The 55,386-nt window shown below is 36.0% G+C and overlaps 18 protein-coding genes across 18 annotated transcripts; 13 read left to right on the top strand and 5 right to left on the bottom strand.

The window, feature by feature from the left end:
* Positions 1 to 1,124: 1,124 nt before the first annotated feature.
* On the top strand, positions 1,125 to 1,481 carry PHYBLDRAFT_138355 (Homeodomain-like DNA binding domain-containing transcription factor; the record flags this gene model as incomplete). Its single annotated transcript, XM_018429977.1, has 1 exon — positions 1,125 to 1,481. One exon carries the CDS (start codon positions 1,125 to 1,127, stop codon positions 1,479 to 1,481), a length of 357 nt encoding a protein of 118 aa, XP_018298844.1.
* A 1,374-nt stretch (positions 1,482 to 2,855) lies between these two features.
* On the top strand, positions 2,856 to 3,824 carry PHYBLDRAFT_138354 (hypothetical protein; the record flags this gene model as incomplete). Its single annotated transcript, XM_018429976.1, has 5 exons — positions 2,856 to 2,884; positions 2,965 to 2,989; positions 3,057 to 3,125; positions 3,186 to 3,564; positions 3,619 to 3,824. 5 exons carry the CDS (start codon positions 2,856 to 2,858, stop codon positions 3,822 to 3,824), a joined length of 708 nt encoding a protein of 235 aa, XP_018298843.1.
* Positions 3,825 to 3,891: 67 nt separating this feature from the next.
* PHYBLDRAFT_176553 (hypothetical protein) lies at positions 3,892 to 4,824 on the bottom strand. Its single transcript, XM_018437798.1, has 3 exons — positions 4,796 to 4,824; positions 4,485 to 4,623; positions 3,892 to 4,413 (listed from the first exon to the last, which is right to left on the bottom strand). Exons 1-3 carry the CDS (start codon positions 4,811 to 4,813, stop codon positions 3,962 to 3,964), a joined length of 609 nt encoding a protein of 202 aa, XP_018298842.1. The 5' UTR covers positions 4,814 to 4,824; the 3' UTR covers positions 3,892 to 3,961.
* Positions 4,825 to 4,947: 123 nt separating this feature from the next.
* PHYBLDRAFT_74554 (hypothetical protein) lies at positions 4,948 to 6,268 on the top strand. Its single transcript, XM_018443023.1, has 4 exons — positions 4,948 to 5,223; positions 5,337 to 5,467; positions 5,589 to 6,095; positions 6,162 to 6,268. Exons 2-4 carry the CDS (start codon positions 5,465 to 5,467, stop codon positions 6,186 to 6,188), a joined length of 537 nt encoding a protein of 178 aa, XP_018298841.1. The 5' UTR covers positions 4,948 to 5,223; positions 5,337 to 5,464; the 3' UTR covers positions 6,189 to 6,268.
* Positions 6,269 to 7,670: 1,402 nt separating this feature from the next.
* PHYBLDRAFT_56904 (hypothetical protein) lies at positions 7,671 to 9,239 on the top strand (the record flags this gene model as incomplete). The annotated part of the gene is made up of 8 exons (XM_018440227.1): positions 7,671 to 7,686; positions 7,745 to 7,845; positions 7,909 to 8,031; positions 8,095 to 8,336; positions 8,409 to 8,493; positions 8,560 to 8,818; positions 8,885 to 9,112; positions 9,181 to 9,239. 8 exons carry the CDS (start codon positions 7,671 to 7,673, stop codon positions 9,237 to 9,239), a joined length of 1,113 nt encoding a protein of 370 aa, XP_018298840.1.
* Positions 9,240 to 9,518: 279 nt separating this feature from the next.
* On the bottom strand, positions 9,519 to 10,903 carry PHYBLDRAFT_120644 (hypothetical protein). Its single transcript, XM_018428751.1, has 7 exons — positions 10,700 to 10,903; positions 10,554 to 10,645; positions 10,338 to 10,491; positions 10,175 to 10,249; positions 9,999 to 10,100; positions 9,760 to 9,933; positions 9,519 to 9,696 (listed from the first exon to the last, which is right to left on the bottom strand). Exons 1-7 carry the CDS (start codon positions 10,791 to 10,793, stop codon positions 9,548 to 9,550), a joined length of 840 nt encoding a protein of 279 aa, XP_018298839.1. The 5' UTR covers positions 10,794 to 10,903; the 3' UTR covers positions 9,519 to 9,547.
* Positions 10,904 to 11,341: 438 nt separating this feature from the next.
* On the top strand, positions 11,342 to 12,453 carry PHYBLDRAFT_161441 (hypothetical protein; the record flags this gene model as incomplete). Its single annotated transcript, XM_018434403.1, has 2 exons — positions 11,342 to 11,673; positions 11,736 to 12,453. 2 exons carry the CDS (start codon positions 11,342 to 11,344, stop codon positions 12,451 to 12,453), a joined length of 1,050 nt encoding a protein of 349 aa, XP_018298838.1.
* A 1,568-nt stretch (positions 12,454 to 14,021) lies between these two features.
* Positions 14,022 to 16,349, top strand: PHYBLDRAFT_138349 (hypothetical protein; the record flags this gene model as incomplete). The annotated part of the gene is made up of 5 exons (XM_018429975.1): positions 14,022 to 14,640; positions 14,712 to 15,118; positions 15,170 to 15,320; positions 15,391 to 15,677; positions 15,738 to 16,349. The coding sequence occupies 5 exons, from the start codon at positions 14,022 to 14,024 to the stop codon at positions 16,347 to 16,349; spliced, it is 2,076 nt and encodes a 691-aa protein (XP_018298837.1).
* A 1,845-nt stretch (positions 16,350 to 18,194) lies between these two features.
* On the bottom strand, positions 18,195 to 19,793 carry PHYBLDRAFT_61850 (hypothetical protein; the record flags this gene model as incomplete). The annotated part of the gene is made up of 6 exons (XM_018440863.1): positions 18,195 to 18,353; positions 18,383 to 18,527; positions 18,645 to 18,807; positions 18,901 to 19,127; positions 19,201 to 19,298; positions 19,413 to 19,793. 6 exons carry the CDS (start codon positions 19,791 to 19,793, stop codon positions 18,195 to 18,197), a joined length of 1,173 nt encoding a protein of 390 aa, XP_018298836.1.
* Positions 19,794 to 21,657: 1,864 nt separating this feature from the next.
* Positions 21,658 to 22,254, top strand: PHYBLDRAFT_161438 (hypothetical protein; the record flags this gene model as incomplete). Its single annotated transcript, XM_018434402.1, has 3 exons — positions 21,658 to 21,711; positions 21,809 to 21,923; positions 22,103 to 22,254. The coding sequence occupies 3 exons, from the start codon at positions 21,658 to 21,660 to the stop codon at positions 22,252 to 22,254; spliced, it is 321 nt and encodes a 106-aa protein (XP_018298835.1).
* A 1,182-nt stretch (positions 22,255 to 23,436) lies between these two features.
* On the top strand, positions 23,437 to 25,589 carry PHYBLDRAFT_138347 (hypothetical protein; the record flags this gene model as incomplete). The annotated part of the gene is made up of 3 exons (XM_018429974.1): positions 23,437 to 23,673; positions 25,021 to 25,102; positions 25,285 to 25,589. The coding sequence occupies 3 exons, from the start codon at positions 23,437 to 23,439 to the stop codon at positions 25,587 to 25,589; spliced, it is 624 nt and encodes a 207-aa protein (XP_018298834.1).
* Positions 25,590 to 27,818: 2,229 nt separating this feature from the next.
* PHYBLDRAFT_176550 (C2H2-type zinc finger transcription factor) lies at positions 27,819 to 29,474 on the top strand (the record flags this gene model as incomplete). Its single annotated transcript, XM_018437797.1, has 12 exons — positions 27,819 to 27,856; positions 28,022 to 28,068; positions 28,143 to 28,197; positions 28,267 to 28,277; positions 28,379 to 28,429; positions 28,493 to 28,525; positions 28,634 to 28,678; positions 28,749 to 28,796; positions 28,862 to 28,986; positions 29,071 to 29,146; positions 29,216 to 29,235; positions 29,310 to 29,474. The coding sequence occupies 12 exons, from the start codon at positions 27,819 to 27,821 to the stop codon at positions 29,343 to 29,345; spliced, it is 585 nt and encodes a 194-aa protein (XP_018298833.1). The 3' UTR covers positions 29,346 to 29,474.
* Positions 29,475 to 29,940: 466 nt separating this feature from the next.
* PHYBLDRAFT_184454 (Zn(2)-C6 fungal-specific transcription factor) lies at positions 29,941 to 33,793 on the top strand. The gene is made up of 5 exons (XM_018438935.1): positions 29,941 to 30,082; positions 30,226 to 30,331; positions 30,501 to 31,385; positions 31,457 to 32,636; positions 32,724 to 33,793. The coding sequence occupies exons 1-5, from the start codon at positions 30,036 to 30,038 to the stop codon at positions 32,972 to 32,974; spliced, it is 2,469 nt and encodes an 822-aa protein (XP_018298832.1). The 5' UTR covers positions 29,941 to 30,035; the 3' UTR covers positions 32,975 to 33,793.
* Positions 33,794 to 35,071: 1,278 nt separating this feature from the next.
* PHYBLDRAFT_129395 (hypothetical protein) lies at positions 35,072 to 35,950 on the top strand. The gene is made up of 4 exons (XM_018429285.1): positions 35,072 to 35,099; positions 35,297 to 35,636; positions 35,727 to 35,796; positions 35,865 to 35,950. Exons 1-4 carry the CDS (start codon positions 35,087 to 35,089, stop codon positions 35,877 to 35,879), a joined length of 438 nt encoding a protein of 145 aa, XP_018298831.1. The 5' UTR covers positions 35,072 to 35,086; the 3' UTR covers positions 35,880 to 35,950.
* A 2,905-nt stretch (positions 35,951 to 38,855) lies between these two features.
* On the bottom strand, positions 38,856 to 41,183 carry PHYBLDRAFT_161433 (hypothetical protein; the record flags this gene model as incomplete). The annotated part of the gene is made up of 7 exons (XM_018434401.1): positions 38,856 to 39,193; positions 39,285 to 39,419; positions 39,647 to 40,322; positions 40,396 to 40,674; positions 40,788 to 40,888; positions 40,945 to 40,990; positions 41,100 to 41,183. 7 exons carry the CDS (start codon positions 41,181 to 41,183, stop codon positions 38,856 to 38,858), a joined length of 1,659 nt encoding a protein of 552 aa, XP_018298830.1.
* Positions 41,184 to 43,599: 2,416 nt separating this feature from the next.
* Positions 43,600 to 44,523, bottom strand: PHYBLDRAFT_161431 (hypothetical protein; the record flags this gene model as incomplete). Its single annotated transcript, XM_018434400.1, has 4 exons — positions 43,600 to 43,899; positions 43,972 to 44,096; positions 44,148 to 44,280; positions 44,368 to 44,523. 4 exons carry the CDS (start codon positions 44,521 to 44,523, stop codon positions 43,600 to 43,602), a joined length of 714 nt encoding a protein of 237 aa, XP_018298829.1.
* Positions 44,524 to 48,993: 4,470 nt separating this feature from the next.
* Positions 48,994 to 50,229, top strand: PHYBLDRAFT_98138 (hypothetical protein; the record flags this gene model as incomplete). Its single annotated transcript, XM_018444043.1, has 3 exons — positions 48,994 to 49,374; positions 49,452 to 49,862; positions 49,921 to 50,229. Coding segments are annotated over 3 exons (1,101 nt in total), but the record flags the coding sequence as incomplete, so codon positions are not given.
* Positions 50,230 to 51,261: 1,032 nt separating this feature from the next.
* On the top strand, positions 51,262 to 53,383 carry PHYBLDRAFT_104739 (hypothetical protein; the record flags this gene model as incomplete). The annotated part of the gene is made up of 10 exons (XM_018427864.1): positions 51,262 to 51,445; positions 51,528 to 51,714; positions 51,782 to 51,829; positions 51,933 to 52,005; positions 52,081 to 52,200; positions 52,267 to 52,404; positions 52,466 to 52,609; positions 52,669 to 52,776; positions 52,837 to 52,985; positions 53,047 to 53,383. 10 exons carry the CDS (start codon positions 51,262 to 51,264, stop codon positions 53,381 to 53,383), a joined length of 1,488 nt encoding a protein of 495 aa, XP_018298827.1.
* Positions 53,384 to 55,386: the final 2,003 nt, after the last annotated feature.

Genomic DNA, 55,386 nt, shown 5'->3' with positions numbered 1-55,386 from the left:
ATAGTATATGAACAAACGTCTATACAAACACCAATACTCAGCGGACAAGAAGGTCATGGTCCAAACCATATTCAATACGTGTGTTTAGAAATTAATTAATAGCAACAGCTTATATATATATATATAATTATTTAAAAGACACTGGAAGCCTAATTTTCGGCTGCTATTATTAACAGCTTACAGATAATCCTGAGCTCAGTTAATTCTACCATCACAAAGTTTTGGAATTACACATCTTAACAGAGTATAGAGCATCAGATGTTTTTGAACAGAATGAACAAATCGACACTACACCAGAGATAAAGATGTATGTTGATGTATTACAGGAACCAAGAACGTTTAAAGAAATTAATTGAGATTATCCAAGTCTAGAATCTATTTCGAGTTTTCTTGTTTTTTCTCAACAGTTATCGCAATACCAAGGCCTCTTAACACGTTAGTTCATCTTCGGAATACACCGCGGGCTAAGGTATCTTGTTTGTACTAACTTGACGGTTCACGGTCCCATATTTGCTGATATTCTACACGCACACGCATGTATGTATATGTCTATACATCTTTATACACTTTTATTAATATACACGTATTCCAAATAGCAATATATGTCCGGTATTTTCTTTACAGAATATATTTAACAGAATAGATCTATTCATATAACCGTAATTAACTATATCATTATTACATTTTTATATCTAAAAAAACACACTCTAATACGATTACTATAATTTAAAGGCAAGTGTTTTTTATTTCAATAATTGAATATACTTGTCTCACTGTATACATAAGATAGACATTTCTTTAAATATTTATTACAATAAAAATATTTAAGAGCTTTAAGAATGAGACACATATATATGATAAAAAGAGAATTATATGAATAAGTTCAATTTATATAAATAAATATACGGGTGTGGTATACAAAAAATCTAAGCAACACTGCTATATATGATCCTCAAACATCTTGATATATAAACACTGTACTTCTTTCGTTTGTTGAGATAATGTAACCTAAACCTCGTTGCAGATCTTTAATTTCTTTTATACCCCCCAGTTTGAAATAAAATAAAATATATATGACAGCTTAACCATTATTTTTTGTTATTTGCTTGGTACACACTTAAATCATGAAGCCGATATCATGCACAGTCATACAGTCTATCTATTCTCTTCTTCAGAGCGGAAAATCGTGCAGAGAAATAGCCAGAGAGCTCGGAATAGCCCCATCAACCGTCTCAAAGTATCGCAAAATGGCATCCTTCCGTATAGAACTCTTGCCTGCTGGAAGAAGAAGTATAATATCGAAGAGTAGAAAGGATCTTATCCGACTACAAATGTTAAACGGTGAATTCCGGACCTCGCGAGCCCTATATTACCGATTACTCGAAGAAGGATACAATGTCTCATATCCTACGGTGTGCAATATAATGAAAGAGCTTGGATTAAAGCGTGTAACCAAGGCAGATTCATCAAAGTTTCAGTAATCATATGGAGCCCCACATCGAAAACGTCCAGCATAATGAAATGATATAGATTAAATAAAAAAAGAGCGGTGGATTTGTTTCTATTTTATACTTGGAATGGACCGAAAATGCTTACTATATACAAAGGCTTTTGTACATTAACTACTTGCTATAATATATTTTGTACCATTAAAAAAATTGTAACTATATGATAATGAATGTACACTGAAAACTTGGGATTATAATCTTATTGGGCTCCAAATTCAGACTTTGTACATTAGTTATACTGGACATATACAAACATTATTTCTCAATAACTTTCATTAATCAAATAAAAAGTAGTCTTTAATATATTACCAGAAAAGCTCTATTCTACAGTGACATACTCATACACACATGGGCACACACACACATATATATATAGGTATGTGTGTCAAAGGCATATAACTTTGCACATATTTACTAAGTGATTGTTTGCTTGCAATAGATCACATAGTTTCATATGTAATTTGCGGTATATTTAATACCAGTTAAATTGGATAAACAACAGTTAAAGATTTGCCCTTTTTCCTTGCTAGTTTTAAGACCATACGTCTATCATGTCTTTTTAACTGTGTTAGATCCATAGGCCAATATTTTTAAAGGATGTACCATTTTCTGTGTTCCTAAATACTTTCTATAATATTAATCTTATATATCCATTCTCTCAATTTCTCTACCTTGATCCCGATTTCTCACCTTTTCATAATTTATATGTATAAGTGGTGCATATCTTGATTTTATTAATATGAAGCTTCTACTGATAAATCCGAACTGAAAATAGCAACTCTTTTTTTTTTTATAAAAAAGAGTTTATAGAACCGAGACTGGCCGTGTAAATTTTTACAAGGGAATACTAAAATACGAAGAAATGGGCTTTTTGACATTTAGTTATGTATATTATATGTGGATCAGATAGAAATAAAGCTTATAAGAATAATCTCTGAATTAAAACATTACTATTTTATTCTTTAAAAAAAAAACAAACAAATTGAGAGGGTCTTACACGCTTAGTAAGAGGGTTAATGTTCTTAATTAATTAATTAACTAATAACAATATACTATATAAATAAGGTGTATTCAAAGACGATGCAATCTTATAGATACTCAACGCTATTTAGAAGAATAGGCAAATATATCCAGTGTCTAAAAAGGCGGGAAAATACATTGCAGACCAAAAATTCAGATAGAAAATAATAATAATGAAAAGTAGACAAGCATATATTAACGAAAAAAAAAGAGTGTTATGATTTGCAAGTAACCAAACTTACGCTTCAGGCTCTTACAACTCAGTCCCTCGTATATTCTGATACGGTCACGTAATATTGATTCTAGTGTGGAGAACTGGGCATTCCAATGACAAAAGTATATACCATTGGAGTAAGGTGAGCTTAAGGATTGTTAGTATATAGTCAAGAAAGAATAATACACCAAGTTATTTATAATTCTGTTATTGGATTTTTAGTGGTCCTTCGTGTTCAGGAAAGACAGTAAGTAGACAGATATAAGAAAGCCTTTTTTTTTTTAGAAATCTTGTTATTAATCTCTTATCTATAGACATTGTCTCAAATTCTGTTTAGCATTCTTCCCAATTGCGTTGTCATTTGTCAAGATGAATTCTTCAAGGTTAGAACAAGTGAATAATTTGGCATTAGGTTTTAAAATCTCAAGTATTTTTTTTCCAAGCCTGACAACCAGATTCCTATCGATCAGACAACCGGGCTTGCCAATTGGGATTGTCCAGACGCCATTGACTTTAAAGCTTTAACAAGGACTATTAGTCATGTCCGTACAAATAATGGACAGCTCCCTGAATGGTACCAATCCAAGGCTATAAAAAACGATCACGATAAGCGACAAATTTTGCCGAGACAAGTAACACAGCAACTTGATCCATGGCTGAAACATATTCAACCGGATATTATGTTTCTTATTGTGGAAGGCTTTATGCTCTATCAAGACAAGGATCTTTCAAACGAAATCGATCGCAAGATTTTTATCACGGCCTCATATGAAATGCTAAAGACAAGAAGAGAGACTAGAACGGGATATGCCACTAAGCTAGGTAAGTTTGACTAATTTGTTTTGTGCTATCACAGCTAATATATTCCTTCAACAGGTACTTGGGTGGATCCACTAGGATATTTTGATGATATTGTGTGGCCACAGTACGTCAAGTGGAACAAGCAATTTTTTGTAGATGATTCTTGCTCAATTGTGAGACAAGATGTGGCTCACTCAATGCTAGTACTTAACACAGACGTCTCTAGTATCGAACAGACCTCATCAAAGGCACTCGATTACTTGCAGACACAGTTCAAGTGAACATTGTTGGTACTCTTGAATTTTTTTTATATAGATTATATATGTTTTCTTTTTCTTTTTTCTTTTTACCAAAGATTGTTTTGCAAAAATTATTTTATTTTATTTTTCCATAAATATTATACATATATATAGACGAATTAATAGCCGAGAGCAGCGATGGAGGCGTTGACGGTCTTGAGGGAAGCAGCCTTGGACTCGACAGCCTTCTTCTGGATGGCGATGAGGGCAGCCTTGCGCTCGTAGTAAGCGGAAGACTTGGCCTTGCGCTTATCTTCAAGCTTGGCAACGACGTCCTGGTACTTCCAGCCGACTTCGTGGGAGATACGACCGAGAGTGGTGAACTTGCGTCCGGGCTTAAGACGGAGGACACGGAGGGCATCGGGGATAACCATGCGCTTCATGCGGTCATAGGGAGGGGGGACACCCTCGAAAACCTTGATGCGGTCAAGAGCGGCGGCACCACGAGCAGTCTTGTGGGGAACCATACCGCGCATGGCCTTGTAGAGGATGCGGGAAGGAGCACGGAAGTGGAAGGGACCACGACGGGGGTTGACAACGCAACGCTTGTTGAGGTAAGCGTGGTACTTGACTAGAAGATATAAATATGTAAGTTACACACCGGATTCTATTGTTTTCTATACTTTGTGGAATGTAACTTACGCTTGTTACGGAAGAACTCGCCAGACACGTTCAATTCCTCGCAACGAACGATAACGACCTTTTGGCCGTTAAGGGCTTGCTTGGCAACAATAGAGGCGAGGCGACCGAGGAGATGACCCTTGCCGTCAATGACAACCACCTAGGAGGGCACACAAGCGAGTCAGAGTTATCCAAATGAGGATGATAATTGGCGCATAGAAAAAAAGTTGCAATTCTTCTGTTTGTTTCAAAATGCTGAATGCCATTCACTGGTCTTCTTTGTCGTATGTTTATTCGACATGTGGTGACGAAAGGCAGGAAAAGAAGAGTACCTTTTCGAAAGTGCTCATGATGTCGAGTCTGAAAAAGAGAGGAAGAAAACAAGGTGTAGGCGGCTCTTGAACGATAAATAAAAAATTTGCTGCTCTGGATTTGTGAGGGAATGATTGGTCAGGCACGCTTTGTGATGTCAAACAATAGAATCCTCATCATAGCAGCTTTTGATCCATGTATAATATAGTAAGAAAACTCGAATATGTATATATACAATACCCACTTAAAAAAATAAATGAATAAATCATGTAAATTTTCATTCTTAAATACTTCGCTATTAAGAAACCAGTCTACTATTGTATATACATACATATATATAGATATATGTGTGTGTATGTGTGTATAAAGTAATAAGACGAAAAATCTTTGAATTGAGTGTATATTATGAATATAGGTATATCACGGCATAATTGGACAGTATTGTATGGTATAATGGCAATTTATATAAAGTATTTAGTGAGGCCTATGGGTGATATTTCTATAGTCTCGTATTCACTATGAAGCATTTTAACATGGAAAATGGGATTCCGTATTTGGTAGTCCAGTGCAAATGAGTGGCTTATACTGCACTTCTGCTCACCGAACCTCCCGGGATAGTACACCTCAATCAACCACCACCAACGGATCTTTCTTTTCCATCGCCTACAGACCCGTAGCCCCGACCAGCCATGGTAAATATCATGCCCATGATGATATGATGATTATCTGGGATGGATGAATGGACGGATGGATGGGATGTTATGTCCATACACGACAAAGAAATATTAGATGACTGATAAAATGCTCCCTTAGAGTGCCGAACAAAAGACCGTTGCCGTCAACAAGATGAAGGCTCTCCACATCGAGAAGCTTGTTCTCAACATTTGCGTTGGTGAGTCTGGTGATAGACTTACCCGTGCTGCCAAGGTCCTCGAGCAGTTGACCGGTCAGACTCCCGTCTACTCCAAGGCCCGTTACACCGTCCGTACCTTTGGTATCCGTCGTAACGAGAAGATCTCCGTTCACGTCACCGTCCGTGGTCCCAAGGCTGAGGAGATCCTCGAGCGTGGTCTCAAGGTCAAGGAGTACGAGCTCCGTGCCCGCAACTTCTCTGAGACCGGTAACTTCGGTTTCGGTATTGATGAGCACATTGACTTGGGTATCAAGTACGATCCTTCCATCGGTATTTACGGTATGGACTACTACATCGTCATGGGCCGTCCCGGTAACCGTGTCGCTCGCCGCAAGCACTGCAAGTCCAAGGTTGGCGCCACCCACCGTATCAAGAAGGAGGAGTCTGTCGAATGGTTCAAGACCCGCGTAAGTACCTGAAATATAACTTTTGTGTGAAATAAGTAATTGACTTTATCTTTCTCTTGTTCGTAGTTCGATGGTGTTGTCAGCAACAAGTAAATTTCTTGCCATTTGTTCGAATGTTTTACTATTTTTTTTGCATAATAAAGTGTAGTTAAAGCAACTTTTATTCGTAAATGAACTATTAGTGTTATTCGTGTATGTGGTCTCCACAATGTGTCTGAGGAAGTGTGTCTAGATTATTTGTGATGTACGTGCACCCAGATTCGTGTATATGTTTTTAGGGAACATATTCTCTTTTATTCTTATCTTCTGTAATGAAGGGGTATATTGATGTTGATATGTAATTGGTATTTGTTATAATGTAAAGATCATTCGGAATAGGTTCTTGAGAATAATTATGTAATAAGATAAGAAGATTTATATTTCGTATTCTTTGTATCTCTTCGAATGAGCAAGCAGGTGAACAAAATGATAGACATATAATATTATAAGTGTAGGATTTTAGAATTTACTATATAAATTCTTCCGAGTTATTTATGAAATAGTTAGAAGAAAAGGGGTGTTTAAGTAGACGTAGTTCACATTCGGTTCCAATAACACACGTAACAAACTCAGCCTTCATTTGATTTCGTAAAAGAATGAAATAAAATGCTCATAGTTACATCTGAATATTTGTTAGTTATGACTGAACTTAATTTAAAGAAATGTTACTATTCACTCGGTGCATAATCTAATGCTCTAATAGTCTTACTTCTGTATGATTTATTTATCCTTTACAACAGAGAAAACGTCATATGATCACCGAGATTTGCTATTAAGCTTAAACTTTGATCTTTACAGCTCCAAATTATTATATATAGTATCCAAAAGTCTCTTTGTTGTGTATGTACATATATTTAAGAGCCATTCGGGAGTATACCAATGACTAGAGAAAGAGGATACAGTACCAATACCAATTGATTTATATGTTATCCAAAAAATCCAACAAGTTCGTTGAATGGTTCTATAAACTCAATCTATGATGGGATCTTCGTATTATTCATCTAATTTTAATGTACGTGACCCCTTTTAATAGCTGTACTATTGCAGTTAAAGAACGTTAAAAATTATTATATATATGTATACATCATAATGCATCGACTTAATTGCAATTGAAAGCGAACACTGCCTATAATCGTACTACAGTTCTGTGACACTGTGACAAATGATACGAGAATTGCCATCGTGGCAATTAACCATACATCAAAATTTGAGTTCAAAACAGACGAGATGCGTGGGAAAATGAAAACATTTATATAAAACAAACCTAAGAATTTACCTTTCTTCCCCAGATCCTAAAATATTACACAGCTATGCTTAGAATATCTAAAAAAATTATCCAAAGACCTCAACTTCTCTCAGCCCTGGCTACCCAGACTTTCAAAAGGTACACCAGATGTTTTATATACTCAAGAAGAAACGTCTTTCTAATAATTACATGTTGGTTTAAAAATAAGAAATTATGGCGCCAGCTACTCTTATCCTTTCATTTCTTCTACACCACCGACGTCTCTTCATTCATTCACAGAAGAAGAGATTATGATGAAGGATACAGGTACAGGTTTACTCGGATATTTCTACAAAACAATGTATAAACTAAATCTTGGGAATAGTCACAAGATTTGCTAGACATGTCGTTGGTCCCAAAGTCATGGAAATGGATGAAGAAGAGAGAATGGATAAGGGTGTTTTAAAGTCATTATTTGAATCAGGTGTATGTGTTATAAAAAATAATAGCTGAAAGGCAAATATCTGATATATCTGCATATTCTCTTAGCTGATGGGTATTGAGATTGAGCCAGAATACGAGGGATCAGGATGCTCATTCACTTCGGCCATTTTGGCGATCGAAGAATTAGCAAAGGTTGATCCAGCCATCAGTGTCCTCTGTGATATTCATGTAAATACTTGGATCAATAATTTTTAAATGGTATTACTCATGGGTATGTGTGTGTGTGTATAGAACACATTGATCAATACAATGATCCGTAAGTATGGTACCGAGGCCATCAAGAAAAAATATCTGCCTCGCCTTGCTACAGACACCATTGGCAGTTTCGCAATCTCTGAAGCAGGCTCAGGCAGCGATGCATTTGCCTTAGTTACAAAGGCGGAAGATAAGGGCGATCATTATGTTTTGAATGGAAGCAAGATGTGGATCAGTAATTCAGCTGAAGCAGAACTTATGATTGTTTTTGCCAACACGTATGTTTGACTTTACTATTCAGAATTCTAAAAAAAATATCTAACCCAATATATATATATATATATATACAGAAACCCTTCTGCAGGATACAAAGGAATTACAGCCTTTTTGGTTGAAAAGCAGTGGGGAATCAAGATTGCAAAAAGGGAAAAAAAGGTATTGTTTTTGTCTTTGGTTTTATTTATTCACAATAAGAATATTTACTGCTACAATCATCTTTAGCTTGGTATCAAAGCTTCATCAACCTGCGAATTAAGCTTTGAAGATGTTAGAGTGCCAAAAGAGAATGTTTTGGGAGTTGTTGGTCAAGGATATAAATATGCTATTGAGTCTCTCAATGAAGGTCGTATTGGTATTGCAGCTCAAATGGTTGGACTAGCTCAAGGAGCATTTGATATTGCCTTACCGTACATTATGGAGCGTAAACAGTTTGGTAAACCGGTCGGGGAGTTCCAAGGGATGCAGCATCAATATGCACAAGGTATTTATTGTAGACAGTAGTCGATGCCAAATATTTAACTAACATTATAGTTATTTTTGTTGATAGTTGCTGTTGAGATTGAGGCAGCTAGATTGCTTACATATAATGCTGCACGCCTAAAAGAAGAAGGCAAGCCTTTTGTAATGGAAGCAGCTATGGCAAAACTTTACGCTTCAAAAATAGCAGAGAAGTCTGCAAGTTATGCTGTTGAATGGATGGGTGGAAATGGATTTGTTCGTGAAACAGGCGTAGAAAAGTTCTACCGAGATGCAAAGATTGGTGCAATTTATGAAGGTAAGCCTCCGTAGGAAAACAAAATAAAAAAAAATGAAAATGCACCTTACCTTCTATACTTGATTCAGGTACAAGCAACATCCAACTTCAGACTATCGCAAAAATTGTCGCAAGCAAATACGCTTAAATTTAAAAATAAAGTTTTGATTTCATAAGCACACAAGATACACATGTAAAGAATGCTATATATATTTGAGTTTATGTATGTAAAAATCTTGTTTTTGAAGACTTGGTCACTATCTCTATTCTCTTTCTTTAAATATTACTCTTTTTGGTCTTAGCCTTCTACTGCCGGTTTTACCCACATATTTGGAATTGAATTTCTTGTCTAAGCTTAGCTTATCCATACTTTAATCGGATTCTAGCTTCGATCCGATTGAAAGTTAAGTGTCTCGGACACAATTTTAAGAAAATACTCCAGAATATATTTATTATTTATGCGATTACAAGAGGATCTTTATCGACTTTACTAACCACTACCTCAATATTTTCACCAGACTCAGAACGTTCTCCAGCAAGTTGTCTCTCCAGCGCAGGTTTCAACACTGCTGAGAGGTATCCACGCTCTGTGTTTGTGTGTTCACCTAAAGAACAATTTGTTTAGTTTCTCTGGTTTCTCTGGTTTCCTTCACAAGATTGTAACTTACACAAAACAACACTGGTTCCTTGGGCAAGTGCAGCTAGCACATCATGATGTCCCATCTCTCCAGAGAAATACAAGTCAGCTTTTACCGGACCAAGCACAGAGGATCCAGATCCAGCACAAATTGCAACAGTTCTGATCAACCCAGTTTTGTGGGCTTCTGCAGTTGCCACACGAACTTTACGTACATATGCATAAGAACAAGAAGAATAAAATAATAGGGCAACGCGTATGTATTCTTACCAAATGGTAATCCAGTCAGCTGCTTAATCTTGGCAACCACATTCAGTAAAGGAAAGGGTTCATCATAGGTAAATATACGACCAGATCCAGACTCTTCTTGACCTATATAAAAATAATTAAGCCCTATGATTCTCAAGAAGTATTTGTTTATCAATTCTCTTTATACTGATACTTGCCTGCGGGTGGGTTCACTGAACGCTCGATAGGAGCTACAGTTCCTTTTCCCAAACCACTCGCGAGCCAGTCATTAACTAGAAAAGCATGTATTTACGATTTAAACATAATATCATATACAAAAAACGTTTACACAAGGTTGTCTCTTTCAGGAAATATTCGTACCTCCATTGACACAGTTGTCACAGGCGGTGTGTGGTGAGTATATTCCTACACCGCGGGCAATTGCTTTCATGATCATGTCTTGCTTAACGTCTGCTGAAGTAAGGCGCTTCATGGCTTTGAAGATTGGGGGATGGTAGGCAATAATTGTACCGACCTAAATTTTATAAAGTCTACAATCCTGCTCTATTCTTGTGTGTTTTAAATAAAGAAACTGACCTTTGGGTCAGACAAAGCTTCATCGAGAACTTGAGGCGTCAAGTCAATTGTGAGAAAAACCTTGCTAAAGGTTGGCAAAGGAAATGGTGGCTCTATAATTGCCGTGAGTAGAGTGTCATTGATGGATGAACATTCTTAATTCTTACCAACAAGAACACCGACATTGTCCCAAGAGGTCTCAGCTAGCTCAAGGGGTGCAATGGTGCGCATGCATCGGACTACTTTAGATAACAAGGACATTACAAGTATAAGGAATCTTCAAAGGAGACACGCTAACCAGAATACTAGCTAAAAGTTGTTCTTTCGCGTGTGACTTGTTTGCTTGCTTTGTCTTCCTTTTTGTTGCATACACAGGCTCTTTATTTAATTTTTATTTAAAAATTGCTCATACTTTTAAATGAGATTTTATATTTTACAAAAATAGCATTTATGTCCATTAAAAAACAAATCGGACAAACACACAAACACAGTATATGCTGACTAAAATTAGAGGACGTAATGTGCTATAAACAACAGGTCCAGTCTCTTGAATCAGTTTACAGCATCATATTTATCTATTAACTATGATTCCTAGTAAGCTATCGGAATATCGGCTCAGATATTTGGAACAGGAAAGAATTTGGTTGATCAACTCTAGTTTTTAACAAGTTAAAAAAGATAAAAAAAAAGATGCTATAAAACCTGTAAAGAAGGTCCAAAATATATAGTAGTATATCAATTGGAAAATTAACAATAAAAGGGCTTACAAGTCCAACTCCAAAGCTTTCAAAAAATAAATAACACCTTTCATGTCTCAAGATACCTGGACATTCTCAAACACTGACTCTCTTTTGGGTTATGCCTTTGCGTTCTACTTTCTAGAGAAACGCAACAATGGGACGAGTAAGCACAACATTCGGCTTTTGTGCCGTAACAAAGATGGCTTAGAAGAACTCGAGAGACTTGGAGGGGAAGTCATCGAGGTTGATTACAGAAACGAATGTGATATACAAACAGCCATTGCGGGAACTCGTTTTTTGATGTTTAATCCGGAATTCTCTGGTAAACGGATTTGGGAAGCCAAGACACTCCTGAACGCCTCCAAATGCGAAGGGGTTGAATATGTTACAATAACTTCGTTGTGAGTATTTGTGTTGTTTATTACTGCCTAAATAAGGATTCTGAAAACAATTTCATTTTCAGTATTGGGGTCGATCGGGTGCTTCGGGAAATGCACAATAATAAACATGACTTCTCTAACATGGTGGAGTACTATCATCTGGAAGAGCAAGTCAGACATCTTTTTGGCGATGACAATCACTGCGTAGTCCGACTCCCCTTTTTCAGCCAAAGCTTGTACTATTTTTCGCCAATGATTGAAAAAGAATCGATGATCGGAATGCCCGTTGATACTAAAGCAAGATGGCCGATTCTTTCTTTGCTCGACGTTGTGCAAGGGATGTATCATTTGTGGACGGAGAACCAGATTAAGCGTTTGAACCACATTGAATCCAACAAAGCTTTGTTTCAATTCACGTCAGCTTATAACCAAGATGGTAAAGGCCTTTCGATAATCTTTTCCGAGGTACTGGGACGTACTACCCAATATACTCAGATTTCGGCCAGCAATATGCGCGCATATCTCCAAGATATTCGTGAAAATGAAAATTTCCAGGAGAGACCCTTTTCCCAAGAGAGTAAGGACCCGGAAAGACCGGAGAGAGATGTGCCGTTTACGTTCCCGATTGCCCGGTATCTCAATGATAATTACATTGATACTCTTCTTGAACTATGGCTTATGTTCGATTGTGGATTTTCTGATATTCTGACAGACGATCTGTCGAATGCGCTTGGATACATGCCACAGGAATTGAGTAGTTTTGTCCAGAACAATCGTGACCAGTTCCGCCGTTTGCAATAAGTCTAACTAAAAAGAAAGTAAGACAGTGTGCATCTTTTGTGCATCCAAAGCTAAGCTATCCTTGATTTCTGTAACTCTGTTTTTGCAAGTACAATTTAAGAAATAAACAACTCCAAACAATCACAACAAATATTGTTCCCTATGGACTTCTTCAGCCTTGTTATACATCTTTAAATTACTAACGTCCATATCTATACCGGGAATAGTCTACAAATGATATATATATATCTATTTAAACATGTCATATCATCATCATCATCATCATCATCATCATCATCATCGTCAAATTCCCATGCTTGTTTTTCTGTAAAGGTGAGATAAAACTAAAGAGGGTGATAAAGGCAACATTTATTGCTTGTATTTTAATTAATGCCCTTATTATCTTTGGTGGGATATTAAATGGGGGTACTGAGTGACGAAACAAAATATTGACTGACAAGATGCTAAGATTGGTTGAGACGACGATGCTTATGCCAGCATTGGTCTCTTATTTTGCAATTTTAATCGACTGGGTTTGTCCTCTTTGTTCTCCGCTACTAGCCTTGAATGGGAAGCAAGCGCCTGCAAGGTGACAACTTGACTGTGAACATATTATGCTGGGGGACTAGATTGAGATAGACAGAGGCATCATATACTCTAAAAAGGTGTATCTATTGGTCAGATTAATTCTGAACTACAGACAGTGACATCAAATGCAATTTTCAAGAACTCTAATGTTCATTTTTAGATACAGAAACCCCCCTTGGATCTAATGTCACAAGCCATTTGAGTAACTGTCTAGATCAATTGAACGATATACTCATACACAGACCATACTAGATCCAGTTAGAATGGCGTAACTAGCCATTATAGGGCTATTTGGTGAAAGAACTCACTTGATTGCGCTGAAATTCTGGTTGAATTTGGAACAATTCTAGAGTTAAAGTACCATGAATTGCGAATCTTATTGCATCTGAATATCATTTAAAGCAATTCCCACAAAAAGGGGATTTGCAAAAAGTACTTATAAAGGCTTTAATAAATAGCCTTGAGATTATGAATCAAACTCTTGGACGTCTTCTTTAATTGGTCCCTTTATGTGTATATATGAAAAAAAAAGAGTCTTTAAACTAAGTGCTTTAAACAGTAAACCTATCCATAGGGTCGGGGCTAATGCCTTTCTGAATTTCATTTATTGCTTCTTCTTTGTTTTTCGGTAATCTTTGTGTTCATGATTTACGGTACTTTTTGCCTTTTTTAAATATTAATTTTGAATAAATTTATAATTAAAATCCTTATTCTAATGGATTAGAAATCCGAGAAGGAATACAAACCTCAAAACTGTCTACTCTAAAAAAAGTATCCTGTACGACTTCCTTTATGACATTTTATATCCAAATGGAGACCAAATGACGACATGGTTCCACGTTAAAACAAGGCCAAGTCTAAGCGCAAACCTTAAGCGTTTTAAACTCATTTCTACCTTTTGGGATATTTATTAGTGGCCACAAAAAATATAAATATATAAATATATAAAAGGTCCCAGGTTACTTTATTTATTTTCTCTTTCTCTTAGAGCTACATCATCAATGAGTGTCGCATTCGAATCACCTTCACCCACCCCATACGGGCACCAAAACCCCCATTCGTCCAACGATGCTTATTTCAGACAACTGAGCACTAATGTGCAGCGACCATCTACTCAACCCATTAATGGGACCAATATTCACCAGGAGTTTTTTAACGCTATTCAGACACGCCATACAGGCCAAAGCCCTCTTGTACTAGTAACAAGCGAAAACCGGCCATCATCTAGGTCTCCTGTACAAAAGTCACCACCACCAACATTTCCTATTGAACCAATTAATTGTGAAGATCTGCAGTCCCTACTTGAATCAGACACAAAAGATCATATTCTTCTTATTGACGTTCGCTCTTTCTTACAATTTTCATACTCACACATCCAATATTCTATAAATATTGCCGTCCCAAGTACAATCTTACGACGACCATCCTTTACAATCGAAAAAGTCTATACTGCAATTGTATCTAACTCTGAACGTGAACGTCTTCAGCAATGGAAAACATACGACCAGATCATCATATACGATCAATCGTCAGAAATACTCTCCGATCAATGTTCCGCACGTTTTCTAGCTTCAAAATTTGACCTGGCTGGATACCATGGCCGTCTTAGCTATTTAAAAGGTAAGCATAAAGTCTTGAAGCACAATGACATCGACTGCTCAACATCACATGACTCTAAAATCTTCAATAAGGCGGATTTGAGCTTTTTAAAAGGACTTTTCCTTTCATGTGCGATTCTGGTACTAGATCTAATCTACAGCACAAAGGTGAATCCGGCATGTCACTCAAGCTCCCAAGCAATCACAAACCCATGTCACTAGGACCACTAACCGTCCCAGCACAAGACGTTTGCAACCCTTTCTTTTCAAATATCCGTCAAAATGAAGAGCTTGGCATGGGCCCGATCAAAGATCGGATTCCAGTACGCCTTCCTAGTGGCTCCAGTCTAGACAGCAACACCGATATAAACCTTCCAAACACACCCCGGTGTATCAACATTAGTACATACAATCACTCTGGATATACTGTAAGAGCACCAGAGTGGCTCAAAGCTATATTATCTTTGGATGGTCCAAAACACCTGGCCGAAATGTATGAGGTAAAATAATATTTCATTAGTTTAGGTTCGGTTGTCTAACTATTTGTCTAGAAACTTGAACGTGCCGAGCAAAAAAGATTACAGAACATTGTCAGCTATCATTCAAAGCACTCCCACTCCAACCCATCCGAGTTTCCTCTCAGTATCGTAGCAGGTATCGAAAAGGGAGCTCTTAACCGATACACAAATATCTGGCCCTTTGGTAAATATAAAAAGGCACATGTTATATACTTATATCATACTATATTTCCTTACTGACCAGCTAAATATAGAGTACTCTCGAGTCAAGCTGCATAGAAAGGGAGATTCAGGAGACTACGTAAATGCAAGCTATATCCAATATGTCTCTCAACCTTCCCAAGATATCAATATACTTCCAGACGTGAGCGAGGCCTCTTTGCGTACGATGCGCTTTCCGGATTCAAAGACAGATATTTTCCGACGTTACATTTCTACGCAGGGTCCACTTCCTACCACATTTGAAGACTTTTGGAATGTTGTCTGGGAGCAAAATTCCCGTGTGTTAGTGATGCTAACAAAAGAAGAAGAAATGCACAAGGTAACTACAAATACATTTATAGATCACACAACTCATCCCCTATAAAAAATAATTAATTAGATCAAATGCCACCGTTATTGGCCCACATCTATTGGTCAAACAGTGAATTATGGCCAGTCGAATGTTACTCTGTTGTCAAGAACGATTGAGTCAATTGACTCGCAGAATCAGGAAGACTGTATAATCATCTCTCAGCTTGAAATATCACAACCTAACCAGGGTAGAAGACGGTTGACACATTTTCAATACACAGGCTGGAATGATTTTGGTGTCCCTGATAGTCCAATTGGTACCCTTCGACTTGTTGGCTTAGCAGACGAGTCTCAGACATTATATGAAGAGCATGGGGGTGCAGGACCAATGATCGTCCATTGCTCGGCCGGCTGCGGTCGCTCAGGGGCGTTTTGTGCAATAGACACAGCCATTCAGAGACTATCGAAATCTCTTACCCAAGATGTCTTATTTGAAACTATTGCACGGTTTAGAGAGCAGCGTGTTAGCATGGTACAAACCATGCGGCAGTTTGTATTTTGTTATGAAGCTATTTGTTGGTGGTTACTAGGCTATGGTGAGTTGCCAGTAAGTGACCGAGATTTGTCTTCCGAAGAAGAGAGTGATCATGAAGAATTGATGTGTGTGGATAATAAAAGACATTTTCAAGATGGCCATTAAAAATATAATTTAGTAACAATAGTAATCCCAGTCATAATAATAGTAATAACAAAAAGGAATACTAATAGCATTATTGATAATAAAATATAAAACTTGATAAGAACCACAATACAAACTATCGCCGAGTGGTCTTGAGCCAAGAATTGAATATCTGTAAATAAAATGTAAAATGAATCTACAATCTACAATCTATAATTTACGGTTAAGATTGATGCTTTTCTAGTAAATCAGTTGACTTTCAATGAATATACCCTTGAATTTGTAACACGCACTAGACATCACTGTACAGAAAGGTTCAAAAATAGCTCACTACTATATTAACATATTCAATAGTCCTATATGTGTACAGTCAGGCTGGTAAATATTGGCGGTTACAAAAAATACGATGATATATATTACTCTATAGCCTCTAGCTTTGATTTTTCGAATCACCGGTTTCGATTTATGAATATTAGCATTATCTAACACTAAATAGCTACCCTTTAAATTCTCACCAATTATATCAACGAACTCATTGATAACTTGATAAAATGGGCAGTGGTTATGTCTTTTGGTATTGGGTTTACATCAATTATACTGGCATCATCCTCCGGGGTAGCTTTGTCATCGTTGGCCTCAGTCACAGCTCTCTTGTTTCCACTGTTACCCTTCCTCTTCTTTTTAGAAAAAGTTTCTGTTACATTTTTGGGAAGAAACTTTCTCAAAACGATATAAAGTATAGCAGACAAATATATAGAACCAATAACTGAGTAGGAAGCTATTCTTGTTTTTTGGTATCTTTACTACAGCACAAGTTCTAGCTGGTGATCTAGCCCAATTGTTTCTTATAATTATATGAAATCCGGCTTCATCGATAAATACGTAATTTTTTTATAGTCTAGATCTTTGTCCTTCCAGTTCATAAGCCATTCATGCCTTGCCTCTAGATTTTCAATAGAGTTCCTGGCTTCGGCACGAAAATGAGGTTTTTTAACAGTGTATATAATATTTCTCAAAGGATGACCAAGCTATGACTTTATAGAAAAGTGCTAGAGCTTTTTTTAGTCAGCAAAGAGCTGAGTATCATTATCTAGCAAATTCTTAATATATTTTTCACGTTTTACAGTAAGGGTGCTCTTTAGACTACTATTTTTCTTTAATTTTTTTAGGATGCCTCTCTCGTCTTTTCTTATGTTTTCCACCAGCTTTCCGCAATACGCAAGCTAATAAAAAATTATTTGGCAAATTTAGTGATATTTCCTTTCTTTTCAGGACTTTTAATCATCTATCAATAAAACTCTATCTTTGTTTGTCTGTATAAGTGCTGTAAACAACTAATTTAGTAAAATTAGCATCTAAAAGCTTTGTTTCTTTAACCTCTTTCTCCACAACATTATCTTCAGTAGGTTTACTAGCCAAATAAGTCTGGCAGGCTACTATTGTTTCAAGCACAGTGTTAAGACACCTTCAGTGGGTTCAGAAGCTTCTTCACCATGCTCATAGAAAAGGCTGTCTATTTCATCTTCAAAATAAAAAAGAAAAAAAGAGAATGTCAACTTGTTTTGGCGCTAAACTGACAAGTTACAGTCATTCTACCGTCAAATAGATATATTTTTGAAAACAGAGGTCGGGTTAGGTGTCGTTATTTGCGAATAAGGCATTGCTTGCTAAGAAAATAATTTGTCGGTTCCCAGTAAGTTGACGCAAATCAAAGAATAACATTTTGATTACAAGTAATAGTTAATAATTTAACGTTTTGAATGTGTAGTAAATGCGTAAAATATTGCAATTATCCATAACAAAATAATTACCTTTCCTATTTCCAATATCATTCATTATATCGAGTACTTTATTTATAAATTTAATTTAATGAGCTGTAGTCGTGCCCTTGAGTGTTGGCTTGCTTTCATCAGACCAGTATTGCTTAGTTCTTTCATTCTCTTCCTCTTTTTTCTCAACCACTTCAACATCTTTCTTCTGTATGCCTTTCTCTTTCTTGACTTTAGAACCGAAAGTGTATACTTTCTAAATACCATATAAACGACTGTGTTTACAGTAACTGTACCCAGCACAATATAGGCGATCACTCTTGTTGCTGGTGTTTTTAGTACTGAGAGGCTTCCAACAGGAGACCAAGCAATTTTTTTTCCTATTAGTGTAAAAGTCAGTATTATTAATAGAAGTGCTAGATTATTTTTTCTTGGTGAATAAAGAGAGATCTGGTAATTTATTATATTTTAGTAATCCGTTTCAGTTGAAAAAGTAAGCTTAAACTCTTTTTATTTTGCAAGTCGTAAGAAATTGTTATTATTTTACTTAAAACTAATTACATCAATTATATTGAATGGGAAAATTTCGGTATTTGGAGCTTGAGCTGTTAGCCATATAATAGTGTAGAAACGGTGGTTGATTCTCTGTATCACATAAAGAATCAGTTGGAAACCGTTGACTTGGAAGATGAGAATGGGATCTTCATTTTCTAAACAAGTATTTCTTGATAATACAGTCAGCTTTAAAGTGTCTACGCAGAGTTATTGTGTCGTAGTGCTATCATCGCCTGGTTTGACTTCACCATACCCTAGGTGTCTTCCGAATTTCAATTGTATCAATGTTGATATGATTGCATCAGGTCTTATTTTTGGTGCTGTTTCATCCGTTTTATCTGGCCACCTCAAAATAAATCTCTTTGTAATGTCAGTTAAGATTCCTGATAACATGGGCTCATAGTATCTTGTCTGAATATCAACTTCTCCAATTTTTTTGCTCTCTAAAATTGAGTCCAAAGGTAACTTCGTGAGTCTATCATACGTACACAATCAAAAAAGAGAGATACGAGACTTCATTCAAACACTGCTCATTCAACTACACTTACAAATCTCCAATCCCTTCAATAACGTTTCCTTTTAATGAATTCATATCAGCAGCCAGAGTTAAAAGTCCAAGCTTTTCTTGTTTAGGTGTAATAATATTCTAATCGATAGAGGTCAACACCTCTAAAACAGCCATATATTCCTCTTTTGTGAAATCTGGGCATGTGCCTGGGATTTTGTTCAGCAATACTTGTTTTTAGCTAAAAAGAAGGACATCGCCCAAGGCCAATAATTCTTGAACATTTGTTTCCAACATAATAGGTTTAAGTATTTTATCAGCACCATTTTGATATTGTCGGAAAAACGCAGCAATGTCAGAACCGCCAAGCATGTAATGCTTAAGATCAAGTTCATTATTCGAAAAGTCAATTGTAAATTGTAGCAACTGTGTCCGTCTTGGTCGATTTCTGATGTTACCTGGCTTCTCACTCGTACTCGGCTTTCTCCTTCCGTTTCCTCCTCTCTCCAGATTGCGATTGCATCCATTACGGTTCACACCATCTGGCGCGCGCACTGGGAATTTGTCTTTGACAACTCCCCCTTCCTCTTCAATGTTGTTGCAGCCAAGACAGTGACTGCCATATATAGATCCCATGACCTCAATTCCATCTAACTAGTTTTCATATTTCTTTATTTCGACAAGTGATTGCACCTCTGTCACATGTTAAAATTAGAACGATACAGAGAAGATTAGCATGGTCCCTGCACATATTTCTTTATTTCCCCTCCTGTAACTCTATAGTTTCTCAAATTTCAATTTCAAAGGCCGCGCAGTGTGTGCGTCGACAGCATCAATAAATACAAAAAAAAACCAGCCTAACTGTATACCGTATACGTCAGTTCTACTGTTACACACGTACACACCAAGTTTAGAGTATGTTACGTATGTTGTAAGCCACAAAATCCCTCGTTAGTTACAAAACAACTACTTTCCCGGACCAAGTATTCAATTGCTTTCTTGAATAGCAACCACAATCGAAAGCACTCATTCACCTGTTTCTAAGGCAGACATTAAATCGGATATACGCATAAATTAGGGACATATCACGAGTTATCCTGCAACGACTACCAGTCAAAATAATATATATATATAGCCTTTTGAAGAAGAAAAAAGAGATAAACCTGATAGTATTATCTAAAAACACAATCTCATCACCTGAACACAAAATCTTTCACGAGTATAGTAATGATGCATCAAAGGGCGTCATTGATGATCTCATGGAATTAAATATTAGCAATGGTTTCAAGTCTCGAAATAGCTCAAGGACGGATTGATGACGTTAAAAGGGGGGTATTCTCTTAAGTAACACTCTGTCTGTTGACTCTAACAAATGGAATAAATAAAAACTATATGAATGGCCTCTTTAAATAAATCAAATTAAAGTAAAATAAAATAGTCAAGAGCTAAAACTGCGGGTACTCTGATAACAAGTTTATAGTAGGCAAGTATTTGAGTTTATACCAAAAATAGATGCCTATATAATCCCAAAACCTTGGACTGCAGGAGAATTATGTTGATATATCAAGGCTTTCAGAAGCACCTACTCTACTTAATATTGGGCTTCTCCTATTTATAGCCTCGAATTTATGGATGAGTATGATAATACGAGGCGTCTTATAATATCAGCATTGTGTTTATTGGCACAACTATTATTATTATAGCTATTGAAACAAAAGGTATAAATAGGCATAATATAAATAGGTTAACAAGAATATACGAACGTTAGCCAGTGCTTACCACAGCAAGAAAGTGAATCTGTCAATCAAAAACGAGATATTAGCAATCGAATATGAAAGCATCATAGTTGATGGCACAAGGGTCGTGCTGTTATTTTTTTTTACAAATTGTTGGTTATTTTTTCTTCGCTCATTTATATGTATATATACATATATATGTATGTATTAACGGCTTGATTATAGTTAATGATTATACAATATGAATTGCAGACAACAACTAAGCTTTGGAATCTTGGTTCAATTGTTCTTGAAGTCTGCAACGATTACTGTATTTTCTTGTCTCTTCCAATATATAGTAAATTTATAGATGTAAAAGACGTAACACCTGGTATTATACAGCCACCGATTTTTCAATGTCAATTCATTCTGTGCCTTAAAGCACTGTGCCTGAATAAATTTCTTAAAACGAAACGTGAAATGTTCCCTTAAAAATTCCCCTAAATAGAAAGAAGGATGAACACCAAAAATCTAAAATACAAGAGGAGGCACAGTTGTTAGAGATACCACGTTTCAAAGTATACTTTTCTTTTAAAGTATAAAGTATCTAATAAAGGTCATTATTTTGACAAAATAATAATTAATATTTATAGAATGATTAGGGTAAATATATATATTTATATATTATTTCTTCGTGTATAACTATAGAATATATACAAAAGCTATACATGTATATATCCTTGCACTTACAATAGTAAAAGGCCTTTTTAGAACGCAATATTATAATGTTATGTGAGTCCAATAAAGAAGTACATTCGATATGCTGTATTATTCTAATGGTAAAACGGGAGTAATGTATCAATACAATTTTTATGATCGTTTGTTTGTTAATGCCAGCTTTGTTGAATAAATGCTTTCTAACAATATTACTTCTAGCGCTACAACGACTCAATAAAAGTTAGCTTTTTTATAAGCTTGGTATATACACCACAATCGAATAAAATTCAAACCCCACGATCCAGAGCGGATCATATAATTGCAAATGAACCTGGTAAGATCACATCTCAGGAACGTAACACACATACACACACACACACACCAAACACTAAAAAAAAAATCACACTACATCAGTGATAACCAGCTATTAACCAATTGATATCTTAAAACAATAAACCAAACGCTTATATAAGAAGCTGTAATATTATTTCTTAAATATCCATATTATTACAGTATATACTCCAGCTTCCCAAATTATCCGCTTATCTGAAAAAAAATCAAGCTGTACATACTTAAAAGCTAATGAAACCTCGAATGGTTGTGCGACGGGACGTGTTAGTTTATATGCCGAAGTCGTCCAAGATATTAAAAAGAAACTAGAATAAATATCGATTTTCTTTAACAGCTTCTTAGGCCAAATATTAGTAGTCGCTAGCTTGTTCTCTCAAAAAGATAAAGCAAAAATAGAAGTGATGTGGAAGGATATTTTTTATTGATTTCATCCTTCAAGGATTATATATATATAGCTAATTAATAAATCAAGATAATAATTAGTAAGATATCACTGAGCTTTTGATATACACTATGCTTTTTTAGGTAATTAATAATAATAAAGAAAAGGAAGTAGAAATAGATCAACACTGTAAGATTTCATTATTAAAGTTCTTGTAATTTTTGATTGATTGCAACACCATCTGTAACAATTAACTTCTTCCTAGAAAAATACCTAATAAATCTGCTTATATAGCTGATATAAGGAAGATTAGTAAAGATATGATAAAATTGGACCAGACGGAAGTTTGAAGACAAACGCAACATATTAAAGCTATTTTTTTAAAAGAAAAGTATTTTACCTAAGTGTACATCTAATTCACATTTGGTATATGACAATTGAGATTAATATCTATCTTGATAGAAGGACGTGAATATTATGAAATACAAACATCTCCATATAATTTTCTTTAACTCAAGGTTATTGTTTTTCTAATACAAGATATATCCATCAAATAGATTGTTTAATCTGTTTTTACATTAATGACAAAAGTTTCACGCTATGGTATATATAATAAGAAGCGTACATGTTGGTCATGTCAAGTGTATTACATGTTCATACAGCTTGCTGCGTCTGTACATTTTAATATGATCTACTGTTAATTTCCTGTAGAGTGGCCTTGCATATATACACGGTCAATTTCTAAGCATAAAATGCTGTATGCATTAATATCCTAGTAATAATTAGCTTTTGACTTGTCTTATATATTAATAGCTAGCTTCCATGACAGGTAAATTTACTAGTGGTTACTTTCGCCCGTAAAAACCCATGGTGTTGTGAGCATCAGTACCAAAAAGAATACTTCATATTGCATGATACAAAATGGTATTAATAGATAAATAATACGCGCTGCTAATTAGTATTCAAGAGAACATATGTATTTTCCAAAGTGACGGTCAGTTTATTCAGATCCACTGTCTGACATCGATGGTACACTTGGATCCCTATATAAAGGCGTTCTTTCCATTGCTTACTTGTTCCTCATCTTGTCATTTCTTTTTATCAAGTTTTTCCAATGTCTACCCAGTCAATCCTTATTAGCGAATTTTCTTCTGCCAGTACTTGGTACTGTGAAATGGTAGACTCTCTAGAGGTTGGGTCCTCAGTTAAGAAGCAGCCAGTGGCTCCTAGCCAACAGCGCAGGGCACGATCAGTGCAGTTTTCGAATATTGTTTCTATAAACAATTCATCCAATACAACTGTCTTGAACGAAAGTGGAATTGGTCAGGCTCAATCTGCATACCAACGGAATGTTAGAGCCTCTTCTTCTCCTCCTCCTTCCTCATCATCTTCTTGATATACTATCTCTGTATATTTATTTATTCACTTCTTAATAAACTGTATATATATATATACAATCTGGTTTGATTCATCATATAAAGTTATTAGACTTTTAAAATAATTTGTATTTATCTTGAATATAACCAAAGTTCTTTTAATTTGATATTAATATTTTGCACATGCCTTCCAACTTCCAGAAAGTACATAGATATTTTATTTTCCTAAACCCTTCTTGTAATGATGAAATAAACACACTGGAGAGGACATATCTTTGAGAGAAATCTAATTATTACATCCAATACAAATACCAATATAAAATTATAATAATATGTAACAATAGATCCAGCCTGTGTTAATTTTTTTTTGGAAACACAACTATATCCCTACATAGAATTGCTTCACATTAGACTCTACTCTCCTAAGTACATTATATGTTCTGTTAGCTTTAAAAGAAATACAATCGATTTACATTCTCTACACTGTTACATTCTGAAATCCTGCTTCTTTAGGTAGAAACTACAGGTCTAGTTAGCTGGTAGCTGTATACATTTGACCTCATATAAGTCAACTTTATTGCAAAAAACTCTCTTTTATTTACACTTTAAATAATCGACTTTATTAAATAAACTCTTTTTGTGGTACTTTATATACGTTCTTACATTTGACAGATCTGTTTGTAACATTTGGATTTTTGTTCATCGATATTCATGTTATTAAAGTACTAGATGAGATCTTGGGTTATGTAGTATGTAATGAGCTTAAGTTGGATTATACAACTACACATATGATAAATAAGGATTACCATTCGCACTTATAGTTCGGTAACCAAGCTATAAATAATCGACCAATATATTAGAATTAATTTCTAAAAGTGCAGTGCTATCAATAAATATACGTTTAATTGACATTTGCTTCATAATGTGTATAATCAATATCTGTCTTGATAGAAGCGCATAGATATTTTGAAGTATTAATATTGGCATATTTCTTTAATGTAACCTTGTTGTATCTCTAGAATAATACACACCCATCATATAAATGCAACTTTTATGTCTTAATTACAATAACTGCACGATATAGTATACATAATAAACAGCGTACATGTTGGTAATGTCAAGCGTATTACATGTCCATACAACTTGCTGTGTCTATACATTTTAATATGATCTACTGTTAATTTTCTGTAGAGTGGCCTTGCATATATACACGGTCAATTTCTAAGCATAAAATGCTGTATGCATTAATATCCTAGTAATAATTAGCTTTTGACTTGTCTTATATATTAATAGCTAGCTTCCATGACAGGTAAATTTACTAGTGGTTACTTTCGCCCGTAAAAACCCATGGTGTTGTGAGCATCAGTACCAAAAAGAATACTTCATATTGCATGATACAAAATGGTATTAATAGATAAATAATACGCGCTGCTAATTAGTATTCAAGAGAACATATGTATTTTCCAAAGTGGCGGTCAGTTTATTCAGATCCACTGTCTCACATCGATAGTACATTCGAATCCCTATATAAAGGCGTTCTTTCCGTTAATTACTTGTTCCTCATCTTGACACTTATTTTTATCAAGTTTTTCCAATGTCCACCCAATCAATCCTTATCAGTGAATTTTCCTCAGCCAGTACTTGGTACTGTGAAATGGTGGACTCTCTGGAGATTGGGTCTGCAACAGCAAAGGAACCAGTGGCTCCTATTCAACAGCCAAGGGCACGATCAGTGCGATTTTCTGATACTATCTCTATAACAAATTCTTCTAATGTAATTGGTATGGACAGGAGCGAAGGTGATCAAATCCAGTCTTCATACCATCGGAGCATCAGAGAATCTACTATTACTACTACTACTCTTCCTCCTTCTTCCTCCTCTTCTACTTAATATACAATTTATGTATATTTAAATACTTTTTTAATTTTATATTTATTTTCCATAAAATTGTATATAAATATAAGTTTTTTTATATAAAATATGATATAATTGACTCTAAAGACTTATTATTCTCATAAAATAATTTCATCTATACTAAGTCCTATAGAGTACTTTTCTGATGAATGCCTTCTTTTTTAGGCTAATATATCTAGAGTATTTGAACACTCTAGAAAAATATCTGTAGATATTTTTATGAATATAATTAAAGTGCTTTAATGCTTTCGTTCGACACTAAAAATTTTCACGTGCTTTCCACATTTCAGCTAGTAAAAGTGTATCCTGTTTTTCCAAATTTGGTTTGTAATGATAATATAAGCAAATTAAGTAGACCATATCTTTGGGAAGAACGCAATTGTTACAGGCGATCCAGTAATCAATCAAAAATCATACGAATCTGTAACAATAAACCCAAATGTGGTCGACTACTTTTCTTTTCTTTCTTTAACACTGTTAATAATTAAAAGAAGTATATTTTACCCCAACGTCTTACTAATACCTCAGTAATTCTCTTATTTTATTAATTAGCAAAATATTTATATAAGCATCGAAAGGTAAAAGCAATAAAGACCATCCTTACATATCACTTCTACTTTTCTTTTTATCTTTATCACAAGCCCAAACTACCAATGTCTGATATTTTGATTAGTGCGGTTCTGGAAGATATTGACGGATATTCTATTTTTTGAACGGTTTGAACCACTTTGCCTCATAAACGAATGCAGCACGTCTCAGCATTAGCTCGTATAATAGAAGTATACCGTGAAACTAAATATATATAAATGTAAATTAGGCTCATATCAGTTAAGAATTATGATATTTTAATGTTTAAAATTAGAGTATCGAATCTATGGTAGTAAAATAATTTTAATTCTTGTATACATATATATAATAATCATCTAGTGTATGTACTATGTATGTATAGAGCAAGAGAACATTATTGAAAATGTATTTAGCACTCAAAATTATTATATAATATGTATTGTTATTTGGGTCAGCAAGCTATGGTGTGTAAATATTAGAGCTAATAAATAATTGAATAATACTGTTTAATTAATTTAAACAATATACAGCACTCTTTCTGTAGTAATACGTGCTTCATGCAAAGGTACTTGGCAAAACCATCTAAATAAATCATCTTTTTGAGAGTGAATGGCTTTAATAATAGAGACAAATTTGATGTGCTAAAACAATATTTCCATATCTTGACTATATATTCAATTTAGTTAACTCAATTATACGTTGGTAACGTATTTACTTGAATTACATATGTCAGCTGCCTATGTGCGGATGATCAATGCCAAATTTATTTCATGAGAGCTCAAGATTATATGCATATATGTACATACACATATATATATTATTGCAAAAAAAGTCAATATTATATCAAGAACAAACCAAAAATGGTCTTCAAAGCTAGCCTTCTCTTGTTGTGGATATCATAATACAGTACCAAGAAAGCGGAATTGATCAAGCAATTATCCCTGAAAGAGACAAGACCGATTTCTAGCCAATTACAAGTCACATACACCTTCCAATTTTGGCAAGATTGTCCTAGGTAGCTTCCCGGTGAACCATAAAACAAGGTCCTGCAAGCGAACCCCCCCTTTTCTTACATTTTAGTTCAATTCAGTTCTTTGGTTTGGTTCTATTCATCGCGTTCATCTCACAATTTAAATAAAGAGCGAAGAGTAAAACTACAACGTTAAAATGAGATTACGCATTCGTCATGCTACGGGCATCTCAATTATTGATGGAATCACACCGAACAGTACCATGGTAGATCTTCAAAAGGCTATTGCAACTGCTATCGGTGTCAATTCTTATCGTTCTATTCAAGGTAGATAAAGATATAATAGAAAATTCATAAATTCATAAGCTATATTATTTATTTATTTATTTATTTATTTATTTTGGTATCATACTTAGTGGCGGGTGGATATCCTCCAAAACCATTAAATGATCTTCCTAATTTGAAGATAGCTGGAATAAGAGACGGCGATGCCCTCATAGTCAGTGTGGTGGAGCCCCCACCTAGCAGCACAAAAGATATAAAAGGAGTAGCGACTGAAAATGGAATTGTGATGTTAAGAGTAAGTAATTTGGATCTTTTATAAAATGAAAAATAAAATGTACTTCATGCTAAATCGACTGTGACAATAAAAATAAATAAAAAAGGTTATGGATGATGATAACTCGTGCCTGTTCAGGTCCATAGGTAAAATACAATATTTAGATTATAAGCCAAGATACGAATGAATCAACACTTGATTGACCTTTTTTTTTTTAATTTCTACCAATATATATATATATATAGGGTATATTCATAGATCAGAACAAAGTGCACATAGAAATATATTCAGGGTTTAACAGATGTATTATAGATATGTACTCGAGAGAGATGTCTCAAAAGCATCGATTTTACGCAAAGGTAGGAGTAATTGCCAGTAAATGATTATTATACGTTATGTATATATTAAGAGAATGCCTCTTTATTATTTGCAGTAATTGCAAATGCCATTGCAGAAGATCCTATCACTTATGATGATGTGACATTAGGGTAAGTAATAGCCTATAGGTACAAATAACTCTAAGATATGTGCATTGGATGCTAATATAAAAATAATAGGAAGCCAAGAGGTTAGTTGATTCTTTTACTATTGTATTTTATTCTATTCTATTCTACTGACAGGTTATTTTCAAGAGAAAGTTAATAACAATAAAAAAATCTTGGCTTGCAGAGCAATACATTGAGTGGATTCAAAAGGATGCATCTTGGGGTGGAGCTATTGGTAAGTTCAATTGATTATATATGCAATATCCTGCTGTATTAACTTTAATTGTTCTTGCCTCAGAATTATCTATATTTTCCAAGTATTTTTCTATCGGTTCGTATCTTGAATATCCTTTTTATTCTATTCATTTTGTGGACAGGCTAACAAATTTCTTTTGGTCCATATCTATACATATCTATATGTGTAATTTCATATGCTTAGAAATTGATAGCATCGATGTACAGACAGGTCGTGTGGATAGATTTGGTAAATTGTTTAGAGTAAGATTAAACAAAGAAAAAGGGTATTATTTCTGATCAATACACACCTTGTTTAGGCGAAGGACTTTATCCAGAGCGAGTATTCATTCTATACAGTGGAATCCGCAAGTATCCTTGAGATGGTGAATGATGAAGATTAACAAAAGTTAATATCAAAAATTATTATTAGATTATGATGCGCTTGCTATGTCACCAATAGAAGACGGCCCTATGGAATTTGATCAAACTAGATTCCCAATAAACGATGAATCTGTTTTCAAGGCAGCCCAAAGTATTGCTACAGTTTTACGTCAGGTATACTTGGTTGTGTGTGTATATAGTTGAGTTTTCTTTTCTTTTGCTTTATTATCTCATATATTTGACGATTGGTTTATATAGAGCCATCAATATACCGATGTTACCAACTTTACTTTGAAGTGTCAACAGTGTAAAAAAGGTTTGGTGGGAGAAAAAGGTACGCTGCTCTCAACTTGAGTCTAGTACACAATATACATATATACATATACTAATGCTCTGTTAACAGATGCCCAAATGCATGCCTCTGTAAGTTGATATGTAGTCAATGGTTGCTTGTTAGATACACATTATTTACTGTCAATTTATTATGATTTTCTTAGTCTACTGGGCACACGCATTTTGTTGAATATGAATGAAATAAACAGCGTCTATCATGTTGTTTTGATAAATGCTTGTATTATCTAAAGATGTTTGTGTCATAATTATACCGTACATTATGGAATGATTTATTTATGCTTTAATTATTATTACTATTATTTTTTTTTAAAAAAAAAGAAATGATAATAAACTGTGATATTTCTGATTAGATTTCCTTAAAGATGATTCATATCTGGGTTCATATCTTGTTTCAGGTATCCTAAAAATTCACTATTTATAACACACACCAATCAAGATGAAGTCAAACGATTAGGCTAATAATGAAAGTAAGCTGTTGTACGTCTTCAAGTACTATCAATTGGCGTCAAAAATGGCTGTTTAAATGATCAAAACATAATGATATTTTTGTGTGTGAAAATATCCAGACTGTGTGTAGGAGATATGTTTTTTTTATATACATTTATTTATTTATTACGTCGCTCAGTTTTTTTTATGACGGAGGTACTACTTCTTTGCTGTTTATCACCGCTTAGAGGGATGTTCCATTATAGGAAATTGTTACGTACCAGTGTAAGACAGGGACAGGCCAAACAAGTTGTCCATAGAGAATTCCAGGCTCCTGTTTCTTTATCCGTTTGAGTCTTGTCGATAGAAACATACATATACATATTCGTACACACATATACTTAATAAAAGAGAGCCGATAATATTAATAATATTATAAAAAAATGTCAGAGGAGGCATCAAATAAACGACAGCGCGTTAGCAAGGCCTGGTAAGTTTGTCATCACTCTTAATCAACACATGTCAGTTATCTCATTACATCCTTAATGATCTTGACTTGAAATTTTTCAATTATTTTATTTATATCTTTGTATGTTATTCACTTATACTTATACAATATACATATACATATAGTGAACAATGTAGACGAAAAAAAGTCAAATGTGACGGAACAATACCCGTCTGTGGAAATTGTGTTTCTCTTAGTCTCGGTTGCACTTACAAGGAGTCCACAAAAAAGGTAAATCTTCACCAGATACCTTTGGCTTGATTGTTTATCCAGCTTTCGTACAGCGAGCTGGACTGTCTTTGATTTTTAAGAGGGGCATATCCAATTACTTGTCACTGATCGATTTTTCCATCAATAAACATCTCCACTTTGCTCTATTTTACTATTGGCTACCATTCAGAGAGGTCCGCCAAAGGGCTACATAGAAGCAATCGAAGGCCGGTTGCACAGACTTGAAGCACTGCTGGGCAGCATCATACAAGAAGACGATCCGAGATCACAAGCAATTTTGGCCGAACTAAATGCACCATTGGAAACAGCCTATGGAGAACTCGTTCGACCTCGGCCAATGAGACGAACCATGACTCTTGGATATGAAGAAGGCCAAGTAGAGCCCTATCCAGACCACCACACCCACAGCAACAACCACCGCCACCAATCTACTGACCCGCCCTCTTCATCTTCATCTACAGCCACCCCTTCAAACTTTGGTGGTGCAGAGACAGCAAACGATAATCTTGGAAATCTTTCAATTGACGAAAGTGGACAACTCCGATACTATGGAAAATCTTCTGGCTATTACATGCTCAGAAGTAGCAAGAACTTCCAGAATGGAGCCTTTCACTTCAATTCTCGCGGATACCGTGCAAGAGCAGAGAATAGAAAGCCATCTGGCTACCCAATGGCAGTCGACCCATTTGAAATGCCCCCAGACGACCTGTCTCAGCATCTACTAGATCTGTACTTTGCCCATTTCTATCCCCTTGTCCCACTTTTACACAAAAAATCATTTTTGGAGGCTTTCAAGAGCAAGGACCGAAAACCAGCCCCTCTCTTGTTAAATTCCATCTACGCTGTAGCCTCACGCATCTCACCGGATATACGAGTCAGAGCTGACCCGAACTTGCCCGACACTGCTGGAGATTTATTCTTCGAACGAGCAAGAATTCTTTTAGATCTTGAATGGGACGATTTCAAAGTGTCAACTGTACAATCTCTTTTGTTGCTCAGTAGCCATCAAAATGGCGCTCTCAAGAATATCCGCGGCTGGCTCTATAGTGGACTAGTAAGTAATCTAATTGAAGAGATTTAAATTTATTATTAAAAGTCTAAAATAATTGTTCTTGCTACCATCAGGCATTAAGAATGGGGCAGAATCTCGGTTTGAACAGGAATTGTAATGATTGGGACCTATCAGCAACTGAAAAAGAAGAACGCAAACGATTATTCTACTGCTGTTTCGTTCTCGATCGACTGACTTGTGGCATGCACGGACGCGCACCAATGATCGACGAACGAGATTATGATACACCTTATCCAACCGAAGACGACGAAGACGACGTTGGACATTCGCCGAGAATTATCGAAAATTTTACCCAACTCATTAAACTCTGCGAACTACTCGGGGCCGTACTGAGAGATTTATACACAGTTAAAGGACGAAAACAATTGTCTGTCATGGCATCCCCTGACAGCGTTATTTCATCACTCGATCGCGGTTTGAATAAATGGATGGCCAAACTTCCACAAAACTGTCAATATCGCCCACCAAACAGTCGCCTCAACGAAAAGGCACCTGCTCCCTCACTTGAATTATGCCAGGTTCATATGCTATTCTACACCACCCTAATTCTTCTTCACCGCCCATTCATTCCAGGTCCCACTCAATCGACATCTCCATCTGTATTTCCTTCGGCATCGATTTGCAGTTTTGCGGCAAATAAGATTCTTGACATTGTAGAGTCCCTGATGGCTGAGGGCCGCCTAAAGAATGTTAACAACTATTCATTATACTTTATGTTCACGGCTGGAATTATTTTTATTAACGATGCTGCTTCAGACGACAGTATGTTTGCGTTTGAGGCCAAAATCAGTATTAACAAGATCATCCGTGCCATGGATGAAATTGAAGCTACATGGATCACTTCCGCTCGTCACTGCAATATTTTGGGTGAACTAGCTGGTCTAAGGGATATTAACCTTGAGGCAGTTGACGATAGTTACATTAGACAATCAGAGAGAATCAAAGTACAGGCACCCATGTCTATTGCCGTCCCTAATTCCCCTGATACTATTCCTGATGCCATACCAGACATAATTGAAGAACTTCGACACCCAATTGATGTAGACCGACGCATGACTCTTAAACAACCCGGTTACCTAGCTGTAAATTACAACTCCAATATAACCTCTGTACAAAGTGTGTCTTCTGAAGAGAGTGGTATGCCATCTTATCCTCCCCTTACACAACCTCAGTCTCAGTCTCAGTCTCAGTCTCAGTTTGATTATCCTCAACTACCACCAATGTCATTTTCAGGTGGACAACAGCAACAGCAACAGCAACAACAACAGCAACAACAACAACAACAACAACAACAACAACAACAACAACATACTCCTTTAGATAATAACGGCCAGTCTAGCCGACCATTTGATCAAGTTGGGACCGCATTCTGGGGTATGCCAACTTCATTTGACTTTGATGAATGGAACGACTACTTTAGTCACCGAAATCAACAACAGGCTCGGGCTGACGCTAACTTGTCCGGCCCGGCTCTGAGTCAACCAATGAATCAACCATTGAATCAGCCGGACATGAGTCAAACATTTAATGGTGTCCGGCCCGACCGATCAGACATTCGCCAAATGTGGTAACATGGCTCTGTCGGCGATTCATTTTGCATTCAACCTTGTTATTTTCCATCCTCTTTATCGAGGTTGTATTTTATCTCATTCCATTCTAATACACTCCACACTCACACTTTCACAACAACATTCACCAATCAAAAAAACGACATTCACTCATTCACAAATATATACATATTATATAATTAAATAAAAATATCGCGTATTACTACTACTACTACTATTAATATCACTATTACTATTACTCCTATAAATCCTAAAGTTATCGCTTTGAATAACCAGCACAGGTCCACATAACTGCTCTCCAGATTATAGAAAGGCCAGCAAGGCCGGCTACAACAATACCACCATAGAACAGTGCATCATGGGCAACTTTTCCGCAAAGAGTTGGGCACGGATCAGAGTTGCCTGGAATGCTTTCGGCAAGGTCTGTGCACTTTGTGCTGCACTGATCACTGATAACCTTAGCAGATACAACCATGGCAATTCCACCTGCGCAAAAGGCTATTGCTATAAGCATGCAGAAACATGAGCAGCATGTAAGGGCAGGGTTGTAGCAGCAGCAGTTACAGCTACTACTGCGACGGTCATCTGAGTAAGGTCTAGGGCGGTATGATTCGGCTTCATCTTTTGGTGCTCGCTTTGGACCTAATTCTAGTTGTGTTTCCTTGTACGGTTTTGTCTTGGTCTTCTGGTGCTGTACCATGGGTGATTCGGGTGATTGAGAGACCTCATGATCTTCTTCTTCTTGGTACTGTGTATAATATTGATCCGATTGATGTACTGGTGTGGTTTGGTAAAAATGTGCAGGTGGGATATGTTGTTGTTGTTGTTGTTGCTGTTGTTGCTGTTGTTGTTGTTGTTGGAAATATGCTTGTCTTTGATCGGCTTCGTAGGTTTGAAGTGGTATGGCATAAGGGTCATGATAATTATTTACTTTTGGTTCGATTGGTGGAGGGGTTGGCTGTGAGATTGGAACAGAATAGAATGCTTCTTGCTGGGGAACATATCGATCTGTAAGACTGACTGGAGGTGGGTTATGCTGTGGAGTAGGCATAGGAACTGAGAAAGAGGGCTGTACATGTTCATCTATGGGTGGGGGTGGGGCTGGGTACTGTCCAGCATATGGATCAGAGTGGGAATTTTGTGCGTACATAGTAGATATTATATTAAATTCAAAGAGAAGGAAGAGAAGAAACTAATGAAAAAAAAGGACCCGGTTTTATCTAGTTTGTCTTGCTTGGCAATAGTGTACGACGTTGGTTATAAATAGAACTGAGATCCATTGTCCTTTTATATTTATTTATTTATTTCACTTCACTAGCTTTATTTAAAGGTACCATAAATGATGAGCGTAAAGTTGTACCGACGTTAAGCTTGGGCTTAGCCGTTCATAACAGCACTCCACAACAGGCACGACCAAAATAAGAGCTGTGACCCAACTTAATATGGATCAAACTACTTTTTATGACGCTAAAATTTAATATCTAATATATTGATAGATAAAGCACTTTATGTTTAAATGGCTACCCTTTTATCCGTAAAAGAAAACTATGGCTCAGCAGTACCATTTTGAATGCCAAGTAGTATATAGCGTATAAAGATCTTGGCATAATTCCTAGTACACACAGATTACTGATAATGATATTAATACTGATTTGTTTATATATAATGTAGTCATACATACCTCTCTATATCTAACTATCTATCACTCTTATCCCCTTTTCTCCTGCAGTTGTGTTGACGCCACTAACATCCCTTGTTTCAAAATGTCAACAATAACAATATCAAATAAGGAAGAATATTACAATAAATTATGTTTCTTGTCATACAAGTCTATATTGATGCATTAAATATTTATCAAATTAAAGTATACTGAACAAATTCTGTATTATTATTTTTATTGTTATTTTGTTTTTACCAATTTAAGCTCTAAAATTGTGCCCCACCAATTCATTGCAATTTAAAAAAAATAAAAAAATAAAAAAAATAAAAAATAAAAAAGGGATTAATTCAAAATCGACGTCACATATCACGTGATACATCCCGCACCGCACTGTGTGATGGTCTTGGGCGGGGCGGCGTATGGTTGCCTTCCTCCTTTCTACGTGGTTGATTACAATGGCAATTCAAGGTAATCCATCGAATCCAAGAACATCAACACACTAGGATAGATACCGCATCCATTACCATCTACGAGCAACATTACATACCAACAACATATATTGCAAACGGATGGATTCGATAAACCAACAGATGGATGGCTTCCCAAATAAAATTTTCGAGTTCAAGGCGCTTAATACATATATGTGTAATATTTGTGTGTTATAGCTCCTAAGGCCAAGGCTCTCGCTGCCAAGAAGTCCGCCCTCAAGGGTGTCAGTGGACAGACCTCTCGCAAGGTCCGCACCTCCACCCACTTCCACATCCCCAAGACCTTGAAGTTGGCCCGTAAGCCCAAGTTCGCTCGCAAGTCGATCCCCCATGCCCCTCGCATGGATCAGTACCGCGTTGTCCGTCAGCCCTTGAACACTGAGACTGCCATGAAGAAGATTGAGGAGCATAACACCTTGACCTTCATCGTCGATGTCAAGGCCAACAAGGCTCAGATCAAGGATGCTGTCAAGAGACTCTATGACGTCGAGGCTGCTAAGATCAACACCCTTATCAGGTAAGATATTTAATACACTATATAGTATTTTTTGGTTTTGGTTTTCTGTGAGAATTTTCGAGTGATTAATAAATTTCACTATTATTTTAGACCCGATGGTTACAAGAAGGCTTTCGTCCGTTTGACTGCTGATGTCGATGCTCTTGATGTCGCCAACAAGGTAAAATACAATGAATTATTATTAGTGGTACAATTGGACAGCAAACTTACCTATTTTAATAATTTTAGATCGGCTTCATCTAAACGTTGGTTGAGACTCATCAATAATAATAATAAAAAGAATTGTTCTTCATCATTACCAAATGCATTAATATATATATTTGTCTGTGTAAGAATTCAGCAGTATGCTTAAACTTGTGTGTGTGTGTGTGTGTATGTGTCTGGTATTATTTCGACTGTCATTAGTTCAAATACTTTGAGTAATTGCTTATAGTCACAATGTTTTGGAGAACAATACCTTAGAAGGAAATATTGAATATTTTAGTTTGCTTTATTATAGTGTGGATCTATTATTTTATATTTTATTTTATTTTTGTTTAAATTTGTTTCTGTTTATTGAGCATGATGTTTTTGATAAAGCCAAGGCAAAAGCACATTTATTTGATCCAATTCGCAAGATACTCTTCTAAACAAGGTCCAGCTGCTGATAAACTTAAAGCAATTCCATTCACACAACATATCAAAGCAGCTGAAAAGGTGACCGGCTTCTTTTCAAAACAAGTTCTCATAGTCTAATGTAAATCACAACAGACATTTGAAGATTACCATGGACACAGTTTCTTTTCATTACGCGTGTCTCGAGCAGGCCCACCTAAAGAAGTGTTCTTGCCATTTTGGGTCGTGTCTGCTGATGTTCGGTCTGAGATCGTTCAAGCCCAAGTTGTACGTTGTTGGCTTATGTTTATAGTTTATCAATTACCAAAAAAGAAAGAAGTGAAATGAACTTTATTGTATTGTATTGTATTGGATTGGATATATATATTCTGTGTCTGTATGCCCAATTTTTAGGGCCGGAGTGTTTTAAGGTCTTATTACAACCCTCAAACAAAAACCCATGAATCTCGCTGGGAAGTTGACTGGGCATGGGTTCCCAACCGCCATGGATTTCAACGCAGTTATGTTCCACAAGCTCATCCGGGACTGCAGGTTTATGCTTCCCACAAGTATCGACGCGGATTTGTAAACCCAATTCGTAATGGACAGGCCTTGAGTCAAGCTGTTAAATTTTCACCTGACCTTCTGGATCGACCCAGGTTCCGAGACGGGGATGATCCAAATGCACCTACTGTTCGAAGTGTTCAGGCCTACAAACTTTATCCTGCCACAGCTTTGCGTTTTGCAAAAGAATACATTCAAACTAAAGAAGAAGAATACGCAGATCAGTTTCTCAGAGAAACTTATGGTGGTGACCAGACGCGTCTATTAGATGTCAGGGTTACTCTAAGTAATATCAAGGTCTCCCCTGTCTATTATCCAGCTTATATTTACACCATTCGTTATCTTGGACGTGATCTTAGAACGTTTATTAACGGTTGTGATTTGAGCGTTGGAGGATTACGAGTGTATAACTGGGAGCGTGTGGCCTTGGTGACCTCAATTGGATTTGGATCCATTATGGCCATGACAGGCGGTATTGGCTGGGGTGGAGTTAATGGCTCATTCTGGGTAAATTTGAAAGACTTGAAAGCGAGAGCGAGAGCGAGAGAGAAAAGAGACGGAAAACGAGAGAGCTAATATGATAATATTGAATTGATTATAGTTGGGTGTTGTACTTCCGACCTTGGCCACTTCTCTCTTGACACTCTACTTTCCTATATTATCATTACGTTTTCGTGATACTATCAGACTTCGGGAGATTCGGGGCCAAGAGAATGATCCTAAGCAGTGGGATGATGATTGGATAGGCTCATATGATGCATTTGAACAGCAGCGACGTTATAGGGCATGGAAGTCGGAGAGCTCTCATGAAAGTACTGGTTCATGGTCAAGAGGTGCTAGTAAGGATCCCAAAGGATATTATGAGGCTCTTGGCCTTAGTCCCAGCGCCACGACTGCAGATATTCAAGGAGCCTTTCGTGGGTAAGATTGTCTTATGAAAATGAAGCAAAAAAAGTGTTAAGCTTAGATAAATTGTGCTGAAAATATTGGTAGATTGGCAATGAAAAACCACCCCGACCGCTTCTCCAATCCAGAAGAGAAGAAAAAGGCAAATGATAAGTTTCAAAAAATTTCGGCTGCATATAGTGTTTTGAGAGATCGTAAGTGGATATATATTTACATAGACAAATAATAAGACACAATACTAATTATAACAATAAACATTGGACCATATAGCCAAGAAACGAAGACAATATGATACCACTGGTCAAGCTTAAAAGAACGAATACAGTCAAAATGAAATACAATGAGATTATTCGGAGAACATTATATATCTATATACCTGTCACTATCATAATATTTTCTTATTCTGAACCCTCCTATTTTTTTTCAAGTTAGTGTTATAGGCAACGGTTGTGGATAAAGTTTTTCGCACAAGTCTTGTTGTTATATTTATTTTCTAAAGCTTGTATGTTACAAAATCAATAATACTTAGAATTATAAGAATATGCTATTTGTTTGGCTCTGTCCACATAAAAAATATTATACAGGCTTTACAAGGTGATCCAATATTTCTTGAAACATAAAGCGAAATTTTTTTAATAGCCTCAAGCACTATACTGATTCAGTCTGAAGAGGTATACCAAAATTACCATCCAAGAATTAGTTAATATTGGTATCATTCAAAAGAAGACAATTCTAAGAGAAAAGGAAGCAAAGTAAAGGTTCTTCAAAATATACTTATTTAAAGATATTTTTATGAATAAAGCGAATATTTAATAAAGAAAAGAGTAAGAATCTAGATATTTATTGTAAAATAAAGGTTAAATTTAAGAAAGCTTAGACATGTTCCAATCGTTTTTTTCTACAAGGCATTAGCAAGGAATACTTTACAAAAAAAAGCTGTCTTTATAAATCTTTTGTAGACATGAAGGAAAGGCATTAAATTATACCCTTGTTAGCCAAGTTTGATTTCGTCACATTTTTTCTGTAGGGTAGATTGAAAAGACAAAAGATAAGGTAATAGGCTTTTATATTTATTTAAAGATAAAGAAATAAAATAAAATAACATATTTCCAATTTAAATATTTGTATATATTGTGTGTTTCTATTAATTAGTCTTTAGTCCAAACGATCTCTGTCGTTGTTGCCCTCTTCTTCTTCTAGCATTGTATTGCTTGTATTTAATTGTGGCTGATCTTGGTTGGTTTCGTTCTGACTTTTATTATGGCCAATACCTTGAGACTGAGGGTAAGTAGAAGAATCAAGTGAAACATCTTCCATACCAGAAGAGAACGTCATTCCAAGTACATTGGCTGCTTTGTCCGGGTTTGAATTATAGGAGAGCTTTAGGGGAAGCCTGGACGCTAATTTTAGTGAGACGACATTTCCTGGTGGGGGGTAACATTTTGGTTCTACCAGACCACAAATTGTGACCTTTTTGCCAGCATGGAATAACTCTATCTGGTTCTTAAAGATACAAAATATTGATAAATATTTTTTATTCTGCTTTGCAAAAAGAGTGGATGGGGATTACTTACCACCTCGTACTGTCAGACTCTAGAAATATAAGTTGGTGAAAGAAAGAGAAAGACACGATATGCGTAAGGCCAATAAATAGTGAAATATTCAACAAGATTGCGTTACACTCTAATGACAAGAACTCATACTGTTCTGCATAGCTGGCTATTGATATAGTGTATTTATGACTAATTATTATTATTTCTTTGCTGTCAAGTCTAAATGTAGGGTTACTAATTGAATATATAGGATTTAATTTTTGTATAAGACAGTATTTTATTATTAAGTTGCCCAAAGACAACCTGTAACTCTTAACATAACGAGAGTCAGGTGCCTGGGGAGAGGTAGATAAATACAAAGTATGGGTACAAAGTAGTAAAGCTAATGTATACTTTCAGGCTGTACAGGCTGTCCTGCCGGGCTGTCCGTAAGGTCCACCGAATTATAAGCATTGTTTGCACGGTAGTTGTCATATTCTATTTTCTCAGCTGAAAATGAATCACGATGGTCTCCAGTTTGGGATCCAATAACAGCATAAGACTGATGAGCGGGGTCTTCATATTGATTGTTTTCAGAAGAATAAGATGGATCTTCAACACCACCTTTAATCTCGCCTTGTTCAATGTCCTTCATAACAGCAGAGTTAAGACTTCCGTTTTCAGAAGGGCTTGTGAGGTCAAGTGGGTGGACTGATCCATTAGACATCTGGCGTCGGGAGTTCATAGCTCTTGATCGACGGGTGGATCCTTCTCTTGCATGACGACGCTTAGCAATCTCAGCATATAGTTTCTGGCGCTGTTTGTACATGTCTCTGGCGATAGCAAGACTGTTAGAGTCTTGAGGATAAGCAGGAGGCACATTGGTCATCTCTTCTTCACTATGATTGCTCTCCAAAAGTCCTTGATTGACATCATCAGTATATCGGTCTTTGCGCATAGAGTCTGCCCGAACAATTTCGGGATTTTGCTTTTCGTAGGATGGATCCATAGAGGCATCCTCACTAGAGCGGAGTGCCAAATGGGGTCTCAAATGACGAGAATAGCCTTGCACAGCGAGCAAAGTGAGAACCTTTTAATACACTTTATTAGAACAAGAACATATACACAAGCGCATAGTACTAATAATTTTATTGAGAACTTACTGTGAAGAGAGTCATAATTCCCCAAGTAATCATTCTCCAGGCTGCGAATCTAGTCCACTGAGAATCGCACTCTTGGTGAAGTTTCACCATCTCTGGTACATTATCATATCCAAGAGACCACATAAACAGACGTGCTGGCTGACGCTGCAAACAGCTGCTCATCATGGAAGGACGATAGTACATATAAAGCAGCATTGCATGAATAAAGCCAACCACAAGTTGACAACCTGTAAGTACAGCCAATACAATAGTGGCAATACGAACACCCTTGCCTGAGCGCTTAAAACAAAACAAAACAAAAATACCCATGTATTAGAATGTTGTCTAAACTATGAAAAAATCTCTCTAAATAGATAATACAACAATAGCTTATCAAATGTATTAGTGTTTACCTTAATTGAAAATATAATTGCTACAACGGACCACAAACATGTCAAGATTAAGAGGCCCATGTAAGTGTACAAGTCGCCAATTTTCATTAGATAGGCCCATGCTATGTGAAAAAGTTTGAGTTATAGCCAAATACAAGACATCATTTTCTAAGCTCACATGGTGTAAATATAATTCCAAGAATAAGCATCAAAAGGCTCACAACCTGGAATATTTGGGTTTGTAGGTATTAGTATACAACGATTATTAATACACATAATAAAACAAACCGTTTAACCTGTATTAAATTGTATATAAAAGTATAGACTGCTTACCAAAAGAAGGAGTTCTGCTCCTACGGCTCCTGTACGTGGATCAATCCCTTTGAAAGGGTTGCTTGGCTTGTGGAATTTGATCATGAATAAAGTTTGTGATAGAAACTGTTAAGAAAGGTAAGAAACCTCTTTTTCTCGAATGAACTGGTAAATATAAGAACAAATTGATACGCCAGTTCTAAAAAGTCGTCTTGCTTAAATCGGTAGGCGGTATCTACGGCTGCAGGATATCTGTATGCCACAAACCAATAACATAGTAAAGAAAAGAAGTATGTGATGATTTATTGGGTGCTTATATACAATCTCAGCTTTTAATGGTCCTCTACTATGACTTTTAGCTTATAACTATGACGGTGAAGAGGTATGATCCAATCAAAGCTTCTTCTGACAAGGTAAAAGAAGTCAATATGTCATTATCACGGTTTACTGTTGCATTTGTGTCTGTGTGTGTATGCATTAGTTTATACCAGCAGAATGTTTAATTCAGATATATTATTTATTTATTCGTTTTGAAACAACTCAGCAAAATATAACATGCATAGCATACTTCCTTTTTTTTACTTATTCATTGTAGAACAGTCAATCAAGTATGGCTCAAAAATCCTTGTCTAAATTCATAAGTGATCATAAGAATGACTTTCTCTATTCATCTATTCAAAGCACTCTTTTCTTTCCAGATCCACAAGGTCGTCCACGTTTTTTTCTTTCGGCGTCCACACACGTGTCTCCTTTTCCGAGTCGATCGCATCGATGACAAGGTCGCTTAATATCACAAGCGACATGAGACTGCTTACAAGCTACACAAGCTCTGCGAGCGTAGGTCGAGCTTTCGGCCTCATAAGCCTTAGAGCGTACACGGCGCGACTCGGAGGTGGAGCTGGAGCAGCTACTAGGTGCGGAGATAGAGTGTGACATACCGTTGGTTGATGATTGGTTATAAGAAGAGTTGGCTGTAGATACTGCAGTGTTGCTGAAGGAATTGTTAGTAGAATAAGATGTCGAAGAAGGAAAAGACGCCCCATTGGTATAAGACGAAATCGACAGTGGGTACGGGGATGAAAAGTAAGAAGACGTATTTGTTGGATAAGTATTTCCAGGATAAACATTAGAGTACGACCCTGGTCCAGATAGATTCATAAGCATTTGGGCATAAGGATGGGCAGCTGTGTTAATATAGGAAGTAGTTGAAGGTGTGAACATGGCCATAGAAGTATTGGAATGCTTTGATGAAGATTTCGATTTTCCCTTGGTTTTGACCATATCACTGCGAACACTCTGAGTAGAAGGATCATTTGTTTGCGAAAGACATGTAGCATTACTTTCAATTATACTCTGGGAATCGTCGCTAATAGAGCGTACTTGAGAGTATTGGCTGAGATTGTATAGCCTTGCAGTGGTAGCAATATCATCGGAAGAAGGGACTTCTAATGAGTCGTTGCTAGAAGGTATAGATGTGTAATAAGCATTTGTGTCTTTGTCACCAGTGTAACGTGTATTCTGGGCGGTATCATAAAGAGATGGGGTGTCGTATAGAATCTGAGGTTGGGTTGCTGGAATAGATGATACACTTTGGAAAGCCGACTGAAGAGTGGATGAACCATTAGGTTGGTATTGATTGGTTGTTGTGTTGTAGCAAGATTGCCAGTGGGCCATGGAATGTAAAGGGAGAGGTTCCATAGGACGAGATACATTATTATCGGTTGTGTAGGTTGATTGAAGATTCGTTCCATGGTGTGCGTTAGTGGAAGAATAGGGCGGGGTGGTCACAGTGTCTCCGGTACGCGACGATATTTGAGATGGGGTCTGATAGTTATGTGTTCGGAAAGTTTGTTCTTGATAAGACTGTCGGTAAGACTGAAAAGCAGGGTTAGTGGATCCAGGTGTCGATGAGCCTGAATCATAGGCTCCGTGGCTAACACCAGACCCATCATTGAAGTTTTGGGTCTAGTGTAAATGAAGAGTAAGATTTCAAACTTTGATAGCCAAAAAAAATCAATCCTCCGATTGTGAGGATCGTTTACCTTGATTGATAAGTTTCTGGTATTATTACAGCCAGCAACGGATGCAACTTCATCAAAAGACTCGTATGCCTCGTCGTTGTATTCCAGATCAAGAAGATTAACTGGCTGTTGAATACCGTACATTGGAGCGGTGATTTCTGAGCTGGGCAAAGCATGAAAGGCAGAGTGCGAAGGAACTTGGAGGAAATGCTTGGCTGGATTTCCCAAGTGGCCTTGGACAGATCTGATCATCTGTTTACTAGAAGAGTCTTGTTGGATAGTCATAGTAGTTTATATTAGTGTACCGTTAAAAGAAAAGAATCGAACAAAGAATGAGCAGAAAGAAAATGTCATGGCGTGTCTCTTTTTTATTGAGGATTCCACCAAGATTCTATATTGTTTGTTTGTTCTATAGTGAGCACGCCCAAAAACACTGTTGGCTAGATTTTTAATGCATTCACCAGTGAGACCTTGTATTGTGATTGCGGCCATCATAACTTTTATTCAAAGAAGTCATCCTTCTTGCTATCCTTTTCAGCATCACTATCTTCATCTTCGTCCATCTTATCATCTACGGGTGCCTCTTCATCCACATCCACGGGCTTTGCAGCAGGAATCTTCTTGGACTTCTCCAACCATGCCCGACACTTGTCACGATAGAACTTTTGCATGTCTGTAAAGTCTTCGCCGTTCTTAATACTCTCTCGGATCTTCTCTCGTACTTCTTCCCGTGTTGTGTTTTGCTTTTTTTCGTCACTTTTGCTGATAATAGATACATAAGGTAAACTCTTGGGGAAATGCTATATAACCAAGATTAGAAAAAAAAGGCAAAAACATTTCGGTTTATAAATTACTGCTATTCTTTGTTTTACCTTTGTATACAACAAGTCAATTTTACGCTCCTCTACAAGCTTCTCTGCCTCTTCCTTGTCCTCCTCTGATGCTGCTTCCAGGGCAGAGGTTGCTTGAGCCAATTTACGTTCTGCCTTTTTTCGCTCTATTTGAATTTAGTTAAATTGTATTAAACGGAAAACTAAATCATATTTACCGATATGCTTAACTTGGTGATAAGCAGTTGCGTTCTTTTGTTCTTGTGCATCAATCGTCTTCTCGCCTAATTCGTATTCCAAAGCTCTAATGCGTCTCTCAGATTCGACTCTAATTTTAGCTGTGCGAGCACCCTACAATAAACAGGTAGAGTAAACTTAGCCTTTTAATCAAATGTACTTGTTTTGGCGAGATTCAATGTTCTGATTCGCTATTCATACTTTTTTCAATGTGCGAGAGACATCTCTAATGCGCTTTTTAATCTTGGACATACTATCAAGACTTTTGCCTTTATTTGTTTTTTGCTTTCCGTATTTTTGCCTGGGTTCATTCTGTGTAGTATTGCTACCCTGTGTTGGTTGCTTTGTCTGGTTCATGGTGTTGATTAAGTTTAATTCAAACAATCAGCTCATTGAACAAGTAACTGACAAAGTCAAGCCTGTCACAGTGGCTTAATGCTATAGGGATCGGAGCGCAGAGCGTACACAATTTGAACTTTATTAATTTTTAAACTAGGACAAGATTAATTCTCTAGTTATTTAAAACAACCAAATGGGTCATTTGCATAATACTGAATAATACCCAATGTAAGCTGATATTTAGTTGGTCAATTTACTTTATTTTTCTTTACATGTCTTTAATTATACCTTGGTTCTGGGAATCAAGTCTTAATGTCAACTAGATATTAAATGAAAATGGTACACGACAGAAAGATGATTTCTTATTTACTCGTTTATATGACTCTCCAAGCAAATGAGCAAGAACATTCTCTACCATTTCAGTTCAATGTTGCTTAACTATAGTATCCTTAAACACTAATACCTTTTAATAACGCTTTAATGTATATTCTTTAATACTGAATATATTTTTTATTTTTTCTTAAAAAAAAACTCTACATAACCTTGTTACTTACGAGCTAAAATGTGTAAAGTGGAGACATTTATAATTGATCACTTTATTTTAATACAGTCTTCTTGTCTATAAATATAGCCCTCTGTATAGAAATTAGTTAAATATAGTCTATATATTATTAATGAGATGAGATGATTGGCAAATTCAGTCTGGCACAGTCAATAAAAATCAAATTATTGCATTTATAGTCAATAAAACCCCCGTCGTATACTAATCAGAGCATTATGAGATCATGTTAAAGTGTGTTGGTTGCTATGAAACCTTAAAGGATTGCTTTTTATGCATTTTGATAAGTCATTTGGTAAATATTTGGGATATTATCTTCTCAGATATCAAGCGTGAAAACAATGCCTAACGATATATCACTTTGTGGATAAAACCACAAGATGGATTTTGAACATCTTTAAAAAAGAAAATGAAGAAGATCCTGTAGTTTCAGATTTTCTTATACAAGATATGCTAACATTGTCAAAAGAAAGGATCAGCAGAAATGGTGTGAGAGTATAGGGCTCATGGGCAAATTTAAATCTTGTAGATTTTTCTCTATTACAGTAACAAGATAATAGACGTGAATTAATAAAAGCAAGAGTACTAGCTTTTTTTGTGAAACCAATTACAGTACTATGTGGCTCAAAGGTGTTTGTACATACCACAAGCGTTCAAGTATATACCATTCCTAAAATCAATACGCTTTTTTCTTTTCTTTGCTAGATCGCCAGATATCTTCAATAAGTGTTGTTTTATACAATATGTGTAGCCACACGTTTGTTTGGGATAAATGGGTATTAAACATATATGGTACTGTATTGGCTTGAAAGATATTACTAAATTGAAACTAGCTTTGTCTATATTATGTAGTCCACATCTTTATTGTCCTTTAGCTTGGTGGAAAATAATAATTATTGCTTTTATTTGGTAAATTTATTGTTTGTTATTTTTAAGGAATACTGATACTCACACGAAATAGCGGAAGAAAAATAGGGGATAGATTATAAGATAAAGGTAGCTTACCTCTCCTCGGATAATAAGAGATGCTTTTGATAGTTAGCTTACATAAATCATGGCATTTTAAAGACAACATAGGATCATTGGATCATTAGAAATGACATGTATAAAGCCAAACAAACACGGAAATATATGAATTAAATCGTTTGGTTCTTACTTTAATCAAATGGTGTCACAGACAAAAAATCACTTTAACTAACCAAAGTCTATTGTAACTGATAAGCTTAAAGATAACTATATCGAAATGCAAAAATAAATAAATAACTAAAATATGATTATTTACAAACTGATCTTTCATTTGACAAACACAAGGCCCTCAGTATTATTATGACTGTTACAAAAGCTTTAAAAGTGTCTCTCAGTTACAGCATACTTCGGCGAGTTTCTCTACTTTATTTGTAATTATTTCGACTGAAGCCATGTTTTTAAAAAGAAGGTAAATAAGATGTTTAGGTTACAAGTACAGGTTCTGATGCACACAAGTACAAATAGTCCCTTCTGGATTTTATTCAAGGAGAAGAAGGAGAAGAAGGAGGTTTGTCCAAGAAAATGGCAGGACAGACTTACAGCTTTGATCTACGCAGATAGTCTCTATAGTAAGCAATAGACTGAACTGATATATTTGACAATGAATCAAGATCGGAATATTCTCATTTCTCATTGTTCCTGTCCGCTTGTCAAAAGATCACAAAAAGGGACACCACTGGACTATAGTTTCTCTTTCTTTTTTAGTAGCTAGTGCGATTAATCTCTATTTCTGTCACCTATTCCTTTACTTAAATGGCTTTTCTTTCTTTTACAAAATATTACTTAATGTACATGCACATTAATAAGAAGCCCAGTCTTTTTAGTATGAATTTGTATAACGTATTGAGCTACAGACAAAAGTTGTACTCTAAATCTTCCTAAAAATATCAAATTTCCCGCACAGACAGACAACTATATACTGTACAGCGTTCAACTAGATTATTTCTAGAGAATATTTAAGAATGTTATATTTGTCACCTACAAGATCATTTGTGTTAGTTTAATATTTACATTTACAGTATCAAATATACTGGCTGCGAGGCGCTCACTAGATAAGTATTCTTATACCAAGGTTTTGTTTTGTCCTATTTTTACTCAAAGATATCGCGTTTTATGATGTAATGGACATAATTTGATTGGCCCAAACCTTGATTTTAACAATTTTTATTACCTTTTTTATCAAGTCTTCGAAACTTTGTCAAAAATTATTAAGCACATACATACATATACGTATATAAATATAAACATATAAACTAAAAGGCGTTTAATAAAAGGAGTAATAAAGGCAAATGTGATATTGATATATTGTAAAATGAGCTATGATTGGATAAAACCTACTTTTTGTCAGCGTAAATCCTGGGGGGTTTCCAAATGCAGGATTCAATTACAAAACCGCAAATCGAAATAAAAAAGAAAAACGAAAAAAAAAGAAAAAAAAAATACCGTGGCTTCTCCGGAGATTCCGTGTACAGAAACTCTATTTTTATACCACAAAAGCCTTGCAACACCAACCAAATCTATTTGTTCAGCCTTGTACTCAAGACAAGAACGTCACAGCAGTTTTATTGTCAGGTGCTTCCCTTTTTCGCATAGACTATAAAAAAAACAACTTCTTCTTTCTACTGGAAACACAAACATTCGACATCCCTCCTCATGTCTAACTCATTGGAAAAACAATCTGACGTATCAGACACAGATATTGAGTATACACCTGAGCGTATAACCCTAAGTGACGACAGCGTTCCTGAGCCATACGAGCTCTCTCAGTTTGACCTTGATATTGTAGACGACGCCCTTCAAAATCCACACAGTTCCGAATTTTGCGATCACTTTGGGTTTACCATACAGGTCCAAACAGACGACGAAGCTACAAGCAGCTCAGAGTCAGAGGGCGAAGACGATGACCAAAATTCTATATCCGATGCTACCCGTCTCGATCAGCCAGATTCGTCAGTACAAGACTACAGACGTCACGATAACCCCGGGCCACCCGAGAAGAAGTACCCAAAAAAGAAACCCGCTGTTCTACGCACAGATACCCACTCGAGTGATGATGAGGATTCAGACGACTCGATAGATACGGCTATGACTACACCCACTACTACAAAAACACAGCGTTTATCCGCTAAATCTAATCCAGATGTTGTCATACAAGCCCCAATGACAGCTGAACAGAAAGACATTAATACCCAGCACATCCAAACATACAACACCTTGGTAGGACGTAGAGGACGATCAGGTACAGTCTCCATGACAACCCAACCAACAATCCAAATGCCACCTTCTATTCCATCCAGTACCTTTACACCATCTTTGACACCATCCCAAAACACACTCCCTGTGATCGGTGCGGTTGTACCGGTAACCCCTGACGAGACTCCTTCTGAACTGTTTCAACCACATAAGGAGTCCAGTATGCCCGTTTTTGGTGTTCTCGGAGACCCACCTTCATCCGACTCTCTTCAACCAAAAAAAAGTGGTCTTCATATAAGATCTCACAGTGCTCAACCAAGTATTCCAAAGCCAGAAGAGTCCATGGGCCTGAAACGAGCGTCTTCTCTGACCAATTCGATCCGATCTGCAAAATCTGCCGGCTCAGGGAGAACATCTATTAACATTGAGCGCCCATCCCAAGTATATCAGGAGAGACAGAGCAAAAGACTTTCGGAAATATACAAAACTGCAGTTGAAGCTTCACCGGCAGCGCCGAGCTACTATGATATGCTTAAAGCAAAATTTGGAAAGCCAACTCAAGAGAACGTTCACCCGCGTGAGACACCTAGACAAATTGCCTTGAAAGAAGAGACAGCCTCCAGTCTGAAGAGCCTGAAAGACACCAACAATGACTATGACTGGGGTAAATAAAGAAGTTTATTGCTTTAGAAAAATGACAATGAAAATCTGACATATCTATAGAATTTTGGGCTTCTGTAATTTCTGGATTTGACGAGATGGTAAAATCAGATGTTCAAAATCTACGATTGCATCTTGCTGTGGGTATCCCTCCTTCTTTGCGTGGAATGATGTGGCAAATATTTTCAAAATCAAGAGACAGTAACGAACTAGAGTGTGAATACCGTGAGTTGCTTAAGCGTACAAGTCCTCATGAAAAAATCATTCGTCGCGATTTAGCCCGCACCTTTCCTACGCATCCTTTCTTCCAAGAAAAGGATGGAGAAGGGCAACAGATGCTGTTCAATGTCATCAAAGCATACAGTTTGTTCGACCAGAAAGTAGGCTACTGCCAAGGTCTCCCATTCGTAGTTGGATGTCTTTTGTTACATGTAGGTCTCTTTTTTGTCTAGAGTATTTTTTCGCAGGCAATTTACTAAGTCCCTTGTTATTGTGTGGCTATACACAGATGCCAGATGAAGCTGTATTTTGTGTTTTGGTCAAGTTGATGAGCCACTATGGTTTGCGCGGACATTTTACACCACAGATGGAGACACTTCACGAAAGACTCTATCAATTTGATCAGTTATTACTCCAAACACTACCCCAGGTCCACAAACATTTGGAAACTCATGGAATCAAACCAACCATGTATGCATCCCAATGGTTTATGACTCTTTTCTCTTACCGTTGTCCATTTGAGCTTGTCTTTCGTGTATTTGATTTGGTCTTTGTTGAAGGATCTTCAATCCTCTTGAACTTTGCACTTGCTTTAATGAAAAAGAATCAAAAGACGCTTCTCAATCTAGAGTTTGAAACTCTGTTAGAATTCTTTAGTAACCGTATATTCGATGTTTATCAGGTAAGAGATTATGTAGCTGTAAAAAGTAAACACTCTGAAATATGTACTTACTAATAAATGCTATTTTTCTTATTAGGATGAGCCTGCGGCATTTGTACATGATGCATATGGTTTCAATATTACTGCTCGACAGCTAGAAAAGATCTCTAAGAAGTATGCAGTTGAATCTGCCAAAGAAGCAAAATTACATTCTCCAGAAGACCAGCTTAGACGACAAAATGCAGAGCTAGCAGAAAAACTGAGACGTATGGAGCATTCGTTTAATATCCTTCAGGATGAGCATCAAGATGTTGCCCACCAACTGATCTCAGTCAAAATGGAGATGGCTCAGATGAACGATGAAAACCAAGAACTGCGACGATTGCTGGGAAAATACCGATCCGATCCAAACTTTGCGGAAGCGGCACCAGTAAAGACAGATGGTAGTGATATGTTTAATAGATTGGCTCAGAAAAATGCCCACCTTGTGAATCGCAATTCACAGTTAGAGGATCGCTTATTAGAAGTAGAAGCAACTCTAGTAGATTACAAAATGAAGTACGCTCAGAGCGAAAGTGAGAATGAGATGATGAAGCAGAAGTGGCAGGCAATACAAAAGAATAATAGACACTCATAATCTAGATATACAACCGGTTTAATTATTTCTCCTTGTTATACCCCTTCTTATTATTTGTATAAAATCTTGAATACCTTATTTTCGTTTCTATGCTCGAACTTTATTTGTTTAATTTATTGATACAGCCTTTTATCCCAGTTTTATAAGGATTATTTAACAACATTGTCCCCCTTTTTTTTATATCGAGCGAAATAATCGGGAGTGATGGCCAAGAGAACATGCTATCTGTCATAAACGATAATAGTCTTAATTATATATAACATTATATTATAAACTGTTTCTAGGATTATCATTGCAAATTATGAATCTTAGAATACTCAATTGGTAGACAAGTCAGTTTCAGTGTGCTCTAATTGGTATACAAAGAAAATTATGTATGATTTATTAGATATGAACATAGCAGACAAATCATTGGTTTGACACTGTCCGATTTTAATAAGAGTAATGTTATGCTTTTATATTAATAGACGCTTAAACATATTACAATATGACTTGTGATTAATAGCTTTTTGTCAGGTACCTGCTGCTGATAGACTTTAAACATTATAACTGTAATATACCCAAGTAATTTTAAAGCGTTTGAAATTGTGCAATGGGGTTTTTTTTTGGGCGTGAAAAAGAAGAAAAAAGAAGAAAGAATGAGATGGCAGAATTAAATGTGGTCCAAGATTCCTAATTCCTTGACCTCTTTGTCGGAGCAGAGGTGACTGTCGCATCGCCAAAAAAATCAATTCTTACGCGTTTGGTTTTCTGGACCGCGTCCAACGACACGCGCCTTTTCTTGTTTTCGATTAAACAGCAATGCACAGACAAAAGAAAAAAATCAATCGATTTGAGGCTGCAAATCATGCCCAAGTATCTACGGACTATGGTAGAAATGACATCAGTAAACAATATCCAACACGATTGAACTTTTATCTCGCACCACCAAGTACTGAGATCACCATTGAAGAATTTGAACTATTTGCGCTTGATCGTCTTCAAGGTAGAGTTCAATCAAGCATTTAATTCGAGAAAATTAAAAGAGTAAAGTGCCTGATTTAAAAACTATGGGGATTTTTCATTAGTTCTCAAGACACTCGAGACCGCATCGTTGAGAAACCTTCGTGGAGCCGAGTTAGAGCGAGTAATGAACCCTGTACTTGAACAACATCTTCCTCTTAAATCAAATATATCACAATCACCTACATTATACGAGGACCGTCGAAAAGATCACATCAGTCACTATGTTCTCAGACTTGCTTATTGTCGGAGGTATCCATATCATATTTTCTCATTTGTCAGATATAAGGTTTGATCTGATCCACGATATATTTTCTAGTGAGGAGTTGAGAGTATGGTTTTTACGACAAGAATGCAATCTGTTCAGGTACATACTTTCTCTTTAAAATGGGTATATTTTTGGGGATTGTTTTTCTTTAGTTCTGCATTCACGAACCAGACTTGGTAGTAACATGAACGCTATGCTGCAGATACCGATTTGAGCAAGAAGGACAAGAAGAAAAAAGACGGTTTCTGACAGAGTTGAACCTTAACTGGAAGATTGTAAATATTCTGAAATCGATTGTGTGGGGGGTCAATAGTAAAAATTACTGATAAGAATATATATAATCGATACAGCTTGACCAAGAAACAAAAGATAGTATAACTCCACAGCTGGAAAAATCCCTTAGTTATAGTGGCTCAAAGAAAGAATTGCTCCAAGTACGCCAGCGAGTACAAAGCGAAACTTATTTTGAGGTACGCAGGTCGGTCAAAGAGTAACACGCAATTGATTAAAAATAACATTTGCATATTGGGGAATAGGTCGATTTTGAAAAAGTACCAGACCTTTTATCACGACGATCTGTATATATACACAAAGGAAAGGCGTATGTGCCAATGGCAGAACAAGTTAGTTTGGTCATGGATGAGTTCAGACTGCGTTTGTCAAAGGCATTGGAGGTAATATATCTGCTAGAATTTATTTTATAGATTAATAGAATATGTTTATTTTTTTTAATAGGTCACTTCAAAAATCTTACCACGTATGGAGGAGGATGATCGCCTCCGGCCGATCTTGCTTAATGTTGAGAAACAATACACAGGAAAATCATACGGAGCATCAAATAATTCAGATGGCACGGTCCAAGCTAGTGATGTAGATGGGGTAAGAATAACTATGAAATTTGAGTAAGGCAAAAAAAAACTTATGTGCGATTGTTATAGTTAATTTCGGAACATGCACCATTGTGTATGCGCAATTTACACGACTCTCTTCGAGCAAATAAGCATCTTCGTCATGGCGGACGTATGCAATACGGACTTTTCCTCAAGGTAAGTAGAATCAAATGTAAAACTAGTTAAAATAAAGTGTTTAACGTGATACATGTTTAGGGAATAGGACTCAATATTGACGAAGCCATCTTATTCTGGAAACTTGCCTTTGCAAATCTCCCAGATGATAAATTTCAAAAGGAGTATGCTTACAATATCCGACATAACTATGGCCTTGAAGGAAGACGCCTGGATTACACGCCTTACAGGTAAATTTTACAATAAGATAAAGAAAAAAACGGTGACATATTCTGACAAACGATTGTACAGCTGTATGAAAATCATTCAATCCAATCAGCCTTCATCTGGGGACAGCCACGGTTGCCCATTCAAACACTTCTCTCCTGAAAACCTGGAAACTAGACTGTACAAAGATAAAATTGATAAGCCTCAGATACAGGAGATTATGACTCTGGTCAATAATCGACATTATCAACTTGCCTGTACACGACACTTTGAAGTAACACATACAAAGGTGACAGAAAAGGCAACCATTATCGAACATCCAAACCAATATTATGAAATGAGCAAGGCCGCAGCAGAAATTGCAACCACAAAACCTGATACACAAGTAGTAACAGAGTCAATGATGGATATAGATCAATAATAACTCACAAAAATCATTAGCAACAAATATTCTATCAATACAAATCAAAATTTTAATACCATCCTTAAGTCTTCAAATGGGAGGTACTTTATATACTGTGTGTTTCAAACACATTTGGCCATGTCAAAACAAGAAGGATTTCGATGTATCGATTTCACAGGTATAATATCATTACACAGCCTTTTGGTTATTAATTACTCGCACCCTTGGATTATATTGCCTACCATGAATTTGTGTCATACTTGATATGATTTCAATTCTTGAAATGTTTTGCTATTATTTATGCCAGGGGTGTAACAAAGTAGAAATATGACTATTGAAGACTGGTACAATAAAAGACATCTCTTTTTTATTAAACTTTTTTCTATTAAACCCAATGTGATTCTATATAAATTTTTATAGGATACTTATGGTAAACTTTACGCTTTGATCCTTTACTTTTATGAATAATATTTTATATCCACTCTCGTGAATATATGGGTTTATTCACACACTAATGTATCTTTTTTTAGTTTTTATAATCACATTTTCATTTGATTATACATTATTAGATTCTTTTGTACAATTAGGAATCATTGGGTTATTTTATGTAGTGCCACTTTTAATAAGTATTCCCGAAATGAGAGGATTTTTAAACCGGTTGAAATACTTTTCGAAAACACTTTTATTCATTAACTCATATATGAAAATATATACAAAAGTCATTTCTATCGACCTAGATTAATGGTTTGTCTTTTATTGATAGTATATAAGTTTCCCAATCTCTTCAAAATTAGGTGGAAATATAAATACATCTTTGTAGTGGCTTAATGAGAATTGACGATATTGAAATGGCAAAAGCATAGTATCTTTTAAATATTAGTACCTAAACAAAAAAGAAAACTGACATATGAACAATCTATACTAATGAATAGGCCGTAATACCCGGCACGCATCAAAGTTACACTCCACTCCATGGAATTCATTATGAAAATGTACCCCCTTTATAATATTTACGTCTTGGCAATTTAATATACCTTAATATCTGTCAGCTCACCTTTAAGGATTGCAATGTAAAAGCTGTCTGTACATCTTTGGCGAGTTGTTATCATACATGATGTTAAAGGATATGCTTTTTAGCTTATCAGTACTTGTCTACTATTCTTATTTGAATTCAAATCATACTTTCCACTGTGAATATAATTGCGCATGTGTTTGTGTAATAACGAATGAAGGATACCAGGCATTTACTAATATTCAAAGTACAAAAATGTTTATAAAAAAGGATTATTGTTTTATAAATCAATCCAAATTAACTTTTTTTTTTCTTGTGCACAGTCTGTGTATTCAATCCACATTATGTCTTTGCTGCCTCTCTTTCAAACATATATTTCTTTATTCCTTCTCATCTTTTATTAACCTTCGTTTTTCTTTCGCCTTTTACCTTTTGATTCTTGCATCTTTCTTTTTCTCTCTTTTCTTTCTCTGATTTCAACACATCCCCTTTACAATTTCCATCCAGATTAGCCAAAATTTAATACTATATAATTCACGCCATCGGCATCATCAAGCATTATTCTGAAATTTATATACTTTATAGACAAAAACAGCATCTATAGTTAAACACGGTTATCAATACCACTTTAGAGTATACGAATAGTATTTTATTTATTTTTATGTTTACTCGATTAGATTAATTTCTTCTTATAAATGAGTCCACCTAATTACAACATTGACATCAATCAAGTAAAAAAAAAAAGTTTAAAAACGTGTTTTTTTTTATTAAAGTTGACAATAGCTAAGAAATACTTTATTTATTTATTTAAAGCTATATATAAAGAAACTATTCTATTTGATTTAATTTCACTTAATGTTCTTTTACATGAGTAAAAGAATAAAAAGCATGACACCAAGTTCTTTGTCCCCGCATTACGCGGCTCAATCTCCTTCAGGACGTAAACCTGACTTGGTAGCGAAGGAGGTGCTGGAATGGTGGCAAACCAACGGAAAGCACCCGTTCATCC

Source organism: Phycomyces blakesleeanus (assembly GCF_001638985.1).
Source record: "Phycomyces blakesleeanus NRRL 1555(-) unplaced genomic scaffold PHYBLscaffold_1, whole genome shotgun sequence".
NCBI lineage: Eukaryota > Fungi > Mucoromycota > Mucoromycetes > Mucorales > Phycomycetaceae > Phycomyces > Phycomyces blakesleeanus.
The sequence above is the reverse complement of the archived record's forward strand: the minus strand, read 5'-3'. Positions and strand labels throughout refer to the sequence as shown.

Excerpts from the sequence above, each read along its gene's own strand:
- PHYBLDRAFT_184454 (XM_018438935.1), top strand. The coding sequence starts at position 30,036 with ATGTCAGAGGAGGCATCAAATAAACGACAGCGCGTTAGCAAGGCCTG. Across the intron at positions 30,332-30,500 it reads ACAAGGAGTCCACAAAAAAG|AGAGGTCCGCCAAAGGGCTA; the intron begins GTAAATCTTCAC and ends GCTACCATTCAG. Across the intron at positions 31,386-31,456 it reads GCTGGCTCTATAGTGGACTA|GCATTAAGAATGGGGCAGAA; the intron begins GTAAGTAATCTA and ends TGCTACCATCAG.
- PHYBLDRAFT_129395 (XM_018429285.1), top strand. Across the intron at positions 35,637-35,726 it reads AAGATCAACACCCTTATCAG|ACCCGATGGTTACAAGAAGG; the intron begins GTAAGATATTTA and ends CTATTATTTTAG.
- PHYBLDRAFT_120644 (XM_018428751.1), bottom strand. The coding sequence starts at position 10,793 with ATGTCCTTGTTATCTAAAGTAGTCCGATGCATGCGCACCATTGCACCC. Across the intron at positions 10,646-10,699 it reads CAATGTCGGTGTTCTTGTTG|AGCCACCATTTCCTTTGCCA; the intron begins GTAAGAATTAAG and ends CGGCAATTATAG. Across the intron at positions 9,697-9,759 it reads AGGAACCAGTGTTGTTTTGT|GTGAACACACAAACACAGAG; the intron begins GTAAGTTACAAT and ends ATTGTTCTTTAG.
- PHYBLDRAFT_74554 (XM_018443023.1), top strand. Across the intron at positions 6,096-6,161 it reads TCGAATGGTTCAAGACCCGC|TTCGATGGTGTTGTCAGCAA; the intron begins GTAAGTACCTGA and ends TCTTGTTCGTAG.
- PHYBLDRAFT_176553 (XM_018437798.1), bottom strand. Across the intron at positions 4,414-4,484 it reads CGAGTTCTTCCGTAACAAGC|TCAAGTACCACGCTTACCTC; the intron begins GTAAGTTACATT and ends TATATCTTCTAG.